General features: G+C 44.2%; 4 protein-coding genes across 7 annotated transcripts; all 4 read left to right on the top strand.

Annotated features, from left to right (window-relative positions):
* Positions 1-11,711: 11,711 nt before the first annotated feature.
* LOC106563182 (apelin receptor B) lies at positions 11,712-13,908 on the top strand. The gene has a single exon (XM_014128492.2). It carries the CDS (start codon positions 11,923-11,925, stop codon positions 13,033-13,035), a length of 1,113 nt encoding a protein of 370 aa, XP_013983967.1. The 5' UTR covers positions 11,712-11,922; the 3' UTR covers positions 13,036-13,908.
* A 7,016-nt stretch (positions 13,909-20,924) lies between these two features.
* nfkbil1 (nuclear factor of kappa light polypeptide gene enhancer in B-cells inhibitor-like 1) lies at positions 20,925-23,347 on the top strand. 2 transcript variants are annotated; one of them, XM_014128495.3, is made up of 4 exons: positions 20,925-21,571; positions 21,661-21,773; positions 21,970-22,081; positions 22,174-23,347. In XM_014128495.3, the coding sequence occupies exons 1-4, from the start codon at positions 21,298-21,300 to the stop codon at positions 22,758-22,760; spliced, it is 1,086 nt and encodes a 361-aa protein (XP_013983970.3). In that variant the 5' UTR covers positions 20,925-21,297; the 3' UTR covers positions 22,761-23,347. The 2 variants fall into 2 exon arrangements, with proteins under 2 accessions (XP_013983970.3, XP_013983969.3); XM_014128494.3 differs by having other exon boundaries at positions 20,933-21,571; positions 22,171-23,347.
* Positions 23,348-24,538: 1,191 nt separating this feature from the next.
* On the top strand, positions 24,539-37,521 carry LOC106563184 (V-type proton ATPase 116 kDa subunit a 2). 2 transcript variants are annotated; one of them, XM_014128496.3, is made up of 20 exons: positions 24,539-25,107; positions 25,988-26,066; positions 26,902-27,002; positions 27,584-27,721; positions 28,324-28,418; positions 28,519-28,645; positions 28,754-28,836; positions 28,969-29,062; positions 29,226-29,438; positions 29,799-29,949; positions 30,170-30,309; positions 30,426-30,583; positions 31,490-31,580; positions 34,555-34,673; positions 34,791-35,001; positions 35,142-35,261; positions 35,359-35,478; positions 35,590-35,707; positions 35,836-36,007; positions 36,244-37,521. In XM_014128496.3, the coding sequence occupies exons 1-20, from the start codon at positions 24,991-24,993 to the stop codon at positions 36,344-36,346; spliced, it is 2,550 nt and encodes an 849-aa protein (XP_013983971.1). In that variant the 5' UTR covers positions 24,539-24,990; the 3' UTR covers positions 36,347-37,521. The 2 variants fall into 2 exon arrangements, with proteins under 2 accessions (XP_013983971.1, XP_045545972.1); XM_045690016.2 differs by having other exon boundaries at positions 35,359-35,493.
* Positions 37,522-59,029: 21,508 nt separating this feature from the next.
* On the top strand, positions 59,030-69,688 carry ewsr1a (EWS RNA-binding protein 1a). Of its 2 annotated transcripts, none has more exons than XM_014128504.3 (16): positions 59,030-59,164; positions 59,756-59,792; positions 59,940-59,994; positions 60,211-60,337; positions 60,617-60,818; positions 61,138-61,421; positions 61,538-61,718; positions 64,711-64,748; positions 65,310-65,327; positions 65,419-65,534; positions 65,633-65,762; positions 65,910-66,029; positions 66,945-67,113; positions 67,202-67,296; positions 68,809-69,067; positions 69,318-69,688. In XM_014128504.3, exons 1-16 carry the CDS (start codon positions 59,149-59,151, stop codon positions 69,355-69,357), a joined length of 1,887 nt encoding a protein of 628 aa, XP_013983979.2. In that variant the 5' UTR covers positions 59,030-59,148; the 3' UTR covers positions 69,358-69,688. The 2 variants fall into 2 exon arrangements, with proteins under 2 accessions (XP_013983979.2, XP_013983978.2); XM_014128503.3 differs by having other exon boundaries at positions 59,031-59,164; positions 61,138-61,448.
* Positions 69,689-71,174: the final 1,486 nt, after the last annotated feature.

Below are 71,174 nucleotides of genomic sequence, written 5' to 3'. Positions count from 1 at the left end.
GGCGTGACCCTGGACAACACCCTGTCATTCTCCGCTAACATCAAGGCGGTGAACCGATCCTGTAGGTTCATGCTATACAACATTCGCAGAGTACGACCCTGCCTTACACAGGAAGCGGCGCAGGTCCTAATCCAGGCACTTGTCATCTCCCGTCTGGATTACTGCAACTCCCTGTTGGCGGGGCTCCCTGCCTGTGCCATTAAACCCCTACAACTCATCCAGAATGCCGCAGCCCGTCTGGTGTTCAACCTTCCCAAGTTCTCTCACCTCACCCCGCTCCTCCGCACACTCCACTGGCTTCCAGTTGAAGCTCGCATCTGCTACAAGACCATGGTGCTTGCCTACGGAGCTGTGAGGGGAACGGCACCTCCGTACCTTCAGGCTCTGATCAGGCCATACACCCAAACAAGGGCACTGCGTTCATCCACCTCTGGCCTGCTGGCCCCCCTACCTTTGCGGAAGCACAGTTCCCACTCAGCCCAGTCAAAACTGTTCGCTGCTCTGGCACCCCAATGGTGGAACAAGCTCCCTCACGACGCCAGGACAGCGGAGTCAATCACCACCTTCCGTAGACACCTGAAACCCCACCTCTTTAAGGAATACCTGGGATAGGATATAGTAATCCTTCTACCCCCCCCCCCCTAAAAAAAGATATAGATGTACTATTGGAAAGTGGTTGTTCCACTGGATATCTTAAGGTGAATGCACCAATTTGTAAGTCGCTCTGGATAAGAGCGTCTGCTAAATGACTTAAATGTAAAATGTAAATATATGGATAGTCACTTTAACTATACATTCATGTACATACTACCTCAATTGGGCTGACCAACCAGTGCTCCCGCACATTGGCTAACCGGGCTATCTGCATTGTGTCCCACCACCCGCCAACCCCTCTTTTACGCTACTGCTGCTACTCTGTTCATCATATATGCATAGTCACTTTAACCATATCTACATGTACATACAACCTCAATCAGCCCGACTAACCGGTGTCTGTATGTAGCCTCGCTACTTTTATAGCCTCGCTACTGTATATAGCCTTTCTTTTTACTGTTGTTTTATTTCTTTACCTTCCTATTGTTCACCTAATACCTTTTTTGCACTATTGGTTAGAGCCTGTAAGTAAGCATTTCACTGTAAGGTTTACACCTGTTGTATTCGGCGCACGTGACAAATAAACTTTGATTTGATTTGAACAAGTGTTTTGTTTCATTCTGTTGATCCATTTTTTATTATTATAGTTTTTCGATCTTGTCTCATCGCTGCAACTCCCCAACTGGCTTGGGAGAGGCAAAGGTCGAGTCATGCGTCCTCCAAAACATGACCCGCCAATCCGCGCTTCTTAACACCCGCCCGCTTAACCCGGAAGCCAGCCGCACCAATGTGTTGGAGGAAACACCATTTAACTGACAACCGTTGTCAGCCTGCAGGCGCCCGACGCACTACAAGGAGTCCAAGTAAAGCCCTCTGCCCAACCCTCCCCTAACCCGGACAATTGTGCGCCGCCCTATGGGATTCCCGGTCACGGCAGGTTGTGACACAGCTTGGGATCAAACCCGGGTCTGTAGTGATGCCTCAAACACTACGATGCAGTGCCTTAGACCGCTGCGACACTCGAGAGGCCAATCCATATTCTTTGTCCAAATTATGTTCATGTTGTGTTTGCCGCAATATATTTAGAAATACCGGTAGGCCTATAGGGCTACTCACACTCAAACCATGAAAATGAAAAACCAAAAGAGGGCAAGATGCAAAACTTAATTGAATGCAGCTATATAATAACCTGTTCATATTTTTCCTATAAACAATGACTTGACTTTTGATATTACCCCCAATAAAGTTCAGAAACTTTTGTGAAGGTTTGGTGCAGTATGGCTATTATTAGGCTTAGCTATGAAGGCCTATGAAGACAGTACACACCAGGGTTCCAGTGCGCACAGTTGAACTTGAGGCGAGGAAGAATATTTTAGGCCTACCAGAGTTACTCCTTTAATCTAATATAATACTTATCTTTATAAAACATTCTGATTGAACATTTTGGAATTAGTCTCCTTCTGTTTGCCTATATCTGTATAGCAGTAGCCTATCTGATAAGTAGCCTGTAAAGAAATGCATTTATATTTGAAATATTAAAATCATACAGTGGACGCCTATAGGTCTATGCATGCAATGCCCTGACGCATTTAGTGCTCAAATCTCTGACAGCTGAACCATGAGGTGGACAATTATTGTTTTAGGAAAGTAAAAAACAAAACAATATTTAGACATTTTGAAAAATGTCCATCATATTCTACTCTAGATTATTCTTCTCTATGCCCCCTGAGTCATATTTTATCTTGACCCAGGTTGCGTAGCAAATTACACCCAATTCCCTATGGGCCCTGGTCAAATGGGAGTACAATATAAAGGGAATAGGGTGCCATTTAGGATGCAAATCCGGTTCCTAGATGAAATAAAATCCAAAGGAATCAGCCAGTGCTTTGCATCCTCATTGTGATCAACCAGGTAATAAAACGTAATGTCTGCTGTGTGTATGTTGCCTCAATGCTTCATTGTTACATCTCCACAAAGCCCCTGATAAACAATTAAGCAAACCAATATAGCCATTTAAGTGACTCCCAGGGTAAAGGCAGAAAATCGGCAATCAAAATAAATGTTTTACCACAGCGACCATGTTATTTTTGTAATGCGTATTTGAGTTGGGACATATGAAGTTTGTATGTGAAAACTATTTCTAAGACACTTTCAGTTTTTCAGAACTCACTCTTGCGTAAGAGGGAGGCTTGCGCTACTGGCACATGCGCAGATCAAATACACAGCTGGAATGCCAATTAAGCTGTTTACATGTCCTAATAATTTGAAAGATTACTCAGAAAACCAGGTATTTTAATCTGCGTATGCTTAGTTCAATTTTGACCTTACGCTTATTAAGATAAGCAGAGTAAAGTGTTTACATGACTATTGCTATACACGGCCTTACCTAGTCCCCAAAAACAACATCTTATTGTACCCAAACAAAGATCATCTCCTAAAGCACTGGTCCACATCCTGTGCCAGACAGGAAGTCCCTATTGAACCTTTGACCCCGCTGTGGTCATGTCTGTCAGCGCTAACAGACCTGTGGGCCAGCTAGGTTGGGATGCTGCTTTGCTGTCCCAATTGTTATAGCCAACTAGCTCTGAATCGCTCTCTCCTCTTCCCTCTCGGGTCTAAACTCTGCCTTCTCTACTGTATAAGAGACACATTGGCTCCCCATCTTCACATGCTAGTTGCTGCACTCTCACTGCTGACCCTGAACAGTGAGCTATTTATTTTTACCCAATATTGAAACAATGAATCGGGATTTCCGCTGTTGTGCACACATTTGCTATAAATATTTTTATTACACAGTCCCCCTTTATAAAGACAACAACTGAGTGAAAGGAAGATGATTAATCTGAACAAGGTAGCCAGCGTCGTGAAGTGTGGCCCACAAACAGAGACCGGACACTGGTCCGTCAACCAGGGTTTAAAGCAAAGCTCAAGATAGCTCTCGCTGTTTTGTCTGTCCAAAGGGCAGGAAGTGGGCATGGGGGCAATGAGGTCAGAAAAACACCTTGTGAACCTTATTCTTGGGGTGACAGAGTGGTTACAGTGGATACACTCTATGAGGGTCTTTTTATGTTGTTTTCTGACATAGAAAGGGGTCTGGGTAGCTTTGTCTATACAACTTTGTCTGTACAACTAAGCTCAAACCGTTTAGGGGTGAACTTTATGCTACAAGGTTGTGGTGTATTGTCAAATGCAGAAATGGCATATCCTTACAAAGTTACAGTTATGTTGGCACTAACTTGTACAGTTTAGTTTCACATCATTGTAACGTACAAAATAAACAATGTCTACATACTGTATGCCTATATTTATTTAAGTGTTGTTGTGTCTTACTTTCACTTACTGTATATTTGCTCTACTTTCACTGAGGATCACTGAAAGTTCTTGGCTAAACTGTCACTCCCACCATACCCTCTCTGTTCTCAAGTATGCCATAAGAAAGCTTCAGTATGAGACAAAGAAAGTATGCACCCACTGAGAGTGGACTTCCCTTTCCACTCGCATGTCGCTTATGCACATGGAATGCCATAAAAAGCAAGGGAGGAAATCTTGTAGTAAGGGGACATGCTCTGGGCCCGTTATCGTCTCTGTTTGTCCCAGGTGGGGTTGCAAAATTCCAGCAACTTTCAATAAATTCACTGGTTTTCCTGCTCATTCCCTCCTGATTCCGGGAATCCTCCAACCATGATTTCGGGAAAACCAGTGAATTTATTGAAAGTTCCGGGGAATTTTGCAACCCTTGTCGCAGGTCCTCTGACATGGGCTGATAAGGGGCATTTAAGTAAACACAGCACTGGTTGCATGCTTCCTCCTCAGCAGCTGGGAGCTCCCATCTTTCACCTCATCTAATTGACAGAGGGAAAGGCCCAATCATGCAGATTTCTAATCACCGGTGCTCCGTCATCAGGACGATGAAGACCGGAGGTCTGGGTGCGTGTGGTCATCCAGCCACACGTGTGTGTTTGGGATGTTGAGGGGCTTAAATGCATGGCTACTCCTTAAAGTGTGTAGGGCACACAAAAAAGTCTTGCTGGGGAAGGCTGAAATGGAAATCCTCATGGTGCAGTAGAATGATTTCATAAGTTTTTATATATAGAGGAAGCAGAGAAAAAAAAAACGAGATGAGCCTCAAAAAGCTCATTCAGTATTCTCAGCGCTTGGGTCACTGTGGGACAAGACAAAATCTCGGACAGAACATAGCTTTCTGTATAGCTCTCTGGCTGCAGGAAGCAGTTAAGAAAATAAGGAAATTATGCACATTTCATTTTAACTAGGTTTTTTCACATTCATTAACATTTTTAAACCCTCCAAAGCAGCCTGGAGGTGAACTCAATAGGGAGGCCTGTTATGAGGTCAGTTATTCACATTTCATTGGATCCCCCCTCTTTGACTATCTTATGGGTTCTTTCCTAACAAGTGAAACAAGACACAGGTCCTGGCCGGGTTGTCCAAGTGTTTCTCCCAGCTAGCCCATGTTCCTTGCAGACATGAGACATGATATGACATGACATGACACTGCCTGGCCTATTCCTCATCTAGCTTTTGAGCAGCAAGTCATATGGGTGTGTGTTGTGTGGTAGACCACATCCAAGTGTTATGACATTTTCTCACATGAACATTCGACACCAGCCAAGGGTATCAGGCAGTCTGAGGTCTCCCAGAAGCAGAGACATGTCCAATCAATCACATGCATTATGATTGTTTACATGTCCAAACAGACGGTCACACTCTCCGTGACGTGGTCTTCCTCTCCCCAGCAGTGGCCCCAGTGCCTAACAGGCTGGTGTGAACCATCTCATCCCCTGGTTGAAGGGAGGTGGAGAGGACAGGTGGATGAACCATAAAGGTGCCCAGACGTGCACTCCAACCGAGAAGGGGTGTTAGTCTTGGAGACTGTACACTATATCCATCTTATTTTGACATTGATGGTACTTCACTAGTGTGACTTCAATATTATTTTCCTCAGTGTTTGTTATGTGTTTGTACACTCTAAATATAAATTTATAAAACAGATATGTATGACACTGTCTGTAGTAGTGACTGACTGGCTCAGTGTTGGTCAGCTCACAAATCAATCCCCGCAGAGCCAGCTGTCACAGTCAGTTACAGGGGGCAAATGTATGTGGTCTCTGACAACTTCACACACACACACACACACACACACACACACACACACACACACACACACACACACACACACACAGTCTGACTGTCTCTCCCTCTCTCTGTCACACACACACACACATCGCACCAAAACACAAAACACACACACCCTGCCGTATCACCTCCTACTCATTTGGTGAAAAAAAAACACAACAGAACCCTGGCTCATAAACACACATCAAAGGAGCTCTCAGCTGCCATGCAGACATATGTAGACCCTCTGTCTGTATGTGTAGCGTGTGTGTGTGTACGTTTGTACATTCTTGAATTTGTGTGTGAGTGTATGCATGCGTTTGTTTGGTTGTGTGTGGTCTCCATTCTTATCTCTCTCTCTTTTTCAATATAGCAATGTTTTTTAACTTGTTCAAAACGTGCTATGTAGACCAACGGATTATAGATGAAGGCCTTGGGCGAGAACAGGAGATGACATGAGATGTCATGTGGTCAACAGCATAACACATGTATCGGAAGCTTCATGGTGTCTTGCCTGTGCATGATTTAAGGCCACACAGGAGAGGATGAGAGCTAAATAAACAGCACACAGTAGCAAAAACAATCTATTAAAAAACAGGTGGGCAATTTAGAGCGAAAACACCAATGGAATGTTGGAAAAACACAACTAAGCTCACACTGACTGACAAAATGAAAAGTTTGAATTCCTTTGGATTTCAGTGAATCTCTCAGGGCAACATGGGTCGACACATCGGGCAACATTGCAATGGACGTAGGAAGATTGGAAGGTGTCGTTCATGTTAATCATCAGCATTAGCCATCTGTTTCTTATATCTGATCTCGGTCAAATTAGCCTATCTGCTCGTTAGAGGGTTGATAAAGTCTATGGTGCTGAATGGTGGGTGGGTGTGAATGGGATTAGGTGTAATCTTTTATTTAACTTTAGATTTCACGGCCCTGACCAGCATATCCTCCCAACGCCCCTACAATGCTGCACAAATTACAACCTCACATATAAATAGAGCCCCATTAGAACAGGGGAAGCTTGCTTTGATTCAACTCACTCTGCTCCTTTCCTGCTCCGAGCTGCAAGAGAGCTCAGGAGACAGCTCCAAGGAGAGAGAGTGGGTTAGGAGACAGAGCAAAGGGAGAAAGACAATTCGACCAGGTTACTCACCACACAAACCACTAAAATAAGTAACAAAAATAACTGGTCAATGTAGGGTAAGTGACGCTTGAAGACTAGTACTGACGAGAACCAGAGAGTTTCACATATCCTGGTTCTGGCTCGTCGTCAGAGGAAGAGAGAGATGGGTGGAGAGGGGTAGGGGGATGGAGAGCGAGAGAGAGCTGTGGGTGAGACAGGAATAGGGGGATGGAGGAGGAGGGAACCAGCTGAGCAGATTGTTGAGTGATAGTTGTGTCTGAGAGGGTCAGGGCTGTGGCGCCACTGCTGCCACACTACTGAGAAACAGAGGAGGGTGGAGAATGAGCCTTCCCACCTGGGCTCCTTCAACGTGGATCTACAGCGACTAGATCAGATTCACTTTACATCAGTCAACTGATGATTCTCACCAACTAAACCATTTGGACAAAATAATTTTTCTGAGTGGATATAAGACAAACTATTGAGCACTTATCATTTTAAATACAAGGCCAGGTCTCAACCTCACAGTTACACACTGACCCACAGGATAATAAGTATGTCTGACTGTCCCCCCCAAAGCACCAGATAAGTCAGGGATTTCTTTTTTATGATGAGCAAGTCTGTTGTGATATATATATATATATATATATATATATATATATATATATATATATATATATATATATATATATATATACACAGAAGTATGTGGACACCCATTCAAATTTATGGATTGGGCTATTTCAGCCACACCCATTGCTGACAGTTGTACAAAATTGAGCACACAGCCATGCAATCTCCATAGACACACGTTGGCAGTAGAATGGCCTTACTGAAGAGCTCAGTGACTTTCAACGTGGCACCGTCATAGGATGGCACCTTTAGGATGGCACTTTTCCAAGAAGTCAGTTCGTCAAATTTCTGCCCTGCTAGAGCTGCCCCGGTTAACTGTAAGTGCTGTTATTGTGAAGTGGAAATGTCTAGGAGCAACAATGGCTCAGCCGCGAAGTGGCCACACAGGCTCACAGAATGGGACTGACGAGTGCTGAAGTGTGTACCGCATTGTCTGTCCTCGGTTGCAACACTCGCTACCGAATTCCAAACTGCCTCTGGAAGCAACATCAGCACAAGAACTGTTCGTCCGGAGCTTCATGAAATGGGTTTCCATGGCTGATCAGCTGCACATAAGCCTAAGATCCCCATGTGCAATGCCAAGCCTCGGCTGGAGTGGTGTAAAGGTCGCCACCATTGGCATTCTCTGGAGTGATGAATCACGCTTCATCTGGCAGTCCAACAGACAGATCTGGGTTTGGCGGATGCCAGGAGAACGCTACCTGCCCCAATGCATAGTGCCAACTGTAAAGTTTGGTGGAGGAGGAATAATGGTCTGGGGCTGTTTTTCATGTTTCGGGCTAGGCCCCTTAGTTCCAGGGAAGGGAAGTCATTAAACCTACAGTATACAATGCATTCTAGATGATTATGTGCTTCCAACTTTGTGGAAACAGTTTGGGGAAGGCCCTTTCCTGTTTCAACATGACAATGCCCCCGTGCACAAAGCAAGGTCCATACAGAAATTATTTGTTGAGATCAGTGTGGAAGAACTTGACTGGCTTGCATAGAGTCCTGACCTCAACCCCATCGAACACCTTAAGGATGAATTGGAACGCCGACTGCAAGGCAGGTCTAATCGCCTAACATCAGTGCCCGACCTCACTATTGCTCTTGTGGCTGAATGGAAGCAAGTCCCCGCAGCAATGTTCCAATATCTGGTGGAAAGCCTTCCCAGAAGAGTAGAGGATGTTATAGCAGCAAAGGGGGACCAACTCCATATTAATGCCCATGATTTTGGAGTGAGATGTTCGACGAGCAGTGTCCACATGCTTTTGGTCATGTAGTGTAATTTGATATCAGGCAGTGATGGCCAACAATAACATTGTCCTCGATGTGGGAATATGTCTGAGCTGATGAGCCCTCGCAGACCAAGTCTTCCTGGCTACCTATGTCCAAAAAGTATGGTGCTTCATGGGGTTGTTTTTTAGGTAAATTATAATAAATAATATTTTCTTGTTCTTTAGGACTAACATAGGGCAGACCCCACTCTGATAGGGTAGACCCCACGCAAAGACATCTAATGGTCAGATAAGAAAACAGTAAGCTAAACATTTACTGTACATAATACAAGGGCAAAGACCCTTTTCGGTCTTATTTCATGCAGAACAACAAATTCCCATTTAAAAGAGAATATAATATTTATAATATTTTATGAGCTAATTTTCTCCATTAATGTCTATTTGCTAGACCAGGATAATTTATCATTTATTAACATTTATTATGTTAAATACTGTGTTATACTCATATAGCACTGCAGTAATAACAGAATATTTCATTTGATACATTGCACACGATACAAGCAACATGTTTGAACAAGCAGACCTTTGTAATGGCGAATGTGCATAAAGGTGGCAAAATTCCGATTTGACGTCATTGTTTTAGCACTATTCACAAAGAGTTTTAAGACTACGGCGAGCGATATGTTCAATGTGCCAATAAATCAGCATAATCTACTTTTTCAGTTTTTCTAATTGCCAGCAGCGTCTTGAAACTAAAATTGGGATCATGTATAATCTGCTAATGACCTTACATAAAAAACACTAACGGAGAGCAATGTACAATACAGCGAACTAGAAAAACAAGGAATTTGTGGTAAGTGCATGGGGGCCACCAACTTTATGCACCTCCGCTATTGTGTGATCATTGACATGGAGATATAAACTACTGGTCAAAAGTTTTAGAACACCTACTCATTCAAGGTTTTTTTTTAGTTTTTTTTACTATTTTCTACATTGTAGAATAATAGTGAAGACATCAAAACTATGAAATAACACATCATGGAATCATGTAGTAACCAAAAAAAGTAATATAAAATATATTTTGATTTGTTTATTTGAGATTCTTCAAATAGCCACCCATTTCCTTGATGACAGCTTTGCACACTCTCGGCATTATAACCAGCTTCATGAGGTAGTCACCTGGAATGTATTTCAATTAACAGGTGTGCCTTCTTAAAAGTTAATTTGTGGAATTTCTTCACTTCTTAATGTGTTTGAGCCAATCAGTTGTGTTGTGACAAGGTAAGGGGGGTATACAGAAGATAGCCCTATTTGGTAAAAGACCAGGTCCATATTATGGCAAGAACAGCTCAAAAAGCAAAGAGAAACAACAGTCCATCATTACTTTAAGACATGAAGGTCAGTCAATACAGAACATTTCAAGAACTTTTCAAGTTTCTTCAAGTGCAGTCGCAAAAACCATCAAGCGCTATGATGAAACTGGCTCTCATGAGGACCGCCACAGGAAAGGAAGACCCAGAGTTACCTTTGCTGGAAAGGATAAGTGTATTAGAGTTACCAGCCTCAGAAATTGAAGCCCAAATAAATGCTTCATAGAGTACAAGTAACAGACATCTCAACATCAACTGTTCAGAGGAGACTGTGTGAATCAGGCCTTCATGGTCGAATTGCTACAAATAAACCACTAGTAAAGGACACTAATAATAAGAAGAGACTTGCTTGGGCCAAGAAACACGAGCAATGGACATTAGACCGGAGGAAATTTGTCCTTTGGTCTGGTGTCCAAATTGGAGATTTTTGGTTCCAACCGCCGTGTCTTTGTGAGACGCAGAGTAGGTGAACGGATGATCTCTGTATGTGCATTTCCCACCGTAAAGTATGGAGGAGGAGGTATTATGGTGTGGGGGTGCTTTGCTGGTGACACTGTCTGTGATTTATTTAGAATTCAAGGCACACTTAACCAGCATGCCTACCACAGCATTACGCAGCGATACGCCATCCCATCTGGTTTGTGCTTAGTGGGACTGTCATTTGTTTTTCAACAGGACAATGACCAAACACACCTCCAGGCTGTGTAAGGGCTATTTTACCAAGAATGAGATTGATGGAGTGCTGCATCAGATGACTTGGCCTCCACAATCCCCCGACCTCAACCAAATTGAGATGATTTGGGATGAGCCGAACCGCAGAGTTAAGGAAAAGCAGCCTATAAGTGCTCAGCATTTGTGAGAACTTCTTCAAGACTGTTGGAAAGGCATTCCAGGTGAAGCTGGTTGAGAGAATGACAAGAGTGTGCAAAGCTGTCATTAAGGCAAAGGGTGGCTATTTGAAGAATCTCAAATATAAAATATATTTAGATTTTTTTTAACACTTTTTTGGTTACTACATGATTCTATATATGTTATTTCATCATTCTGATGTCTACACTATTATAAAGAAAAACTCTTAAATGAGTATGTGTTCTAAAACTTTTGACCGGTAGTGTATATTCTAATTTGGGTGTACAATTGCCAGATTATCAGCGGTTTCCCCTCAAATGCCATCACTTTATTATTGTAATTGTCTAATTTTAGACTAGCGGCTTGCCCTGGCTTGCCGAGACAGGCAAGAAAACGAATGGTGTTAAAATCAATTCAATATTAATTAAATCTACTTCTTATGACTTCTGAAGGCTGTAAAATGTGTGGCAGATCCACAAGATGCGCTTTCACAAATAAGCTACAGTCTCGAAGATCGTAAAAGTGTGCTTCATAAGAGGTGCAATAGTGTTTCTTTTCATGCCCAATTTGTATTTTCATTACGGTTTCGCTTTTAAATTGAGCCCTGCTTACCGGCTATTGGAGAGTTATCTTCACAAGGGCATGTGAGGGAGTCACGGGGGGAATGAGTGCTGGTGAAAGAGCGAGCGCGTATGGGTAAGGGGGGTTGGGAGTGCTGGGATCGGCCTGGGAGGAGGGGACAGAGGGGTGTGTGCAGAACTGCCTAGGTTTAAAAAGGCAGCCTGCCCCGAAACTGTGACACCAGACCTAAAATTGCCCTCGACTGAGCAGGAACTATTTTGAAACTCATGTGCTTTTTCTGAACTTCTTGCACACAGATTTGGACTAGGTTTCTAATTGCTTTGTACATTTTATTAATACATTAGATCAAATTATTTAAACTGATCAAATAATAGAAACTTTGAAAGAAGAAAAGGAAAGGATACTCTGAGAAGAAAGAATGGAGCCATGGACAACCGCTGAGAGCCCTGACTACTATGACTATGACTATGAAGAGCAGGAGAACAGCACCATGTGTGACTACTCTGAGTGGGAGCCGTCCTACTCAGTCATCCCAGTCCTCTACATGCTCATCTTCATCCTGGGTCTCTCTGGCAATGGCGTGGTCATCTTCACTGTGTGGAGGTCTCAGGCCAAGCGCCGGACAGCAGACATCTACATAGGCAACCTGGCCATGGCTGACCTGACCTTCGTGCTGACTCTGCCACTGTGGGCAGTGTACACTGCGCTAGGCTACCACTGGCCCTTCGGTGTGGCCCTCTGCAAGATCAGCAGTTACGTGGTGCTGCTCAACATGTACGCCAGCGTCTTCTGCCTCACCGCCATGAGCTTTGACCGCTACCTAGCTATCGTGCACTCTCTGTCCAGCACCCAGCTGTGTACCCGTGTCCACTTGCAGTCCTCCCTGACGGCCATCTGGCTCCTCTCCGGCCTGCTGGCAGCCCCCACCCTCATCTTCCGCACCACCAAGTACGACGAGAACAGTGACCGCATCTCCTGTGGCATGGACTTCAGCCTGGTGTTGGGTGACAATCAAACAATCAATCAATCAAATATATTGAAGCAGCAGGAGTTCATGTGGATCGCAGGGCTCAGCATCTCCTCCTCTGCCCTGGGCTTCCTCCTGCCCTTCCTGGCCATGATGGTGTGCTACTGCTTCATCGGCTGCACCGTGACACGCCACTTCAACAGTCTGCGTAAGGAGGACCAGAGGAAGCGGCGTCTACTGAAAATTATCACCACCCTGGTGCTTGTGTTTGCTGCCTGCTGGATGCCCTTCCACATGCTGAAGAGCGCTGATGCCCTCTCCTACCTGAACCTGGCTCCAAACACCTGTGCTTTCCTCCGCTTCCTCCTGCTGGCCCACCCTTACGCTACCTGCCTGGCCTACGTCAACAGCTGCCTCAATCCATTCCTGTACGCCTTCTTCGACCTGCGCTTCCGCTCCCAGTGCCTTTGTCTGCTCAACCTGAAGAAGGCCATGCACGCCAGCCCAAATAGCTCCCTGTCCTCCCAGAAGACAGAGGCCCAATCGCTGGCCACTAAGATGTGATGTTTGTGCTGTGGTCAGGGCATAGGAGAGGGAAGCCAGCCAGAGGGAATGGGTCCCCAGCTGCCCTGTCCTGCCTCCACCTGAACACTGCAGGTACATCTAAGACTTCAGAGGTGCATGACATAATTACCTATCAGTCAGATCCTGGGGGTGTCATCATCTGCCTGCCCCATTCATGTGGACTGCAGACAGAGTGAGTGAGAAACTGATAGACTCACTAACATCCTCCAAGCCCACTCTCAGTGACTGGGAAGTTTGTACAAATCCCTTGAACTGCTTGATACAGGGGACCAAGCTCCATACTAGGCTGATGCAAACCAGACCCCAGACATTTTGGACAGAGTTGAATGTATTTCAAAAGGACAAGCAGCTCATATTGTTCTGCTGGTGTCCTGTGTGGACTTAAGGCAAGCTCTTGGATGGGGGTCCCAAGGCTCTGGCTTTTAACACTGGTGGAATGTATTATTCATGCCTTTGTACCATGCTGTTCGTGTTTTTATTTTGTAAGCACTTGCTAATTGGAAAGAGGTGAGACCCTATCGTCCAGACTGTCTTTGTCTTATCTGCCCCAGTCAGCCAGTCAAAGAAAGGTGTTGCCGCTTGATTAAAGGGTTGGAAGGGGAGACAAGGGCATGGCGAGTGGGGGTTCCAGACGGACAGATGGCAGCTGACAAATGTTGTTGAGGGGGAGAAGGGCTAACTAATAGGTGACTGCTCTGACAGATTACATTTTAGTGTGTATGTGTGTTTATTGAATTAGAATTGGAAAAGGCATGAATTAACTTGTCTTTATTTGACAAAGAAGTGAATACATGCTGTATAATGCTTTTATGTGTGTGATTTCTAATAAAAAAGGTTTCTTTTTAACTAAAATCTTCATGTCACTCCGTTGCTGGTTATGATGTCATGGAAACACTATTCAGTAGAATGTGCTTTTTCCTGTTAGCACACAAGGTTGAAGGGTGGCAGTCTCCCTCCCATTGTGTGCAGTCAGACCATAATCAAAGCTGTCTAAAGGAAATACATGTTTGAGTTCTATTTCCCCCTCCAACTTGTTTATTTCTTTGCTCCTTTGCGGCAGTTTTTCCCCTTAGACGATTAACAGAAATTTGTTGAAGATTTGTTGGACATACAGTATAAACTCACAGAGGACAATCTTCTCAGAGAACTTACATGTTAATTATGTAAACCACTGCAACCATGCTACCACATCTCTCCCTCACTCCCTCAAGCAACACGTACGCTTCAGTAGCTTCTTTGAAAATAAAATGTAAGATTCACTCCTTGTTTGAAAGTGCCAATATTGTAGTGTACTATTATCATGTTCCATTGTTGGGATGCTTTGCACTGAATCCAGTTCAAGCCAATAACGATAATGTAAATACTGTACGAGACATTTGCAAACAAACGTGGTGCGTACAGCGGGTCATTGACCTGTAAGAGACGATCACCATGATTAACTGATTTGGCTGTAATGAGCTTCAGGATATAATCAGTGACAGTAGGGGGGACAGGAGGAGTGGGCTACTAATCCTGGGTCACTTATGGACACCACACTCCTCCTGTGAGACAATATTGGCCTTTGTTGACAGGATAGATTGGGCTTGGTGGAGCCTGAACCTGATTCAACAGTTAAAGTGTGGCCCTGGAGGCCAGTTGGAAGTTATTTCTCATCGTCTCAAATGTACAGACACCAGTAAAACTCTTCCAAATTAGAAAACCTCATCCCTGTCTCAAATCTACAACCCAAACATGCTCTCTGTCATTATACCACCATGTTGGAATTCTCTGCATGTTTCTGAAGCCCAACACATTTATTCTGCCTCTTTCTCATGCATGCTAAACCCATCGCAAGGAACACAGGCAAATATATTGAAATCACTGCTACAATATGAACTAATCTCATGTCTGATACAGGTTAGGTCATTTATCAGACAGGAGATTTCACCCATCACACAAAGCCCCCATGTCTTCCTCATCAGCAGCTGTCCTGGTCCACATCAGACACACCAGGCATCGCTCACCATGTAAAAATATGACCCCATCTGCTGACTCCACAATTGTATTTTATTTAACCTTTATTTAACTAGGCAAGTCAGTTAAGAACAAATTCTTATTTACAATGATGGCCTACCCCGGCCAAACCCTCCCTTAATCCGGACAGCGCTGAACCAATTATGCGCCGCACTATGAGACTCCTGATCACGGCTGGTTGTGATGCAGCCCGGGATCAAACCAGGGTCTGTAGTGACGCCTCTAGTACTGAGATGCAGTGCCTTAGTCCGCTGCACCACTCGGGAGGGTCAAAGAAGGGTAAAAAAAAAAAGAAGTGTGAAAGAATCTGAATAGATTATGCTCTGAGGTTTTCAAGCTTTATGGAGGTAATTTGATCATATTGTACAGATTTCACGGCCGGAACCTTGCATATGCTGGGCAACATGGTTTCTCTTTGAGCTAGAGAGGGCATTTAGCCATAGTAACATCAAAAGCATTTGTGTGTCTGTTCCCTGCACCCCTCTGGTCCCTGTGTGAGATGGCATAGATGGTATGTCGTAGAGTACTTTTCAAAATAGATTACACAAGCGATTTCAAATCAACATTCCTATGTAATAACAGTGTGTGAGATTCAAGTGGGCCTATATTTATGACAGCAGCAGCCGTAACATGGGGATTTCCCATTCAAAACCCCTCTCATTTGATTATCTTAATGGACTTTGCATTGGATGACAAAGAAGTTCACAAAATGACTGTACAGACAAACATCTCAATCGAACAAAGAGAGAAAGACAGTGGTAGAGTTTTTATTTTCAAAGGGGCATTACCTCAAATGTAATGGCTGCAGATCAGAATTCTCTGGAACCCTCTTTCCAATAGCTAAAGGTATGAAGCTTCTATGCATGTGCAAGATTTTCAACATATTTTTTTTACATAGATGCTGCTTACTCCGCTGTAGCTCAAATGTTAAATGGCCACCCTACTGTAGACCCACAGAGGCCTTAGTCTTGGGTTCTCAACATAGCTTTGCTGACACTGTAGAAAACAGACTCATTTGAGATTGTGGCGCCAGTATGAACAACGTTTTTTTTTCTGACAGGCAAGAAAATGAACACTGTACATTGTAGCTATTGATCAAGGTATACAGGTACAGCTCTGCAATGACACTGGTGTAACTGATCTTTAATCTTTTTTGTTTGCCCCTTCTCCTGTTGCAAGATAAACACATCAACACCCCACTGAGCCATCTAGACGACCAATGTAGCCCCTACCTGGGTAAAGGCAAGCATCAAATGGTACTTGAACTATTTTAAATGTTTTCAAGCAGTATGAGTGGTAAATGCAAGACCACTCTGCCTTACCGATATCAACTCACCCATTTCCAATGGATTACAAATTATGGCAAATACACAGTACACACCAGCTGCAAAGGCATCCTCACAGTAAAATGTCAAACAGCATATAAATCCTTTCACCATTAGAAAATAGTCAGGCTTGAATATACCACTGAATGTCATTAGACTAGGGGAGAGTAGTAGAATTGTAGTGTCCTAGTGATGATCTCCTTTAGCCTAATGGCTGTCATCAGTGGACATGCCCCTGATAGACTGTATGGGAGGTGTTACCACACCCAGGAAAACTCCAAGGAATATTTACCAACCATAGCACATTGTGGGTCAAATAAGAGTTTATTCCTTGTTGACATGTTGTTAACAGGAGTGTGTTTTTACAATAGTTGTATATAAGGCTGTGGTTTGCATGTGAGGTGTGAAAACCGCCTTGACATCCAATAATGGTGAAATTGAAATGGCCCTCTTCAAACCCTTGTTTAGGAGATGTGCCATTTCAGACAAACACCCTTCCCTCACAACAGTCCTCCACAACTGCTCTACCTGCTGTGAGTGACTCCAGCCAACTTTCACAATGGAGTAATGCTATTAAAACAGGGATGTCATACATTACACATATCTCCAGCTGTCCTAAATCATAGCAAAAAAGACAAAGACAGATCCAGAGGAAGTGTGTGGACGTTTCTCTTCCATCTGAACAATGGGGAGAAGGTAGCCCAGGCCACAAACCGGACCTGGGGCCAGACCTGGCTGTGCTTTGGCGGTATGGGAAGATGACCCTTGGAGCGTCTTGTAGGACCCGCCTTCCTGCTGCCTGCCTTACCCCTCCCCCATTCCCCTCCCCGTCTGCAGGGTGATGGACCTCAGTGGACAGGATAGAGTCAGCAGGCCAGGCAGGACAGACAAGAGGCGGCTGGGGCAAGGTAAGGGTTCCTGTCCAGGGATATCCTGTCTTTCAGCAGTATCGCTCCGCTTCATTCCCCTGGCCCAGGAGACGCATGCCCTGCCTAACCCCATGGGAATTCAGGGTGTTAGCAGGAACAGCTATGTAACACTGTGATGTGATCTGATCAAACCTGTCACATGACCCCACTCTGAGGCAATGGTATGGGGGGAGGTGATCCAGCTCATCTTGCTGAAACAGACTGTCAGTGAGAATCACATCTATCGCTTTCAGCCCAGTCTCTACAAAGAATTAAGGATGTGACCCAAACACCTGAGGTGAGCACGTGACCCAATCACCTGAGGTGACAGAGTGGAGCCTTCTCTCTGACATTTCAAAGGCTTTCACACAAGAGGGGTATCGTTAAAGGAGTCACGTCGTTTCCGACAGCCATGTGGGTGGAAGGGGGTTGTGACTGGGGGACCGCTCCGGATCTACGGGTGTGAGGAACTGAATTATCCCGAACAGATCCTCCTCTCCAGGGCACAAAGCACCCCTTCATCTCCTTCTCTATCCCCTCCATTGTGAGGGAGCCCTCTCTCTGCACAGAAGGCCTCTCCCTCCCTCAGACCCACCAGAGGGCTAAATGAAGCCCCTGTCATCAGCCCCAGCACAGAGGCAGTTCAGCTGGACTCATTCAAGCCCTATGAGCATAACATTACTGCATCTCAGAGACAGAGAGACAGACAGACAGACAGACAGACAGACAGACAGACAGACAGACAGACAGACAGACAGACAGACAGACAGACAGACAGACAGACAGACAGACAGACAGACAGACAGACAGACAGACAGACAGACAGACAGACAGACAGACAGACAGACAGACAGACAGACAGACAGACAGACAGATACAAATGTGTGAAGTTTGCTGCACTTTAGGACAAGAGTTAGCTCAGCTGATTCCATCCTTATTTGACCACAGGGTAAGTTTGTAATACAAATACAGCATTCGGAAAGTATTCAGACCCCTTGACTTTTTCCACGTTACGTTACAGTGTTATTCTAAAATTGATTACATTACTTTTTTCCCTCATTCATCTACAGAAAATATCCCATAATGAGAAATCAAAAACAGTTTTTACAAATTTTGCAAATGTATAAAATAAACAGAAATAACTTATTTATAAAGTATTTCGACCCTTTGCAATGAGACTAGAAATTGAGCTCAGGTGCATCCTGTTTCCATAGATCATCCTTGAGATGTTTCTACAACTTGGAGTCCACCTGTGGTCAATTCAATTCAGAGTGAAAATCAAGCCATGCCATCAAATGAATTGTTCGTAGAACTCCGAGACAGGATTGTTTCAAGGCACAGATCTGGGGAAGGGTACCACAAAAGTTCTGCAGCATTGGAGGTCCCCAAGAACACAATGGCCTCCATCATTCTTCAATGGAAAAAGTTTGGTACCAGCAAGACTCTTCCTAGAGCTGGCCGCCCAGGCAAACTGAGCAATCGGGGGAGAAGGGCCTTGGTCAGGGAGGTGACCAAGAACCCAATGGTCACTCTGACAGTGCTCCAGAGTTCCTCTGGGGAAATGGGAGAACCTTCCAGAAGGACAACCATCTCTGCAGCATTCCACCAATCATGCCTTTATGTTAGAGTGGCCAGACGGAAGCCACTCCCCAGTAAAAGGCACATGACAGCCCGCTTGGAGTTTGCCAAAAGGCACCTAAAGACTCTCTGACCATGAGAAACAAGATTCTCTGGTCTGATGAAATCAAGATGGAACTCTTTGGCCTAAATGCCAAGCGTCACGTCTGGAGGAAGCCTTGCACCATCCCTACGGTGAAGCATGGTGGTGGCAGCGTCATGCTGTGGGGATGTTTTTCAGCGGCAGGGACTGGGAGACTAGTCAGGATCAAGGGAAAGATGAACGGAGCAAAGTAGAGAGAGATCCTTGTTGAACACCTGCTCCAGAGTGCTAAGGACCTCAGACTGGGGCGAAGTTTCACCTTCCAATAGGACAACGACCCTAAGCACAAAGCCAAGAAAACACAGGAGTGGCTTTGGGACAAGTCTCTGAATGACCTTGAGTGTCCCAGCCAGAGCCCGGACTTGAACCCGATCAAACATCTCTGGAGAGACCTGAAAATAGCTGTGCAACGACTCCCCCATCCAACCTGACAGAGCTTGAGAGGATCTGCAGAGAAGAATGGGAGAAACTCACCAAATACAGATGTGCTAAGCTTGTAGCGTCATACCCAAGAAGACTCAAGGCTGTAATCGCTGCCAAAGGTACTTCAACAAAGTACTGAGTAAAGGGTCTGATTACTTATGTAAATGTTATATTTCAGTTTTTATTTTAATACATGTGCAACATTTTCTAAAAACCTGTTTTTGCTTTGTCAATATGGGGTATTGTGTGTAGATTGATGGGGGGGGACAATTTTATCCATTTTAGAATAAGGCTGTAACATAATAACATGTGGAAAAAGTCAAGGGGTCTGCATACTTTTCGAATGCACTGTATGCATTGTTTACTATTTATAGACATTTTCAGATGAGTTATGATTAATACAAATGGGAGACGGCATTAAAATGTGTGGCGGAATCTGTGTTTATCAAAATTCCCTCACACACACATTCAAATGCACACACACAGATACAAAATATTATTATTATCACTGCATTGTTGGAAAGAGCTCTCAAAGTAATAATTTCACTCTACTATTTTACACCCATTGTATCCTGTACACGTGGCGAATAAACGTTGAAACTTGAAACACAAATTACTCTTGTAAAAAAAAACTGATTAAGTCTGATGTTCCACATTTCTGCATTTTGGTTATGTTATTCTGTTATTTCTGGAGCCATTGATGTTGGTGCCTGCGACAATAACTAGCTGCTGCCCACCAACACACCTACGCACACACAACACCCACACACATACAGACAGATGCTCTCTCATAGCCTACATAGTCTCCTCTTCCTGACAGGTGGTAAACTGAAAGGACCTCCAGAACAGATTCATGGCAGAGCATCAACCCCCAAATGAGAGGAAAGGAGGAACTTGAGATGAGAAACGATGATCAGACCAAAATAATTTAATATAAAGATGTAAGGGGGCCAACCAACAATTAAAAAGAGAAAAATACACTTGCTCAACAAACTTCAGCTCTATAGCTACATCATATGTTATGTAATTTATGGCTAAGATTTATATCAGTTGCCTACACACAATCAATCAATGACACAAATTCACATTGCTATTTAAAGCAGCACAGGGGATCACCAGCTCCCCCCTGCTAAAGCGGTCTACCTCGAAAAGTATGATCACTTGGATTAAAAGCAGACGTTAGTTTACCAATCTACTTGGTGAAATAAATTGCATAAACTTTAAACACGAGCAATCAGAGCAAGATATTATGATATCAATTAAGTGCAGTGCATAAAGTCAGTAATTTAACGTTTTGATTATAGCAGTATACCGCCACTTAGTGATTAAATACAGAATTACAACCTACCCGGAACTGAATGACTCGGAAGAAATATACAGGGGGAGTTAACGATAGGACATTGGAGGAACCTCAATTGAATCCTCCTCGCGTCTTTCTCAACCCCCATTGGAAGAGAAGGTCAGGGAGACGGGATCTTTGGCTTTATTATCCAATGGATTTTGAGGACGCAAGAAATCGAGTTGAGATTTTCCCATGATATTGACTTTGTGTTACATTGTTATTTGTCCGTGCTACCTCAAATTTGGTCGAGGTTACAAGCATCAGTTAATCGGCAAACTAGCCAACTATTGGGGGATGCGAGCCATTGACATTGGTTTAATCAATTGGCAAAAGCCTTTATGCACCAAAGACGGGTAATAGGATTACGCCATCCATTTTTGGTATTTTATGACAAGCTATAGCTAACTATTATTTTTGTTGTTGACTAGCTAATTTGGGTAGCTGAATTAGCAAACTACTAGCTATTGTTGTTATAGCAGATTACAGTAAATCACCATACGGAGGCAAGTCATGGTGACTCGTACACAGAAAAAGATGATAAGATACGTGGAAGAGGGCAATTTAATGAAGCTGAAGTCATACTTGCGGAAACACTCCGACCTTGACGTCAACTTCTCCCAGGGGAAAAAGCGCAGGACTCCCCTGCACCTGGCCTGCTCGCTTGGTGATGACGCCATCCTCCGGCTTTTGTTGAAAAATGGAGCCGACATCCTTTTGAAAGACAAAAAAGGGGACACGCCTTTACACATTGCTGCTAACAAGGCTCTGAAACATGGCAAAATAGGTAATGGACTGCCAATATTGGCTACTAAACAACAAAAATATGTAGAATAATAAAAACATGCCTTAACCTTGTTCTTCTTTTTTATCCAGTATATGATGACCTCGTAGTGCCCCTTCAAAAGAGTTGCCCAGAAGCCATGGTTGCACCAAATAATGCAGGAATTACACCTCATGACCTACTGCAATGGATGAAATTTGAGAAGGTATGAATGTCTCAGCCATATGTATGAGTTGCTAATATGTGTTTTAGGAGAGTGCTGGGACATAACCTCGTACAACCATCCAGAAGTCTTCCACACTTACATTTGGTAACCAGTCTGGTAAATATGAGGCTAGGGGTATGGTTGTATTGTGTGTACTGTACATCCCTGAGCACTGATTCTTTCTTTTCTCCAAAAGACTGCACCGAAGGGAAACACTTCTAAAGAAAAAGATGCAGAGAAAGAGTGGCAAGAGAAGCTTTTTGGGGAATGCCAGGATGAGTTCTTTGAAACCTTTGGACAATATGATGGTACGGTGGCAAGATTGTACTCCTGAATAATCTGATTTGATTTAGATCATTGTCCATTTGTCTTTTCTTCTTTTTTTTCTCTCTTACAGCAGATTATTTATTTGAGGAGGATACCGATGAGGAGGACTTTCAAGACTGGGCAGATAGAATTAGACAAGAGTATGTCACAAAACGGCACGCAGAAGCTCAAAGACTGGCATCCTCAGGCTCTCATGGGAAGAGGAAGAAAGGAAAGAAAGAGGCAGAGGAGGAGGAGCGGGCTAACAGAGAGCTGCATGAGAGGCTACAAAGGGAGCATGAAGAGTACCTGGCGCGTGCTGCACGAAAAGAGGAGGAGACACGTCAGGGGAAAAAGCAGCGCTATGAAGAGCGATGTGCAGCTACCTTCAGCACTGACAGTGCAGCAGCAGTCACCACAAAGCTGAGTTATGGGGACATACCCTGGCCGGCACCGAAGGGTTCAGTGGAGGAGATGGTGGAGGTGATGTTGCATGGCGCAGACAAGAAAGATGTTGCAGTGTTCCGTAAACTTCTCCGGCGCCAGCAGGCCGTTTGGCACCCAGATAGGTTTGCCCAGCGCTGTGGGGCCCGGCTGGAGGATGGAGACAAGCAGAGGATCCTGGACACTGTCACTGCTCTCTCACAGGAGCTCAATAGACTGGCTCAGAGCCTCAGGTGACAGTTAGACTGGAAAAGGGCTTCTGAGATGTTGAACAGTCTGTCATTTAGCCACGGCTGGTCCTGTGTATGCAGGGCAGTTCTTTCCAGTGGAGGTCAGTTGTTTTGACCTGTCAAAACAAATCTCCACTTGAAGCACCTAATTTATTGGATAAACTTGGCTAAGCTTCTGATATGTTAAGTGAATGACATTTTTCTCTGACTGTGTACTTCTTGGCACTAGTATAGGACTTTGTGTAAGAGATGATATTGCTGGAGAAAATAGATGTTTACAGTGCCTTGTGAAAGTATTCATACCATGAGTTTTAATTTCTCCAATTGATTAAAACAAATAACCTGTGATTTCTTAATTTCTTAACTATTGCTTGAATCAATACTTGGCAGAAGCACATTTGGCAGCAAATCGCCGTTAATCTTTATGCACACCTTTGTGCAACATTTATCCATTCTTGCCAAAAGTGATGCCAAGTTAGGGATCATTGATGGACACTGGACATCAACCTTCATTTTTTTTTTTATCACTGATTTACAGTGTCAGAACTGAGAAAATTTGTACCCACAAATAAATGTTGAAACAAGTTGTGTAAAGCCTGTGTGTGCAAAATTATTATTTTTTTTAAAGCAAGATGAAACATCCAATACCACTATTTAGTAAGCACTTAGTAAACACTTTTTTTTGTAATTGCTACGAGCATCAATTAAATGATCATGTCATGGTAAACGTGCAGATTTTTTTTGTTTAACTCATAAGACACTTGTTACTATGATGTCAGAAATCCTGTCAGCCTCATTCAACATGTTACCCAACTGGATAGATTATGCTATTTGGGTTAAGGATTGGGGTGGTGACGAACTGAACAATTACACTCTACCCTCTAATCTGGTCATGAAGGCAAAGTGCTGATGAGATCAAAGTGGGTTCCGAAAAAAAAAACATCACAGTAAACAGTTTGAAATACACTTGACTTGATTTAAAATTATAAACTAGTGGATAATATTTATGACTCTACCCCCACCTAAAATCATCTACAAACCTACACAGACTAAGAAAGGGCAGATGGTCGGCCCGAATTTGAATGATGGAATTTAATAAATCATAGGATGCCTTGGTTGCCAGAATAGGTCCATATTGTAGCTATGCTGCTTATTAGTCCCGATGTATTAGTCATCCATACAGGCTATCAGAAAAGTGACAATTTCTTGAGAAGTAAATATAGACTAATACACATTAAAATGGGAATTAATCTACAATTCTCCGTGTTTTTGGAAATGTTATAGAAAAATATATTGACTGTACCAGGAGGCCTAATGGATGTGTTTATTTCTCTCTTGCCACAAGGGCTCATAAGCTTTATCGAGAATAACGTGGTATTTGCGTATTAGTAATTTGGCAATCAAAATGTGGTCATATTTGAGTGTATAGACTGTGGGTGTAGTAGTCTATACCCTACCTTTATACACTTGTAAGAATAACTTTTAAAACTAACGTCCTATATAAAATCTAAAGATCAGTGCTGATGAAAAATATCTGGCAACCAGGCGCAATCTGTCGCTATAGGTGGCCGATGTACTGGGATCAAGGCTGTATTTATATTTACCCACAGTTTAACTTGTACTTCTTATTTATATGTATAATTTTGGATATTATCTTAGGGCATGACTGATATATATATATATATATATATATATATATATATATATATATATATATATATATATATATATATATATATATATATATATATATATAATTTTTGTTTTGCATAATGAGCAGTCTTGCCCAGCATTGCGACGGGGATAGAGTTGATTCGTTGTGATAGCGACAGCTATTAAAGGTACAGGATGACGCGTAGTATGTGGCTCGCTCGATAAAATAGGTGCAAAGCGATAGAAGGGTTCGGGTGGGTTATAGTGAATTCTTTGTTTTCTCATAATTTAGGCGACCTCAGGATCTAAGCGCTCGAGTGTTATTATCGATGAAATAACTAAGACAGCCATTGTCACCAGGCAGAGTAATTTAGCAAAATTGAGAGAGCTCATACTCGATACGATGTATTAGTTTTCGGAAACGTTATTGCGAAACGTGGCATAGTAGAAACCGACAGAGTTGTGTTTTCGCGTTGTTATGATTTATTGAACGCAAGCAACTAGGCAACTGCTACAGTTCACGTAGTGTAAATTAATAGGCCTAGGCCGGAGATTTCGTCAGCAAGGTGCCGGTGGCAGATAAGATGGGCTCGGTGTTCCGAAGTGAGGAGATGTGTTTGGTGCAGTTGTTTCTGCAGTCCGGTTCTGCATACGATTGCATAAGTGAGCTGGGAGAAATGGGTCTGGTCGAGTTTCGAGATGTAAGTACACCACCTGTCTGTCGAGCCTATGTACAGACTTGCAATGCAATAATACCAGCACAAGTGTATATCAGTTAGGCCTGCTCAGTGCCTGTCCGTTGTCAATTATATCTGGACCAAATATTTTCTTGTTTTCTGTGTGTGTGTGTGTGTGTGTGTGTGTGTGTGTGTGTGTGTGTGTGTGTCTCTGTCTGTCTGCATCTATGTGTGTGTTACAAGACTGCCAGTGCACCCATCATTAATCCTAAATGTGTCTGTCTATCATCATTCATCCTACATGTGTCTGTCTATCATCATTCATCCTACATGTGTCTGTCTATCATCATTCATCCTACATGTGTCTGTCTATCATCATTCATCCTACATGTGTCTGTCTATCATCATTCATCCTACATGTGTCTGTCTATCATCATTCATCCTACATGTGTCTGTCTATCATCATTCATCCTACGTGTGTCTATCAGTCCAGTTAATGTGATACTTATTGACCAATTATTTGTCGAAGAAGTAGCACAAGCTGATTAAGCAAACCATTAAAATCCTAATTGGATGACATATCGTTGTTCCCCATATTCTGTGATTGGCTGGTAGTATTGATGGAGGTCTCAATGCAGCTGTATGGTCTGACTAGATTCAGGGGGCTCCAAAAACATCTTACCCAGGTACCTTGGTCACATGGTTTGTTTAGTCTAATTGAACTGACCTGGCCTAGATTTTAAAAGCAATGGATTTCGATCTTTCAAAATTAAATGTTGATATTTGAGTGATACATTCTGCAGAATAGAAAATAATGGACTGGAAAGGCATCTATTTGATGAATTCCATGGTGTGAGCATTGGTCCACCTGGCACTGTCACCTACTGTGCATCTCTGCTTTCAGCTCAACCCCAGTGTCAACTCGTTCCAGCGCCGTTTCGTCAGCGAAATCAAGAGATGCGAGGAGATGGAGAGAATTCTAGGTGAGGTCACTGAGATGGACACTAAAGCAGGACTACTACCACCATACCATTTAGCCCAAACTACTACCTCTTCCCCTACTGTATTTATTTATTTTATTTATTATTTTGCTCCTTTGCACCATATTATTTATATTTTAACTTTGAACTTTCTTCAAATTATAAATCTACCATTCCAGTGTTTTACTTGCTATACTTTATTTACTTTGCCACCATGGCCTTTTTTGCCTTTACCTCCCTTATCTCACATCATTTTCTCACATTGTATATAGTCTTGTTTTTTGTCTACTGTATCATTGATTGTATGTTGTTTTACTCCATGTGTAACTCTATGTTTTTGTATGTTGTCGAACTGCTTTGCTTTATCTTGGCCAGGTCGCAATTGTAAATGAGAACTTGTTCTCAACTTGCCTACCTGGTTAAATAAAGGTGAAATAAAATAAATAAATAAAATATGTTTGATTTACTGGTGGGGTTTGATCAGGCTCTGGTCTACTCTACAGAATGACAGATTGCTTTTGCTAACAGCCATGCAGTCGGATTGAATTACAAGTCATGCTAAATATAGTGATGACAACAGCAGGATAATGTATTATCAGCTAATGATATATATTTTTTGCTGTGAAAGACTAGCTTTGTGCTAGATATAGATCTCAGTTGTTCCTCCACAAATATTTTTAGCAAGGCCTCTTTATGTTTTGATCAAACGTGTCTGGGTTTTCTAATTGTGGATGTTTCAACAGATTCCCATAATGATTGTGTGTTCTTATGTGCTCAGTCAGTGTTTGTTTAACTGATTAAACAATAACTATTTTTCACTTTTTTTTTCTTTGGACAGGGTACCTTTTGAGGGAAATCCGAAAGTCAAATATTGCCGTGCCAGAAGATGACGAAATCTGTCCAGTCGCCCCTCCCCCCAAACATGTCCTTGAGATCATGGTAGGTCTGAGATGCTGTATGTCATGTAAAAACAAGTGAGTGATGTGGTGATGGGCACTGCCATTGAGTGCACTGTGTTTAGGTTGAATCGCTGAGTTGGTAAATGTTTCAAGATAGTATCGAGCAGAGTTTAGGGTATTGATTTTGTGTTAATAATGGTTGAGGGGAAATGATTCCCATATGATTGCTGTGGTCAAGAGGAGTTGACCGTGTGTGGTCTGTCTGCTGTGGTCAAGAGGAGTTGACCGTGTGTGGTCTGTCTGCTGTGGTCAAGGGGAGTTGACCGTGTGTGGTCTGTCTGCTGTGGTCAAGGGGAGTTGACCATGTGTGGTCTGTCTGCTGTGGTCAAGGGGAGTTGACCGTGTGTGGTCTGTCTGCTGTGGTCAAGGGGAGTTGACCGTGTGTGGTCTGTCTGCTGTGGTCAAGGGGAGTTGACCGTGTGTGGTCTGTCTGCTGTGGTCAAGGGGAGTTGACCGTGTGTGGTCTGTCTGCTGTGGTCAAGGGGAGTTGACCGTGTGTGGTCTGTCTGCTGTGGTCAAGGGGAGTTGACCATGTGTGGTCTGTCTGTTGTGGTCCCCCAGGAGCAGCTCCAGAGGCTGGAGGTGGAGCTTAGTGAGGTGGCCAGGAACAAAGAGAAGCTGCAGCGGAATCTTCTGGAGCTGACTGAGTACACGCACATGCTGAGGATCACGCGCACCTTCGTACACAGCCGCTCCCGGGTTAGTGCCAGGTTATCATGTCTATTTACACCATACACTCTACTATCACATGACCTTGCCTCATAACTACCTCATGCCATTTAAGTAACACATACTCTTATCAGACTCACCCTTTGCTCTATTGCCCTCCCAGACGCATTTGTTTGTTGACAGTGACACCATATTTTGGCTCTTGCTATCCTCTCCATGTGAGTTCCCATAACCTGGAATAAGACAGGGTGAAGCAGAGACCGTGCTGACATGATACGGTCACACCACGCGCATGAATGTCACCTGACTTTGAACAATGAACACTATGTCATTTGGTCATATGATTCCACAGCCTATGATGCATGGTTTTTGGCTTGCAGATTATAGGCTACACTTGAAAATAGGTGTAGCAATGAAGTTCAATCATTATGTAATAACTTTGCTAGTACAGATTTGCTAGTACAGATTTACAAACTATCTATAAACTAGTAAATTAACATTTAAAAAGTACTTAAATACCATTTTATTTAATCATTACCAATTTTTTAAAGAATTATCCATTTTTTAAATTAAATCTAGGCTACTGGTGTTTGTGTGTTGATAATGCTAACCTGGCCTTTCCTTGTATGCAGCATGAGGCCCTTGGCCCCCAGTATGAAGAGTTCCAATCCATTGAGTCAGACTCTGCAGGCTGCACTGGTATGCAGAGACTGGGAGCGAAGCTGGGGTGAGTTTAACAGAGAAATAGACACTCCCATTATGTGTAGCTAATCAGAATTCAGAATCAGCTTGAGTCCTGAATAGTAAAGTATTCTTCTTGGCTGTAGGTTTGTGTCAGGTCTAATCCACCGGGTGAAGGTGGAGGCCTTTGAGCGCATGTTGTGGAGGGTGTGTAAGGGCTACACTATCCTCAGCTATGCAGAGCTGGGCGAGAGCCTCGCTGACCTGGACACGGTGAGTAGAAATAGATAGATTCCTGAAATCCGTATTGCTATGTCCACCATATCAATTAATGTCATAATAAGAGGAAGAATATACGTGTTGTTTGTGTGTCCCTTTCAGGGTGAGATCAGCACAAATGTGGTGTTCCTCATCTCATTCTGGGGAGACCAGATTGGACAGAAGGTCCAGAAGATCTGTGATTGGTAAGTATACTTTTGCCATCACAAAACAGACAAAATCATCCATTATCAGCATCAGATCTGCATCATCTGACAAGCCTGTCTGTCATTGATCTGTATCAGGCCACAATTGTATTTTTAATTATTTTCTTCTAGTTACCACTGTCACCTTTACCCCCACCCTGAGAACGACGAGGAGAGGGCAGATGTGATGGACAGCCTAAGGACACGCATCCAGGACTTAAACAATGTATGTATATGTCTCTGTTTTTTTATGTCTATGTCATGTTGAGGCAAAGCCCAAACAATGTATGACAGAGGATGTCTAGATGATTTGCATTAACACTAGTAACAAGACTACATGCAAATGCTTGAACGTGCAACATCTTGTAAATGTCCCCTGGCTTCACCAGGTGCTCCACCGCACTGAGGAGTACCTGAGGCAGGTACTGCAGAAGGCCTCAGAGTCAGCCTTCACCTGGGTAGTGCAGGTGAAGAAGATGAAGGCCATCTACCACATCCTCAACCTGTGTAGCTTTGACGTCACCAACAAGTGTCTCATAGCTGAGGTGTGGTGCCCTGTCAATGACCTGACCAACCTTCGGGGGGCGTTGGAGGAAGGCTCGGTGAGTGAGGCTGTTGAGGATACTGTAGTCCTACAGATACGCATGTCGACGTTTATTGGGATTGAGTCTTGTCCTGATCGATTTCCACACTAGATTGGCCATATTGTAAAAATTCATGAAAACAAAACTGTGCTTTTTGGTCTTAATTTAAAGTTATGGTTAGGCATTAGGGTTCAGTGTGGTTAAGGTTAGGTTTAAAATCAGATTTTATGACTGTGGCTGTGCCAGATTGTCACCACTCTGCAGAGCTGCCTCCAGTACATGAGTCATTCCAATAAATGCTAACCTGCTACAGATAGTTTGTTTAGTCAAATCTGGCAGTAGTGTATACATGTAATACATGGATTTTTCCCTTATCAGAGAAAAGGTGACGCCACTGTACCATCCTTTGTAAATCGAATCCCAAGCAACGACACTCCGCCTACGCTCTTGAGAACAAACAAGTTCACCTCTGGCTTTCAGAGTATCGTAGAGGCTTATGGGGTTGGAGACTACAGGGAGGTTAGTCCAGGTGAGTACAAATACAGTTTACAGACACACCTACAGGTAAGCTAGTTTGGAACACGTCAGACACAATATTTAGGCAAGCTCAGCTGAGCACTTTTATAGCATTAGAAGTACGACTAACCACTTCATGTAATGCAGACTGGTCAGGTTGAGCAAAGTTACATAGGACTGAATGAAGGCCAGCAAAGTTGTCCACACTGATCATGTTTATCTCTGATTGGCAGCCCCCTACACCATCATTACCTTCCCGTTCTTGTTTGCGGTCATGTTTGGGGACCTTGGTCACGGCATGGTCATGGCATGCTTTGCCCTGTGGATGGTGCTGACAGAGAAGAGCCACAAGCGCAAGCGCTCTGATAATGAGGTAAGAATGTTTAAAGGGAAATTTCTATCACATTCAACAGCATTTTTGTGGTCATCTTGATTTTGTTGCGTAAATTGATAGATTTCCATTAATATTGGTTTATGTGTTGTCCTCAGATCTGGACAATGTTCTTCGAGGGACGTTATATCATACTAATGATGGGCCTTTTCTCTGTGTACACGGGGCTGATCTACAATGACTGCTTCTCCAAGTCACTCAACATATTTGGCTCAGGCTGGAGTGTTAGGGCTATGTTCACAGATCAGCAGTGGACGTGAGTCTAAGCTAACACACAAAAACATGCACAGTACACGCATACCTCTTTGTCAGTGTACACTACTGTTCAAAAGTTTGGGGTCACTTAGAAATGTCCTTGTTTTTGAAAGAAAAGCACAAAACTGGCCTTTAGACTAGTTGAGTATCTGGAGCATCAGCATTTGTGGGTTAGATTACAGGCTCAAAATGGCTAGAAACAAAGAACTTTCTTCTGAAACTCAGTCTATTCTTGTTCTGAGAAATTAAGGCTATTCCATGCGAGAAATTGCTAAGAAACTGAAGATCTCGTACAATGCTGTGTACTACTCCCTTCACAGAACAGCGCAAACTGTCTCTAACCAGAATAGAAAGAGGAATGGGAGTCCCCGGTGCACAACTGAGCAAGAGGACAAGTACATTAGTCTAGTTCGAGAAACAGACACCTCACAAGTCCTCAACTGGCAGCTTCATTAAATAGTACCCGCAAAACACCAGTCTCAACGTCAACAGTGAAGAGGCGACTCCGGGATGCTGGCCTTCTATGCAGAATTGCAAAGTTGCAAAGAAAAAGCCATATCTCAGACTGGCCAATAAAAAGAAAAGATTAAGATGGGCAAAAGAACACCGACACTGGAACACTGCCTAGGAGGCCAGCATCCCGGAGTTGCCTCTTTGTTGTTGACATTGAGGCTGGTAGATATTCCTTAATTAAAAATGTTTTTAAAATTCAGTTGCCAGCTACAATAGTCATTTATAACAAACAATGTCTACCCTGTATTTCTGATGAATTTGATGTTATTTTAATGGACAAAGACATTTCTAAGTGACCGCAAACTTTTGAACGGTAGTGTAGATGTAAATGTGTAGTTTTCATTTAGCAGTAACTGGCTGAGGTTATTGTACTCATCTTCACCTTTTATTCCAGAAATGAAACACTCCAAACAAATACTTTGCTCATCCTTGATCCTAATGTCAGTGGTGTCTTCGTTGGACCATACCCTTTTGGCATTGATCCTGTGAGTATACATACATGCAGACAGACACAAATAAATAGTTTCAGGTGCTACACACAATCATACTGTTTCTTGTGCCTTTCACTGATCCCAAATATCCAGATTGTAACGAAGACGCAGGGAGTCAGGAAGAAGGTGCAGTCAGTGAGTTTAATACGAATTAACATAAAGTGAATACACAAACAAGAGTAGCGTCTGAACATGAACACAGAAACACAGCATCAGCAACCACCGGCCTGAGGAGGGAAAAGTGAAAAGAGGGTGAGAGGTGGGCCACCAGTACTTAGCGGAGATGGATTGAATGGTGTGGGTGATACCTAGGTGTCCAGTGACAAGGGATGTGTGCGCCCAGGTCAACAGGGATCCCTTACCCGCTCCGGAGGGCAGGTAGTAGGTGTGGGTTCCCCCACCAGAGCCTGGCGGATGTCCACATCTTCATCCCAAAGCACAGGGGCAATGATTCAGGAGAGTGGAATGATGGGCGCACTCAGGACAGGAACCTCTCCTGGGCAGCATGACAGAGTGAAGTTGAAGCCAGTGAAGAAAAGGGCCCACCTTACTTGACGCGGGTTCAGCTGCGTCGCTGTCCGTATGTACTCTAGGTTCTGATGGTCGGTGAGGATGAGAAATGGGTCCTTTGCGCCCAGCAGTCAGTGCCTCCACTCCGATAGTGTCAACTTCGCCGCCAGGAGCTCTGGTCACCGACATCATATTTCCTCTCTGCAGGAGATAGTTTTTAGAGTAATATGCACATGGATACAACTTTTGTGGGTTACCTTGATGTTGTGACAGGACAGACCCCACGCCCACCACGAAGGGCAGCGTAGGATCTGGGTGTTTCAGCAACGGGGCGGAGGTGAAACGCCCCTTCAGTAGGCGGAAGGCCTCATCGGCTGCAGGACTCCACAACTTACGGGGACCACCCTTGAGGAGAGAGGTGAGGCGATGGAGCTGAAGTTAATGAAGAGGCGGTAGAAGTTGGTAAACCCCAAAAACTGTTGTAGCCCCTTTATGGTGGGTTGGACTGGCCATGACCCAACCTTTCTTTCCTCCATAACCACTCCCTGCGGGCTGATCCAGTATCCCAGGAAAGAGACAGCGGTCTGATGGAACTGGCACTTCTCCGCTTTGACGTACATGTAGTTCAAGGAGTTGTCCCAGGACTACCCGGACGTGGGCGATGTGATCCTCCAAGGTGGCCGAGTAGATCAGGATGTCGTCGATATACACGACCACCTGATGCCCAAGCATGTCCCTGAACACCTCGTTCACGAATGCCTGGAACACCAACGGAGCATTGGCTAATCCATAAGGCGTCACCAAGTACTCGTAGTGCCAAAACATTGTGCTGAAGGCCGTCTTCCATTCATCCCCCTCCCAGATGCGGATCAAATTGTAGACACTCCAGAGATCCAGTTTTGTAAAAAAAACAGTAATCTCCATCGTCGACCAGGAGATGGTGGGGTCGTGGCATTGGAGCCACGGGAGGCCGAGGATGACTGTGAACAGGTGCCTCGATGAGGAAGGGAAGGCTTTCTTGGTACAGGGGTTCCACGTGATGGTGAGTGGCGTTGTGATGTGTGTGATTGTCCCAGATCCCAGTGGTTGATTATACAGTGCTTGAACTGGAGAGGAGAGCAGGTATGAGGTTGTTCAGAGAGGAGGCAAAGGCCTGGTCAATGAAATTCCCCGCGGGCACCGGAGTCCACTAGAGGTGTAGAAACACACCGAGGGACAGCCAGCTAGTGAAATCAATACTAAAAAGGGTTTGGCGGAAAGTGATGACTCACGCCTACCCCAGGAGATGGATGATCACGGGGCCTTCCCTCTGCTTTAGTGGATCCCGGGTTGGGAAGTAGTGGACACCGTTGAAGCTGGTGCCCCTCCTGACCATAATAGGGACAGAGCCACAGCTGTCTCCGACAGTGTTGCTCAGCCGCGGGGAGGCGTGTGGCTCTGAATCAGAATGGTTAACGAAGGAGGGAGAGAGGCGATGGGAAGGTTAAATATCCAGACGGATGGCCATCGTGATGAGTGCGAGAGGGTGTTGTATCGGCATGCTAACTCCGCCTGGACCTCTTCACACAATCCTCTTCTTAATAAGGTGCGGCGCGCTGGCTCATTCCAGCCACTGGATGCTGCCACTGTATGGAAGTTGAGGGTGTACTTTGCAGCAGTCTGGCCATCCTGCAGTAGTTGGAGTAGGCGCTTACCCCCCTCTCTGCCCTCCGGTAACCGTGGCAACATTGGAACTCTCAGTGGTAGGGGCTCCCATCTGATGAGCAAAATAGTGGGAGCACTGGAGGAAGAAGCCACGGCATTTGGATGGAGCGCCGTCATATTTGTCCAGGAGGGACAAACGGATATTGCTGACCTGGCCGGACTGCTGAATGGGCTGAGGTGCTTGCTCGACTCATGGTAGAGGATCCTCCGCTCGTTGGAGGTGACGCCTCTTGAGGAAGATCTAGACGTTGAGGACCTCATCCATCGCAGTCCCCGGTTGCGCCAGCTGGTTGTGGTATTAGTGAAGTAGGTCTCCCTGTTCGTCGACCATCTTGGAGATGTCTCTGGTTGGCTGCTGCTTCCATTTTAGGAGGCAGTATTCTGTAACGAAGACACAGGGAGTCAGGAAGCAGGTGCAGTCGGTGAGTTTAATATGAATGAACATGAAGTGAATACACGAACAAGCGTAGCGTCTGAACATGAACACAGAAACAATACCGCCTGATGGGTAACAATAACAGAGTGCTAATTAAATGTGGAGAAATTAGGGAAGTGATGAAGTCCAGGTGTGCCTAAAGATGAGGCGCAGGTGTGCGTAATGATGGTTGCCAGGTGATGTAATGATGGGTTGCCAGGACCCGTGGTTAGTAGACCGGTGACGTTGAGTGCCAGAGGGGGGAGCGGGGTAAACATGACACAGGTATTGATATTGTCTGATATTATGTTCATGTCATTCTTTGTATCACACCAACAGATATGGAACATGGCAGTGAATCGTCTGTCTTTCCTGAACTCCTACAAGATGAAGATGTCCGTCATCATAGGGGTCGTGCACATGAGCTTTGGGGTGGTGCTCAGTGTATTCAACCATCTGTGAGTGACCAGTTAGTGGTTCCTAACAGTAGTCACTGCTGTGGAATACAAAACATCAGAAAGAGTTCCTCTACATTTATATAAATTCGCTCTTCCCCTTCTCTTCCATTTATCCAGGCACTTCAAACAGAGGTTCAACATCTCCCTGCTGTTCCTCCCTGAGTTGCTGTTCCTGCTCTGTCTCTTTGGCTACCTGGTCTTCATGATCATCTACAAGTGGCTGGCGTTTGGTGCACGTGACTCCCGCCTGGCCCCCAGCATCCTCATCCACTTCATCAACATGTTCCTAATGCAGGGAGGGGACAACACCCCTCTCTACCCCGGACAGGTGGGTGTTAGTGACGGAGTCATGATTCAGAGTGTCCCCCCTGACTCTGGGTATTTTCAGCATCTCTATCTGAATCTCTGAATGTCTCTTTTGACCATCTCTGTCCATCTGTGTTTGACCCTGTGTATTTTGCTCCACAGACTGGGCTGCAGGTCTTCCTGGTGGTGGTGGCTCTGCTGTCTGTGCCTGTGCTGCTGTTAGGAAAACCTGTCTACCTCTACTGGCTGCACCGTGGAGGGAAGAGCCTGCGATTGCGCAGGGTGAGTATGGTGGAAAGAGTCGTGTCATGAGTTTGTTACCCATGTGTTTTTAGTGAATAATATATGTGCATTTTAATGTCTGTTGTCTGTATTTTAGGGTTATGAGAGAGTTCGTCGTGTGAGTGAGGATGATATGTCCCAAGCACCAGCTTACGCTGATGATGAGGAAGAGGGATTTGATGACCTCATGACCAGCAGGGACACCCAGCCTAAGGAGGTCAAAACCGCAACTGTACATACATCTCATATAAACATTTGAGTAAGAGCAGTTGGATTTCAGTCATCACTGTTGCCTTTCTATCTAGTCAATGTGTTGTACATCTTTCAGTTTGACTTTGGGGATGTGTTCCTGCACCAGGCCATCCACACCATAGAGTATTGCCTGGGCTGCATCTCCAACACGGCGTCTTACCTACGTCTCTGGGCCCTCAGTTTGGCCCATGCTCGTAAGTATCATACTCAGTACACATTTAAAAGGCCACAGGGGGGCAATTACTATCAATTACTGTCTCCATGTTCAGATATTGATTCATAAATCTCCCTCTTACTGTGTGTCCATCTATGTGTTTGTCAGAGCTTTCCGAGGTGCTGTGGGCCATGGTGATGCGTCTGGGCCTGAGGATGACCTCCAGACTGGGGGTGCTGTTTCTGGTACCAGTGTTCAGCCTGTTCGCTGTGCTCACTGTGTCCATCCTGCTGGTCATGGAAGGGCTCTCAGCCTTCCTCCATGCCCTCCGGCTGCACTGGTGAGTCGGTCTTTATACTTAACTAAGTGATGCCTTACTGAATGAGTCATTCAGTCATTCAGCAATCACTCTCTGTTAATCACTCATCCACTCTCACATACTCTCTCATTCCCCAGTGGTCTCCTACTTGGTATACTTTGTTTCATCTTTAACTCTCTTCTAATTATTCACTCAGTCATTTATTCACGCATGCATTCATACTGGTTATTTACATATGTGAATGCTCTCCTTTGTAGGGTGGAGTTCCAGAATAAGTTCTATCATGGGACGGGTATCAAGTTTGCGCCCTTCGACTTCTCTGCCCTGCCCTCAGTCTTTGAGCAGGACGGTTTACTGTGACCAGCGACAACCAGATTCACTGGATTTGAATAGGAAAACATGTACCAGGAAGGATGCTCTGAGTTAGAGCAAGATGGCACACTGATGAAGAGGAGAAACTGCAGAGCAGTGGTGGGATGACTTGTAGCAAAGTCTTTCAGCATATGACTTTTGACACTATTGGCTGCACTGACTTCCTTACATCATCATTGCGTCCATATCCAGCTAACCTCAATTCAGTGTGATTCAAAACTTTTCATCTAGGTCTGTTGATATGTACTTTGTAATATTCTGGAGGAATTGATGCATCTCATGTAGTGGTCACTTTAAGCCAATTTGGTGGCTCTGAGCATTTTATTTGCTTTTTGTAGAAAATTATAGTGTTTTTTAAAGCTAATTTATTACTTGACTCATATTCATCTGAGGCAACTTTAAAGTACAGAAGAATAAACAAATATAGAGATTCAAAACATAAAGGACTGGAGGTCTTATCAAATATCCTGATTTCTAGTGCCATAACAATTTCTACCCGATAATGACAAATGTGAATACCATGGCTGCTAATTGTGCAGTTTTTCACAGTGCTTATCCACATGAATACAACTCTGAAGAAATAGTATTGTCTAATGAACTGTAAACTTGTAGAACATATGTTCCTCCGGTTTTGCCATTATACACTCCTTGGGGCATTTCGGGGAGGATAAAAGATGACAGCTCAATTATTAATTTTTGCAGAGGACATTGCCACAGAGCACTTTTCAAAGAACAATGCAGAAATGATTGTACAATAAAAGTCAGCATTTTCACTGATAACTATTACTCTGATGATGCCAAATGTTAGGAGATACTTACACCAAGACAAATTGCACAGGCTTGAAATATTTGTTTAAATGTTGGTGGTTAAGGACATCCACTGAAGTTGACTTGAAGCTCAAATTATAATTTTTGTAGACATGAATTGGACTCTGACCATAGACTGTTTGATCCATCTGGATTGTGTCTGTAGTGAAGGGAGGTGCAATTTATTTGCTAGTTGGTAAATGGATTACTGGTATCATCATGATTCATGTCATTTAGCTACATGTATTTATTTATGTCTTTTTAAGAAGTTAGGATCTTAATCCTTTTTAAGACCTAGTTTTTGGATGTGATGCACAAATGCCAGCAAATAAAGAGTTAATGCTCAATACCATGAATACAGACTAACCAATTACATTTTCTAGATCTTGTAAATATATCTAATTTAATATGACATGGATACAATAGCTATTCCAGGTAGCTGACTTACAAGTTCCTGTGTGGATTAAAGTTTTCTTCAGATTGATGCCATGTCCATTCACACTTTTACTGAAGTATGTCAGAGAGGAAGAGGTGAAGCGAGAAGTTTTACTCAGCCCACGAAAATAAGCCTACAAAATTAGGAATTTTTGTATGGCGGTCAATGAGAGTGTCAAATTTGGTCAACCAAAAATGTAATTGCCAATTTGCCATCTGAGGGTTATTTGATTGAATATACGTTTTGTAATGGTTTGGATGTTAGGAATGCACTGATATAAGTGGACGCACGTGGCATTTCTCAACTTTGAAAGGAAAAAAAACGTAATATCAGAGTTGTGCCTGTTGGCATAGAGCTAGATAGAAGATTCATCATGGATATAACCCATTTTAGCAAGAACATTGCCATTGAGGGATTCCGCCATTTTAAAGTAGTCAACTGAGTGAAGATTCCTATGAGTTGGGAGAAATCAGCCAATGAAGAAGATAATGTACTACTTTAAAATAAAGATAGCCTCAATGGTGCTGTCCATGCTGTCACAGACAGCATAATGGCACAGATACAAAGATGAGTCCTCTATCTCTATGGCCTGTTGTTCACATGCGTATCTGCCCTCTCATTGGCTAGAATGGTCCCACCTAATCTTACATCTTTGAGGACATCTATTTCCATTGTTGGAGCAGTCACTTGACTATCTTGTCAATATAATAGACTACCTTTGACTGTCCAGTCCCCAGGGTTTCAACTAGTTACCACAGCCACAAAGTGAAAATTGGCTATATCGTAAAAATTCATGAAAACAGGTTAGGATTGAGGTTAGGTTTAGGTTTAAAATCAGATTTTAAGAAGATGAATGGAATAGTGGTGAGGTTGTAATGGGTGCAGTGTTAGTTGGTAGGGCAAAATATATTCAGTACCAGTCAAAAGTTTGGACACACCTACACATTCCAGGGTTTTTATTTTATTTGACTATTTTCTCCATTGTAGAATAATAGTGAAGACATCAAAACTATGAAATACCACATATATTTTCACAAAGTGTAATGAATTCATACTACAGAATAGTAGGCTGAAACACAACCAGTACAATAGGTGGCGGCATGCACCTATAACATTTGTTTGCGGACCGCCATAATATCAAAGAAGAAGAAGAAGAAACGGTAGAAATGGGAAGGGTTATGACTTTGTGGCTGTGGTAACTAGTGATGACAGGTTAGAGGTTTGATGAGCGCAGCACAGAGTGGGTTCAGGAGAGGGATGTCTGCCATGGATGCCCTGGTGACAGTTAGTACAGAGATAGCCAAGGCCCTGATAATAAAAGAGGTGATGAGTGTTGTGTATTGTGTATTTTGACATTGAGAAAGCTTACGATACGATGTGGAGGGAAGGGTTGTTGATCAAGTTGAGTGCATTGGACATTGAAGGACATCTGTATAACCGGATCACGAACTTCGATCGAGTCATATGGGTGAGGGTGGGTTAAGAATTTTTCAATGCGGTTTGAAGTGGACAATGTTACTCCTCAGGGAAGTGTGGTTAGTCCGATGTTGTTCACCCTGATGATAGATGACATGTTTAAAGAGGTGGGACAGGGAGTGTGTGTGGCCTTGTATGCTGATGATGGGGCTGTATGGAAGAGAGGTGGGAATGTGAAATGTGTGATGAGGAAAATGCAAGTTGTGGGAGTTGAGGAAGATTGGTCTCTAACATGGGGGTTTCGGATGTCTGTGGCCAAGTCCTGCTTTATGGTGTTTTCTAGGAGGAAGGTTAAAGATGTTAGACTGCAAATATACGGTCAGGATATAGGCAGGGTGTCTGAGTTTAAGTATTTAGGTATGTGGTTTGATGAGAGGATTACATGGAAGAGACATGTTGAGCATATTGAAATTAAGTGTAGGAAGGTGCTGAACCTCATGAAGGCAGTGGCAGATATGATCGGGGGTCAGATAGACTAACACTGTTGTATATGTACCAGGCATTGATCAGGTCATTTTTGGATTATGGGTGCTTTGTATATGGATCGGCAGCTGAAACGGTACTACAGCGCCTGGATAGGATACAGTCAAGGGCCCTGAGATTGTGTGTGGGTGCCTTCGGGACAATGCCTGTTGAGGCATTGCAGGTGGATAGTGAGGAATTGCCACTGAGGATAAGGCAGGACAAACTTGCATTAGCGTACTGGGCAAGGTTGAAAGGGAGTTCAGAAGGACATCCTGCGGTCACGGCAACTGGGGAATGCTGGGAGCGAGGAGGGGGTAAGCATAGGGCATACAGGTGGACAATCGGGCAGAAGGTGGTAGAATATGGACTTGGGGAGAGAGAGATAGGGCCGGCAATTGCATTGGGGAACATTCCTACATGGCTGTTTCCCGAAACCAAATGTAGATGTGGACATGACTGAGGGCAGGAGAGAATGGGGTGAGGACCTGAGAGGAGAGATATATAGATACTCATTTGTATTAGTTTTTAAGGACAGATGGTTCAAAGGATGCCGTCAGTGGAAAGGTGGGGGCTGGGGTGTATATCCCAGATTTCAATGTCAGAGTATGTAAGCGGTTAACTGATTATGTGTCAGTGTATGTGGCAGAGTTGATGGCCATGGTTATAGGTTTGAAATGGGTGGAGGAGGTGAAACCACTCAGAGTGGTGATCTGCTCTGATTTGGCTGCAGTGTTGAGTAGTGTGAAGACAGGCAGGTCGGGTGGGGGAGACTTGTTTGTGGAGAGGTGTGGAGGGTAATGAGAAAGCCGATGTGGAGGCTAAGAGTGCTGTGAGGAGAGAGGGGTAGATATGCAGGTCCCGCTGGGCCGAAGGGAAGTCAAGTCCTTGATCCGGGCAAAAGGGCTCGATCTTCGGCAAAGGGAGTGGGATGCTAGTAGTTAGGGGAGGCAATTTTATAATGTGGATCGGTCAGTAAAGGAAGAGGTGGGGAGTATGGGATGTAGGACAGAGGAAGTTGTGTGGAGTAGACTACGGTTTGGGCACACAGGTTTGAATACCATGTGGATCATAGGGAGACATGAAACAGGTCTGTGTGATGAGTGTTTAGCGGAGGAAACGGTGGAGCATGTGTTGATATTTTGTGAATTGTATGATGTAGATAGGGAGAGATTATGTGAAAGGGCTAGAGAGGCTGGACGGGATTGTGGTTTGGGTGGTGTAGTGGGGGAGAGGAATTGATGTCTAGGGCTCTAGTTCACTTTCTTAGAGGAACAGGACTAATGAAGAGAATTGAATGTACAATGAACAAAAATATAAACGCAACAGTGTTGGTCCCATGCTTCATGAGCTGAAACAAAAGATCCCAGAAATGTTACATATGCATAAATTGGTTTACATCCCTGTTAGTGAGCATTTCTCCTTTGCCAAGATAATCCATCCACCTGACAAGTGTGGCATATCAAGAAGCTGATTAAACAGCATGATCATTACACGGGTGCACCATGTGCTAGGGACAGTAAAAGGCCAGGGAGTGTACAATTTGGCATTCTGACTGAAGGAATGTCCACAAGAGCTGTTGCCAGAGAATTGAATGTTAATTTCTCTACCATAAGCCAACTCCAACATTGTTTTAGAGAATTTGGCAGTACGTCCAACAGCCTCACAACCACAGACCACGTGTATGGCATTGTGTGGGCGAGCAGTTTGCTGATGTCAACATTGTGAACAGAATGCACTATGGTGGAGTTGGAGTTATGGTATGGGCAGGCATAAGCTGCTTCTTCCATGGTCTACATACTCACCAGACATGTTTGGGATGCTCTGGATCGATGTGTATGACAGCGTGTTCCAATTATCATCAATATCCAGCAACTTTGCACAGCCATTGAAGAGGAGTGGGACAACATACCACAGGCCACAATCAACACTCTGAGGAACTCTACGCAAAGGAGACGTGTCGCACTGCATGAAGCAAATGGTGGTCACACATTGGTAGGCAAGGTTGAGAGAAGGGGTGCTAGTGGTAGTGAACTAATATAATCCTTGTCGGATGGGGGGGAATGGATGGATGGAAATGGTGATCTGATAGAAATTAAAGAGCTGGTGTGCCTGAATGATGGCCGAGGGACCAGGGATGATGTAGCCACAAGGAAAGAGTCTGCCTTGGACATCAATCTGTCACGCCCTGATCTGTTTCACTTGTGATTGTCTCCACCCTCTCCAGGTGTCGCTTATTTTCCCCAGTGTATTTATCCCTGTGTTTACTGTCTCTCTGTGCTAGATCGTCTTGTATGTTCAAGTCAACCAGTGTGTTTTTCCCGTGCACCTGCTTTTTCTATTCTCTTTTTGCTAGTCCTCCCGGTTTTGACCCTTGCCTGTTTCTGGACTCTGTACCCGCCTGCCTGACCATTCTGCCTGCCTTGACTTCGAGCCTGCCTGCCACTCTGTACCTCCTGGACTCTGAACTAGTTTTGACCTTTTGCCTGTCCACGACCATTCTGTTGTCTACCCTTTTGGATTATAATAAATATCAAAGACTCAAACCATCTGCCTCCTGTGTCTGAATCTGGGTCTCGCCTTGTGCCCTTATACAATCTGGCATCCAGTACGATGGGAGGAATTGACAGTATTTTTTATTTAATTTTTTATTTCCCCTTTATTTAACCAGGTAAGCTAGTTGAGAACAATTTCTCATTTACAACTGCGACCTGGCCAAGATAAAGCAAAGCAGTCCGACACAAACAACAACACAGAGTTACACATGGAACAAACAAGCGTACAGTCAATAACACAGTCGAAAAAAAAGAAAGTCTATATACAGTGTGTGCAAATGGCGTGAGGAGGTAAGGCAATAAATAGGCCATAGTAGCAAAGTAATTACAATTTAGCAGATTAACACTGGAGTGATAGATGAGCAGATGATGATGTGCAAGTTGTGATACTGGTGTGCAAAAGAGCAGAAAAGTAAATAAAAACAATATGGGGATGAGGTAGGTAAATTGGGTGGGCTATTTACAGATGGACTATGTACAGATGCAGCAATCGGTTAGCTGCTCAGATAGCTGATGTTTAAAGTTAGTGAGGGAAATATAAGTCTCCAGCTTCAGCGATTTTTGCAATTCGTTCCAGTCACTGGCAGCAGAGAACTGGAAGGAAAGGCGGCCAAAGTAGGTGTTGGCTTTGGGGATGACCAGTGAGATATACCTGCTGGAGTGCGTGCTAAGGGTGGGTGTTGTTCTCGTGACCAGTGAGCTGAGATAAGGTGGAGCTTTACCTAGCATAGACTTATAGATGGCCTGGAGCCAGTGGGTCTGGCGGCGAATATGTAGCGAGGGCCAGTCGATAAGAGCATACAGGTCGCAGTGGTGAGTGGTATAAGGGGCTTTGGTAACAAAATGGATGGCACTGTGATAGACTGCATCCAGTTTGCTGAGTAGAGTATTGGAAACTATTTTGTAGATGACATCACCGAAGTCGAGGATAGGTAGGATGGTCAGTTTTACTAGGGTAAGTTTGGCTGCGTGAGTGAAGGAGGCTTTGTTGCGAAATAGAAAGACGATTCTAGATTTGATTTTGGATTGGAGATGTTTAATATGAGTCTGGAAGGAGAGTTTACAGTCTAGCCAGACACCTAGGTATTTGTAGTTGTCCACATATTCTAGGTCAGAACCGTCCAGAGTAGTGATGCTAGTCGGGCGGGCGGGTGCGGGCAGCGAACGGTTGAAAAGCATGCATTTGGTTTTACTAGCGTTTAAGAGCAGTTGGAGGCCACGGAAGGAGTGTTGTATGGCATTGAAGCTCGTTTGGAGGTTAGTTAACACAGTGTCCAATGAAGGGCCAGATGTATACAGAATGGTGTCGTCTGCTTAGAGGTGGATCAGGGAATCACCCGCAGCAAGAGCGACATTGTTGATATATACAGAGAAAAGAGTAGGCCCGAGAATTGAACCCTGTGGTACCCCCATAGAGACTGCCAGAGGTCCGGACAACAGGCCCTCCGATTTAACACACTGAACACTGTCTGCGAAGTAGTTGGTGAACCAGGCGAGGCAGTCATTAGAGAAACCAAGGCTATTGAGTCTGCCATTAAGAATACGGGGATTGACAGAGTCGAAAGCCTTGGCCAGGTCGATGAAGACGGCTGCACAGTACTGTCTTTTATCGATGGCGGTTATGATATCGTTTAGTACCTTGAGGCTGAGGTGCACCCGTGACCAGCTCAGAAACCGGATTGCACAGCGGAGAAGGTACGGTGGGATTCGAAAGGGTCAGTGATCTGTTTGTTAACTTGGCTTTCGAAGACTTTAGAAAGGCAGGGCAGGATGGATACATGTCTATAACAGTTTGGGTCTAGAGTGTCACCCCCTTTGAAGAGGGGGATGACCGCAGCAGCTTTCCAATCTTTAGGGATCTCGGACGATACGAAAGAGAGGTTGAACTGACTGGTAATAAGGGTTGCAACAATGGAGGTGGATATTTTTAGAAAGAGAGGGTCCAGATTGTCTAGCCCGGCTGATTTGTATGGGTCCAGGGTTGCAGCTCTTTCAGAACATCTGCAATCTGGATTTGGGTGAAGGAGAAGCTGGGAGGGCTCGTGCAAGTAGCTGCGGGGGGTGCGGAGCTGTTGGCCGGGGTTGGGGTAGCCAGGAGGAAAGCATGGCCAGCCGTAGAGAAATGCTTATTGAAATTTCCGATTATCATGGATTTATTAGTAGTGACCGTGTTACCTAGCCTCAGTGCAGCGGGCAGCTGAGAGGAGGTGCTCTTGTTCTCAATGGACTTTACAGTAGAGAGTGATCATTACCCCATAGTATACACAGTAGGCCGGAGGGAGGAGCAGGTGTCAGTGGATGGAGTAGGCAGGTGGGCGTTTGGAAGGGCAAAGTGGGATCTGGTGGATATGAGGGGATCTGGATAGTATGAATAACTGGGTGAGAACAGCTTTAGTGGGGCAGCTACTGAGTCTATTGTTGTAACTTTAATGGCTTACAGAGTTAATGTTTACAGTTAATTGAGCTGTATCTAAAGATATTTTCTTTACAGTTATTTACATCAGTAATTGTATTAGAATTAATGTGTTGGAGATTGAGAGAACTACATACATATTTCTGTTGTATTGGTTAGTATTGGATTACGCTATTGACTTCAAGTTCCAGAATGCCTTGCAAAATGAGGTAGAGAGAGAGAGAGAGAGAGAGCGAGAGAACGCACCTGTTATGTACAAGTGACAAGTGATTATCCTGACTTTCGCTAGCAACTTTCTTTTATTGTTTTGTAGAATCTAAAGTTGTTAAATGTAACGTGAACAAGTAGTATTACTAAAAGAAGCTTTCATTTCAAACCCGACTTCCCGAGTCATTACTTTGAAGTTAGTTATTTTATGTTTTGGTGCCGAAACCCGGGACAAGTATGAGCTGCGACGAAAATCATTGGGATGAAGCGGCTGAAATTGCTGAGGAGGAACGTCGGCATGAAGCAAAAAGAATGAGACGAAAGCGGGGTACCATTCGAGGTGCCACAACACGGATTTTGAATGAGATTGACGTAGAAATAACCCAGTCGAATTCGGATACCGATCACTTGAGTACATTGTTGGAATTGCTGTCGGCTAAGGAGGACAGCTTGCTTGAACTTGATCATGGAATTGAACAGTTAACGCCTTTAGACGGATTGGAGGCTGAGATTACATGCACGGAGGATTACAAAAAACGCGTTATCATGCTGAAGGGCCGTGCACAACGAGAGATAAAGAAAAAACAGGACCTCAATCCACTACCAGCACGGGTGAGTGACGCTAACTCAAACTGATCACAGAGACAATCAGTAAGGCTACCAAAGTTGATTATTGAGAAATTCTATGGAGATGTCAGTATGTGGCGGGAATTTTGAGCCAGTATGAGACCGCTATTCACAACAATGATTCACTGTGTAATAAAGAGAAGTTTACCTATCTGAAAACATATCTCACTGGACCAGCTGCAAAGGCAGTAGCAGGACTGATGTTAACAGACAGTAACTATGATGATGCAATCACTCTGCTCAAGAGCAGATTTGGAAGGAAAGATCTTGTGATTAGTGCTCACATGTCAAAGCTGCTGAATCTCACTCCTGTGAAGAAATCCTCTGACCTAAATGCATTGAGGCAGCTATATGATGAATGTGAAATTCATATTAGGAGCTTGGAATCACTGGGTGTAGTGTCAGAAACCTATGGAAGAGTAGATGATGAATGGAAAGTGTCTGAGATTGTTAATTTTCTTACAGAAGGAGGTTCAGAGTAGGGAGAGAGCGCTACAAATGACAAGATCATGCAACCAACACAAAGAGAGCAAACCATGGAACAAGTCATGCTCCTCTAATGAAATGAAAACAAAAAGACCCAACATGCCATCTGCTGCAGCACTGCACACAGCCAGCCAGAAGGAACAAAACTGTCTATTCTGCGACAGTGCAGACCACAAATCAGAAAACTGCCCTGACCACAGTATTGCTACACGCAAAGAGAGACTAAAGAAAATGGGAAGATGCTTTGTATGTTTAGGACAGAAACACTTAGCAAAATTCTGTAAAGTCGAAGATGTGTCATGTGGAACATGTGGAAGCAGACATCACATTGCTGTGTGTACCGGTAAGAGGAGTGAGGTGCAACCCCCTACTGTTATTGCAGATGCTGTTTTTCCTCAGTTATCCCCCATTCAGTGAAGATGAAACCAGATGGACAGAACACTGTGTTGCTACAAACGGCAAAGGCATGGGTAGAAGGCCCATCGGGCAGGAAGATAGCTCGTTGCTTACTAGATGGAGGCAGTCAGAAAAGCTTTGTACATGTGAAGGGCTTGAAGCTACCAGTAATCAGACAAGAGGCACTCACTCTTCACACGTTTGGCTCCTCTGCTCCAGCAACGTCCCAACGCAACACAGTGAAAGTCATCTTGGAGAACGTCTGGGACAAACAGCAGAGAATAGAGATAGAGGCTATTGAAAAAGTGTGTACAGCTGTGATGAAGGTTCCTGGTGAACAGATTCAACATGAGCTCAATAGAAAGGGACTGCAGCTCGCAGACTTTCCAGGAGATGACAATGATCCTGAACTCTCTGTCCTGATAGGAGCAGACTACTACTGGCAGATAGTATCAAGCAGAGTGGAGTGACTGACGGAGACGCTGGTTGCTTTAGAGAACACCTTTGGATGGTTGGTGCAGGGACCAGTGTCCATGTCAAGTGTCGCTGAGGCAACATGCATGTTCATCCCACTTGATGAAGACACACTAATCTCCAAACAATTGCATGCATTCTGGGAGCTTGAGTCTCTGGGTATTATAAGCGAGAAAACACAGAACCCAGAGGAAAATGAGGCTCTACAGAGGTTCGAGAAAACAACCACCTTCAAAGATGGACGATACCATGTGGAGTTGCGATGGAAACGAGAAATGCCAGAACTCCAAGACAACTATAGAATTGCCAAGAAACCGTTTGAAGGTCTGAAGAAGGATGTGACGTTGTACAGCAGATACAGTGAAGTAGTAGAGGACTACTTACAACAGGATATGGCAGAGGACGTGCCCAAAGACAACGTATCAAGCGCAGACAACGTAAAATACTACTTACCTCACCTTTCAGTACTTTGAGAAGATAAAGTGACGACAAAACTGAGAGTGGTCTTTGATGCCTTTGATGGCTGTCCATCCCTCAATGACTGTCTACTCACAGGACCGAACCTGAATCCAGATCTGTTCAGCGTTCTGATAAGGTTCAGGCTACATGAGATCGCATTCATGGCAGACATCAAGAAGGCTTTCCTGCAGATATCCCTAGCAGAGAGAGACAGAGATGCCGTGAGATTCCTATGGCTCACAGGCCCACCAAGGGGAGAAAATGAAGAGGTGCTGCATGTGCTGAGGATGAAGAGTGGTATTTGGAGCTTCCCCAAGTCCATTCTTCCTGCCAGCTACAATCAGGAAGCACCTGAAACAATATGAAACAGAACAACCAGAAGTTGTGGAGATATTGAGAGAGTCACTCTATGTAGATGACTTCATTGCAAGTTCACGCAATGTTGAAGAGGCTCACCTTGTGACAACAACTGCAAAGCGAATGCTGTTGATTACAGGCATGGACCTCTGCAAGTGGATTACCAACTCTCCTGAACTGAAAACAAAATGGGAAGAGAGTATGACAACTGACCACCCGTTGATGCTAGAAACACAAGGAGTAGTGCTGAAGGTTTTAAGTTTAGTATGGAGACCAGGAACAGATTACTTTGTGTTTGACCTCAGGCCGCTACTGAGCATTCTAAAGGAAACACAAAGAGAAGGGTTCTGCAGTCGTCTGCACGTATCTTCGACCTTCTTGGTTTCCTGACCCCCTTCACCATCAGGATCAAGTGCATGTTCCAGGAAATGTGGGAGAGGGGACGAAGAATTACCACCTGATCTGACATGAGAATGGCAACAGTGGTGTTCAAAACTACCCCAGTTACACCAGCTCGCCATACCAAGGTGGTACAGAACAGACATGCGGCCACAGAACAGCCACTCCCTGAAACTACACGTGTTCTGTGATGCAAGTAAAAGGGCTTACAGTGCAGTAGCTTACTTGCAAGGTGAATGACAAGACAGGGAAACAACGACAAGTCTAGTCGCATCCAACTCCAGGGTAGCCCCAATCAAGAAAATGACGCTGCCACGCCTGGAGCTCATGGGAGCTGTGATTGGAGCAAGACTAGCAAACAACCTGATGACCACACTGAAAATGGAAGAAAAACAGATCAGAATGTGGACAGACTCGATGATCGTGCTGCATTGGATTTGCAGCTCAGCTCAGAAATGGGAACAGTTTGTCGCGAACAGAGTGACCGAGATCCAGTCCTTGACAAATCCAGAGTCATGGTCACATATTGAAGGGAAAACTAATCCAGCCGACCTCCCTACAAGAGGACAAACTGTTCGAAACTTGACACAGAGCGAGCTATGGTGGAATGGACCCAGAATTCTGACATCACCCAATCAGTCCGAGGAGACTGATAACAAGGTTCGAGAAGAGGTAAACACAGAACTCAAGTCCAGTCGCCAGGTTACTGTACAACTGCCCAACAAGTACAGATACTCAGAAATGCTGATACAGTACCACCATGAGAAGGTGATGCATTTTGGAGCAAGAGACACTCTAGTACAAATCAGAGAGCGATACTGGATCTTGCGTGCTAGGCAGCTAGTCAAGAGCACAGTGACAAGATGTATAGTGTGCAAGAGATTCAAGGCAAAGGCCAGACAGCAGGTCACTGCGCCTTTACCAAAAGACCGAATAACTGAATCCCCACCATTCGAAGTCACAGGTGTGGATTTTGCAGTACCGCTCTACGTGTAAGAAAATGGTTCTGTGAAGAAGTCATACATTGCACTGTTCACTTGTGCTGTAACCAGAGCAGTGCATTTTGAACTGGTCTCAGATCAGTCAACAGAGACATTCCTGTTAGCTCTAAAAAGATTAATCTCAAGGAGAGGATTATGCAAGGTAATCTACTCAGACAATGCTAAAACGTTCAAGAGAGCTGATCAGGACTTGAAAGAGCTGTGGAAGGCAATCGAAGAGCCCCAACTCTTGGCGTTCTTCTCAGAAAGGGGCATCACCTTGAGGTTCATTGCCGAGCGAGCAACCTGGTGGGGTGGATTCTGGGAAAGACTTGTCAGGTCAGTGAAAACATGCCTAAGAAAGGTTCTTGGGAGAGCTTCACTCAACTTTGAAGAGATGTGCACAGTCCTGACAGATGTTGAAGCTATCCTATATTCTAGGCCTCTGACCTTCGTGCACAATGAAGTGGATGAACCACAACCCCTGACCCCAGCACACTTCCTGGTGGGTAAAATACTAACCTCTTTGCCGCCAAAGCCATTTCCGGCTGACACTCAGCACCCAACACTAAACAAGGAGGAAATGAAACGCAGATGGAGGTACAGGCAGAAACTTGTGACCGGCTTCTGGAACAGCTGGCGAAGAGACTACTTGCTGGATCTAAAGTGGGATTATCCAGTACTGACGAGTGGGGAGGATGTGGCAGTAGCAGATGAGAAGGCAGAGATGATGGCAAAAGCGTTTGTTCAAGTGCATAGTTTGCCAAATTTGTCAGAGGAGGGTTAGAGGGGGAGAGAGAGAACAAGAGAAGTGCACCCTGGAGTGCTGGATAGGAGGGAGGAGGTAAATGATGCGTTGAATGCACCATTTACAATGACAGAGATGAAAAGGGCAATAGGTAAGACTGGGTTAACTTCACCTGGGAAAGATGAGGTGTGCTATGTTATGTTGACCCATCTTAGTGTCAGGGGCGGTTCTGGGGGGGGGGGGGGGCAGTGCCCCTGTGACAACAATTTTGGACCCCCTTGTGGCCCCCCTAAATGTGGAGTATGAAATAATTTTTACATAACTCATTTTTGCTATCGTTCTTTTTTTACATCCGTTATTAGACAGTGGCAACGCGGAACACTAACGATTATGAACATGGTCTTTTGCCTGCTAATGCCTGCAATGCAGTGAAGAAAACGATATGACAACAATAACGTCTAATGTAACTGGCCCCTCTAACAGTACAACTGGCCCCAGCTTGGCCCCCCCCCCCAGTTGAAATGGTCTAGAACCGCCACTGCTTAGTGGCACTGGATAAGTTATTGGTGTTGTGGATTCAAGATCCAAGATGGCGTAGCAGTGAGACGTCTTTGTCCTGTCGTGTCCCTTGTATATATCTTTTTACACCTTTTTCTTCGCATATATTTTAAAAATATTTTCCTAAACCTCAACTTCTAAATACTCTCCTGCAACCCGCCTCACCCAATGTGGCGTGGATCAGTTTTTTTTCTAAAGTATTTCTATTTACTTCGGATCTGGAATCCCTCAACTGAAGCTAGCCAGCTAATTACCTACCAGCTATCAGTCAGCAAACCATTTCTAGCGGTCATCAGCTAACCTTTAGCTCGGAAAGCTCTCGCCAGTTTGAACAACGTGACTCAAACCAGAGCATAACGGACCTATTATTATTATTTTTCCCCCCCCCCATATCCCCGGATTCCTACTGCAAACTCTGAAAATTTTCATCTGGATCTTCGCAACTAGCTAACCGCAATCACAGGTGACTACTCCTGGCTAGCGTTTCCATCCCGGAGCAAGCACCAATTAGCCTGAAGCTAGCCCGGCCAGGGCTCCTGCGCTACCACCGAAGCCCACTCCTGGGCTACAATATCCGGACCCCTTCTACTGCTGGTACGGGGCACGGAACCCCGCCAATCCTCTACGACTGGAATACCGACATAATCTGCCCAAGGATTCCAACAGGCCCCTACGGCGCGATGTCCGCTGAAGGCCCATTCTGCTAACTGCGGCCTACTAGCTACCTAGAGCTACTTGGAACCCTACTAATTCCACGACTGGTCTATCGACGTCACCGCACGAAGAGGGAAAATACAGACTTACCTCCATCGCGACGTCCCCAAAGGCTAACTTGCTAGCACCGGTCTGTTAACTACTAGCTTGCTTGGCCCGGTCTGCTAACTGCTAGCTTGTCTGCCCCGGTCTGCTAACTGCTAGCTTGCTAACCCGGTCTGCTAACTGCTAGCTTCCCAGCCCCGGTCTGCCCAAACAATTTGAGCTTCTACTTCTAAAAATGCACCTTTCCAGAAACAAGTCTCTCACTGTTGCTGCTTGCTATAGACCTCCCTCTGCCCCCAGCTGTGCCCTCGATACCATATGTGAATTGATTGCCCCCCATCTATCTTCTGAGCTCGTGCTACTAGGTGACCTAAACTGGGACATGCTTAACACCCCGGCCATCCTACAATCTAAGCTAGATGCCCTCAATCTCACACAAATGATAAATGAACCTACCATGTACAACCCCAAATCTGTAAACACGGGCACCCTCATAGATGTCATCCCAACTAACTCGCCCTCCAAATACACCTCTGCTGTTTTCAATCAAGATCTCAGCGATCACTGCCTCATTGCCTGCATCCGTAATGGGTCTGCAACCAAACGACCATCCCTCATCACTGTCAAACGCTCCCTAAAACACTTCTGCGAGCAGGCCTTTCTAATCGACCTGGCCGGGGTATCCTGGAATGACATTGACCTCATCCCATTTACATTACATTTACATTTAAGTCATTTAGCAGACGCTCTTATCCAGAGCGACTTACAAATTGGTGCATTCACCTTATGATATCCAGTGGAACAACCACTTTACAATAGTGCATCTAAATCTTTTAAGGGGGGGGGGGGGTTAGAAGGATTACTTTATCCTATCCTAGGTATTCCTTAAAGAGGTGGGGTTTCAGGTGTCTCCGGAAGGTGGTGATTGACTCCGCTGTCCTGGCGTCGTGAGGGAGCTTGTTCCACCATTGGGGTGCCAGAGCAGAGAACAGTTTTGACTGGGCTGAGCGGGAACTGTGCTTCCTCAGAGGTAGGGGGGCCAGCAGGCCAGAGGTGGATGAACGCAGTGCCCTTGTTTGGGTGTAGGGCCTGATCAGAGCCTGAAGGTATGGAGGTGCCGTTCCCTTCACAGCTCCGTAGGCAATCACCATGGTCTTGTAGCGGATGCGAGCTTCAACTGGAAGCCAGTGGAGAGAGCGGAGGAGCGGGGTGACGTGAGAGAACTTGGGAAGGTTGAACACCAGACGGGCTGCGGCGTTCTGGATGAGTTGTAGGGGTTTAATGGCACAGGCAGGGAGCCCAGCCAACAGCGAGTTGCAGTAATCCAGACGGGAGATGACAAGTGCCTGGATTAGGACCTGCGCCGCTTCCTGTGTGAGGCAGGGTCGTACTCTGCGAATGTTGTAGAGCATGAACCTACAGGATCGGGTCACCGCTTTGATGTTAGTGGAGAACGACAGGGTGTTGTCCAGGATCACGCCAAGGTTCGTAGCACTCTGGGAGGAGGACACAAGGGAGTTGTCAACCGTGATGGCGAGATCATGGAACGGGCAGTCCTTCCCCGGGAGGAAGAGCAGCTCCGTCTTGCCGAGGTTCAGCTTGAGGTGGTGATCCATCATCCACACTGATATGTCTGACAGACATGCAGAGATGCGATTCGCCGCCTGGTTATCAGAAGGGGGAAAGGAGAAGATTAATTGTGTGTCGTCTGCATAGCAATGATAGGAGAGACCATGTGAGGATATGACAGAGCCAAGTGACTTGGTGTATAGCGAGAATAGGAGAGGGCCTAGAACAGAGCCCTGGGGGACACCAGTGGTGAGAGCGCATGGTGCGGAGACAGATTCTCGCCACGCCACCTGGTAGGAGCGACCTGTCAGGTAGGACGCAATCCAAGCGTGGGCCGCGCCGGAGATGCCCAACTCGGAGAGGGTGGAGAGGAGGATCTGATGGTTCACAGTATCAAAGGCAGCAGATAGGTCTAGAAGGATGAGAGCAGAGGAGAGAGAGTTAGCTTTAGCAGTGCGGAGAGCCTCCGTGACACAGAGAAGAGCAGTCTCAGTTGAATGCCCAGTCTTGAAACCTGACTGATTAGGATCAAGAAGGTCATTCTGAGAGAGATAGCAGGAGAGCTGGCCAAGGACGGCACGTTTAAGAGTTTTGGAGAGAAAAGAAAGAAGGGATACTGGTCTGTAGTTGTTGACATCGGAGGGATCGAGTGTAGGTTTTTTCAGAAGGGGTGCAACTCTCGCTCCCGTCAGTAGTTGATGCCTGGCTATTCTTTAAAAGTGCCTTCCTCACCATCTTAAGCATGCCCCACTCAAAAAAATTTGAACTAGGAATAGATATAGTCCTTGGTTCACTCCAGACCTGTCTGCCCTTGACCAGCACAAAAATATCCTGTGGCGTTCTGCATTAGCATCGAATAGCCCCCGTGATATGCAACTTTTCAGGGAAGTTAGGAACAAATATACACAGGCAGTTAGAAAAGCTAAGGCTAGCTTTTTCAAACAGAAATTTGCATCCTGTAGTACTAACTCAAAAAGTTCTGGGACACTGTAAAGTCCATGGAGAATACGAGCACCTCCTCCCAGCTGCCCACTGCTCTGAGGCTAGGAAACACTGTTACCACCGATAAATCCACTATAATTGAGAATTTCAATAAGCATTTCGCTACGGCTGGCCATGCTTTCCACCTGGCTACCCCTACCCCGGTCAACTGCCTGGCACCCTCCACAGCAACCCGCCAATGCCCCCACCATTTCTCCTTCACCCAAATCCAGATAGCTGATGTTCTGAAAGAGCTGCAAAATCTGGACCCATACAAATCAGCCGGGCTAGACAATCTGGACCCTCTCTTTCTAAAATTATCTGCCGAAATTGTTGCAACCCCTATTACTAGCATGTTCAACCTCTCTTTCGTATCGTCTGAGATTTCCAAAGATTGGAAAGCTGCTGCGGTCATCCCCCTCTTCAAAGGGGGTGACACGCTAGACCCAAACTGCTACAGACCTATATCTATCCTACCCTGTCTTTTTAAGGTCTTCGAAAGCCAAGTTAACAAACAGATTACCGACCATTTCGAATCCCACCGTACCTTCTCCGCTATGCAATCTGGTTTCTGAGCTGGTCATGGGTGCACCTCAGCCACGCTCAAGGTCCTAAACGACATCATAACCGCCATCGATAAGAGACATTACTGTGCAGCCGTATTCATCGACCTGGCCAAGGCTTTCGACTCTGTCAATCACCACATTCTTATTGGCAGACTCGACAGCCTTGGTTTCTCAAATGATTGCCCTGCCTGGTTTACCAACTACTTCTCTGATAGAGTTCAGTGTGTCAAATCGGAGGGCCTGTTGTCCGGACCTCTGACAGTCTCTATGGGTGTGCCACAGGGTTCAATTCTCGGGCCGACTCTCTTCTCTGTATACATCAATGATGTTGCTCTTGTTGCTGGTGATTCTCTGATCCACCTCTACGCAGATGACACCATTCTTTATACTTCTGGCCCCTCTTTGGACACTGTGTTAAAACCTCTTAGGGATAGGGGGCAGTATTTTCACGTTCAGATTAAAATCGTGCCTAAATTAAACTGCCTCCTACTCAGACTCAGAAGGTAGGATATGCATATTATTAGTAGACTTGGATAGAAAACACTCTGAAGTTTCTAAAACTGTTTGAATGATGTCTGTGAGTATAACAGAACTCATAAGGCTGTCAAAAACCTGAGAAAAATCCAACCAGGTAGTGGGAAATCTGAGAATTGTAGTTCTTCTTTTGAATCAGCAAAGGTAAGAAAAGATTTATAACACTTTTTTAGAGTTTTGTTGATGCTGTGGCTAACTGTATAGCTTGCATTGATGGTTGAGCTATGTACTCAGAATATTGAACAATGTGCTTTCTCCGTAAAGTTATTTTGAAATCTGACACAGCGGTTGCATTAAAAAGTAGTATATCTATAATTCTTTAAATAATTGTTATATAATTTTTCAACGTTTGTGATGAGTATTTCTGTAATATGTGTGCTCATTGTGCTCATTCACCGGCAGTTTTGGAGGCTAAACATTTTCTGAACATTTTCTAAACATCACGCGCCAATGTAAAATGCTGTTTTTTTATATAAATATGAACTTGATCGAACAAAACATACATGTATTGTGAAACATGATGTCCTAAGAGTGTCATCTGATGAAGATCGTCAAAGGCCTCTCCTTGCTAGGAAAATGGCTGTGTGGCTTTTCTTGTTTAGGTGGTGTCCTAACATAATGTAATGTTTTGCTTTCGCTGTAAAGCCTTTTTGAAATCGGACAATGTGGTTGCATTAACGAGAAGTGTATCTTTAAAATGGTGTAAAATAGTCATATGTTTGAGAAATTGAAATTATTAGATTTTTGTTGTTTTGAATTTCGCGCCATGCTATTTTGTCAAATGATCCCGTTAACGGGATCCTATCTCAAAGGGGTCCTCAACAGGTTTTAACTAACCTCCAGACGAGCTTCAATACCATACAACTCTCCTTCCATGGCCTCCAACTGCTCTTAAACGCAAGTAAAACTAAATGCATGCTATTCAATCGATCACTGCCCGCACCTGCTCGCCTGTCCAGCATCACTACTCTGGACGGCTCTGACCTAGAATACGTGGACAACTACAAATACCTGGGTGTCTGGTTAGACTGTAAACTCTCCTTCCAGACTCACATTAAGCATCTCCAATACAAAATTAAATCTAGAATCGGCTTCCTATATCGCAACAAAGCATCCTTCACTCATGCTGCCAAACATACCCTCGTAAAACTGACCATCCTACCGATCCTCGACTTCGGTGATGTCATCTATAAAATAGCCTCCAACACTCTACTCAACAAACTGGATGCAGTCTATCACAGTGCCATCCGTTTTGTCACCAAAGCCCCATACACTACCCACCATTGCGACCTGTACGCTCTCGTTGGTTGGCCCTCGCTTCATAGTCGTCGCCAAACCCACTGGCTACAGGTTATCTACAAGTCTCTGCTAGGTAAAGCCCCGCCTTATCTCAGCTCACTGGTCACCATAGCAGCACCCACTCATAGCACGCGCTCCAGCAGGTATATCTCACTGGTCACCCCCAAAGCCAATTCCTCCTTTGGTCGTCTTTCCTTCCAGTTCTCTGCTGCCAATGACTGGAATGAACTCCAAAAATCTCTGAAGCTGGAGACTCATATCTCCCTCACTAGCTTTAAGCACCAGCTGTCAGATCAGATCACTGCACCTGTACATAGCCCATCTGTAAACAGCCCATCTATTTACCTAACTCATCCCCATACTGTATTTATTTATTTATCTTGCTCCTTTGCACCCCAGTATCTCTACTTGCACATTCATCTACCATTCCAGTGTTTAATTGCTAAATTGTAATTACTTCGCCACCATGGCCTATTTATTGCCTTAACTTACCTAATTTGCTCTCACTGTATATAGACTTTTTGTTTTATTTTGTTCTACTGTATTATTGACTGTGTTTTGTTTATTCCATGTGTAACTCTGTGTTGTTGTATGTGTCGAATTGCTATGCTTTATCTTGGCCAGGTTGCAATTGCAAATGAGAACTTGTTCTCAACTATCCTACCTAGTTAAATAAAGGTGAAATAAAACAAATAAACAACAGAGTGTGGGAGGAGGGGAAACTGCCATGCAGCTGGAAGGAGGCAGTAGTGGTACCAATCCGGAAGCCAGGGAAGGACCCAACGAAGCCAACAAGCTATCAGCCAGTGGTTTTAACATCACATGTATGTAAGATTATGGAATGTAGATTACGGAGAGGCTAACTTACTTCCTGGAGGGGAAGGGGTCTAGTATCGCCACATCAGAGTGGGTTCAGCAAGGGGAAGGGAACTATGGACCCAGTGCTCTGCTTAGAAGCAGAGGTCAGGAAGGCTCAGGTGAACAAGGAGACTGTTGTAGCTGTCTTTTCTGAGGTGGAGAAGGCGTATGATATGATGTGGAAGGAGGGGTTGTTAATCAAGCTTGATATTATGGAGGTATGAGCAGTAGCGGTGCGTAGGTAAAATCACTGGGGAAGCTAGGAAAAAACCCATATTACAACCTATGTGTTGTGATAATTGCGTTGTTTTCTCTATAACTTGTTAGTTCATATGCCTTGCCACTGTGATATATAGGCCTAAAGGCCGAGACAATAAGAAGACACAGTGGCAGAATAAATTCAACCAGTATACTGTCTAACACTTTGTCATACAGTAAACGTTCTATCACTATGTCATGCAGTACACTGTCTATCACTCTGTCATACAGTACACTTTTTTTTTTTTTTTGTCCTAGGCTACCTGGCTAAAATGCTTGCTCGCAAGCCTGACTTCCTTTCATGCGCAACACTAGCTAGTTAATGTTAGCCTACAACATCTAGCTACATATTGAACTTCCATCCTCTCAGGCCAGCAGCACAACAATGTATGAATTAATGGTTGGATCAGAATCACCGTTAGAATCATTGCCAGTATGTAAAATTAAGTAAAATCACAAGTCCATATCCCTATTTTAATTCATGGCTAATTTAGGAAAGGGACAATTTTAACTAGTTAGCTAGCCACCGAGGACAACAACACAACCACAACGAGATGCAACAACTCAAGTTGTTTCTGCCAATGACGTATGCTCTCAATGCGATTTGATAGGAGTGATGCCAAATCCAAACTGGCTACCCGTGATACTTTTTTTTGGTGAGCCAAGACCATTCACAGTTGAGCTCAATTAGTTTAGCTCAACTCTGATTGGCTATTATGTTATACTTTTTTTTATCAAGGGAGGCCAAATTCTCACTGGCTTCCCTTGCATTCAATGCTACGGCGGCAACAATGTCATACTCTTTTGGACCAGACAGCATCAGATAGTTGTTGTCAATCATGATCAGTGATGTTTACTCTCAGATATTGGGCGGTCATTATTTGCAGATGACGGGGCCTTATGGGAGAGGGGAAGAAAACTTCAGTACATAGTCAGGAAGGTACACAAAGTAATTGATGCGGTAGAGCAGTGGGGATTCAGGTTCTCTGTCGAGAAAACTCAGACAGTGTTCTCTACCAGGAGGAGGGTGTGACATGAGGTACGCTTGAGGTTATATGGGAGAAACTTGGAGAGGGTGGGGGCCTTCAGGTTCCTTGGGGTATACTTTAACACTGGACTAACACATTGAGAGAGTGGTGGGAAGTGTATGAAGGTGCTAAATGTGACCGGAAAGGAGTGGGGGGGCTGGGCGTTCCTCATTGAGACCCATGTAAAATGCATTCGGGAAAGTATTCAGACCTCTTTACCTTTTCCACATTTTGTTACGTTACAGTCTTATTCTAAAATTGAATGAATTGTTTTTTTCCCTCACCAATCTACACACAATACACCATAATGACAAAGTATAAACAGGTTTTTAGAAAGGTTTTCTAATTTATCACATTTAAAAAACTGATATCACATTTACAAAAGTATTCAGACCCTTTACTCAGTACTATGTTGAAGCATCTTTGGCAGCGATTAAAGCAGTGAGTCTTCTTGGGTATGACGCTACAAGCTTGGCACACCAGTATTTGGGGAGTTTCTCCCATTCTTCTCTGCAGATCCTCTCAAACTCTGTCAGGTTGTATGGGGAGTGTTGCTGCGCACTTATTTTCAGAGTCCGGGCTTTGGCTTTGCCACTCAAGGATGTTCAGAGACTTGTCCCGAAGCCACACCTGAGACTTTAAATGTGATAGGAAAGCATCCAACAGGAAAGTGTGAATATTTCCAGGAAACAAAGATCGTGGAGCATGTATTGCTACAGTGTGGTCAGTATCAGAGGGAAAGAGAGAGACTGAGATCTAGTATGAAGAAGAACGGGATACAGGAAATTAGTTGAAAGACTATATTGAGTAGAACGTCATTAGATATAGTCTCAAATATTGTATTATCTTTTTTATTAAGAGTAACGGGGCTGGCAGGTAGGATTCATTGTCTCCCAGTCTCTGTTCCACACTCCAGTAAAATAGGTGGCGCTAATGCACCATAACGTTGGATGCCAACCGCCGATAAACACACACACACACACACACACACACACAAGAAGAAGACCGTCCCTTTCAGTTAGGTCCGCCTTCGTTTAAAATCAGGCCAGCTGCGCGTGCCTGAATAGAGAGGACATTCTGTGAAGACCAGACATCGAAATGGCATCAGCAGCGGGTAAGGATAGCGAAACCGTAGTAATTCGTCTACATTTCAGTTTATCAATTTCAATATTAAGTATTAGACATGTAGGCAGCAGCTAAGTACCTGTTATGTGCAGTGCGAGCCTTTTAGCTATATTACCTTGTATGGGGGAGGGGTTCTATCGCTAGCTTTTAATGCTAGCTAACTAGCAATGACTGCTACTGGATTTTGGAATTAACATTTTTAAAACCACAAGCCTGTAACTGTTTTTGAACAGGTTGGGAGTTATTTTCCTGTGAAACTTACATCTCATTCCTCTAGTTTGCTAGTTCTAACTATCGTATCGTCCGATGGCTCTTACTAGTTAGCTAACTAGCCTTTTCGTTAGCTGAGCGAATGCGCGCCTGTTCTAGCGTTGGTTGGTGTGGACACTGTAAAACAAGCTGATAAAGGCGGCCATTTCTTGAATTGAGCTTTGTTTGTCAACTAATAGCCAGGTTTTGGAGACTGCATTTTCCACAAACCGTTAATAATTTTGACATGGTAAAGAATTAAAGAAGCATGTTCATGATGCCATTTATTATCAAAATAAAACTGTCCTCATGGTTATGTTGTATTTTGCAGACTACAGCTCCTATGGACAGGCGGGAGGCCAACCGGGGTAAGTGTATTCTTGCACTGAAAAACGAATGTATATAATTTAACTGTTTGTCGCGTTGATGGTATCCCCGAACATTAGTCTGACTTGACGAGTCAATGAAGATGGTGGGGGGTGGATTATAGCACTAAGGCTGTTTTATTTTTGTAGGTATGGCTCCTATGTGGCTCCGCCCTCTCAAGCTGGCTATGGACAAAACACACAGGTAGGCTACTTTTGTTCTGACCAAAGCCCCTTTCCATAGCCCCTAGCTTTTTAGTGTTCAATGATCTGAAAGGACTCAATGAATTAACACAATATGAAGCTTCTCTCCTGAGTTTGGGTGGGCAGATTTCAGAAAGAGAAGCAAGTTTATTTCTGAAGAAATAACTGATCTGTAATGGTGTTGGACTTTCGATAGATGACATCTGTTGTTTTTCAGCCGAGTTATGGCCAACCGCAGGGATATGGATCATACAGCCAGCCGACTGAGTCAACCTATCCCCAAGGTGGTAGCACCTCAAGTGGCTACGCTCAACAGGGTTACAGTCAGCAGCCACCCGCTGCAGGTGATAACTTCTATTCCGATAAAAACATGGTCCACTAACTGAAATGCATTGTATTCAAAAGTTAGACAACTTTTTGTGAGCCCAGCGTGCATTGAAATGTACAGTTTTATGCCACTAGCCCAGGGGTGGGCAACTGTGTGTTAGCTAGGGCAAAACTGTGACACCAGTCAGGCCCTCGGACTGGAATTGCCCACCCCCTGCATTAACCCCTAGTTTGTTGTACGGCAGCTGGGGCTTGTGTACACAGTTTAACACTGACCTTTGTTTTTCTCCTCTCAGCTGGTTACGCTGCCACTCCTGCTGCCCCTCAGGGTTACAGCCAGCCAACGCAGGGGTATGGAGCCGGAGGGTATGCTGCAGCCCCCGCTGCTGCCACCACGACCAGCAGCAGCCAGGGCTCTTATGGGGTCCAGGGTGGATATGGAGCCCAGACTGCATACCAGGGATATGGGCAGCAGCCGGCCGCTGGAGCACCACCCAGGTGTGTCTTTGAGCCCTTCAATTTCACACTTAAATATTTTCTTAACTGTCAGCTCAAGCTCTTACCAGAACACTGGTTAATTTGATATTTGGCAGGCACTTTAATCCAAAGCAATTTAGTCATGCATGCACTGGGAATCTAACTTACGATCCTTGGCGGGGGCATTGGTAGTATCCCACCCATCAAATAAAATGTTATTGATCACATACACATTTAGCAGATGTTATTGCGAGTGAAGCCAAATCTGAGAAAGACCAAGCTGCATTATGCCAGCTGGAGATTTGACCCAATTTCTTGTCCTCATCTCCTGTCCCCACAGCTACAGCACCAGCAGCCAGCCACCCACCAGCTATGAGCAGAACCCCTACTCTCAGGCACCCCAGCAGGGCTCATACTCCCAGCCGCCTCAGGGTGGTGGATACCAGAGCCAGCAGAGTGGCTACACCCAACAGGGTGTCGGTTACCAGGCGCCACAGGCCCCTCCACCCCAGCAGCAGGCTCCACCTTCCAGCTATGCTCCCACATCCGGAGGGTCCTACAGTCAGCCACCTGCCAGCCAGTATGGACAACAGGGGGGACCAGGAGGCAGCTATGGTCAGCAGGGTGAATATAGAACACCTAGCCAGTACAGTAAGTCTTATGGCACTGTATGATTTTATACTGGTCTGTCTTCATAGTTCTTAATTGTGGTGGGTCCTAACTGTCTGCTCTCTCCCCAGGCAACTACAGGCAGGATCATTCCAACGGAGGGGGCTACTCGGGGTCAGAGTCGGGTGGATATAGGGGCCGCGGTGAGGGCCGAGGCATGGGTGGGGGGGAGAGCCGCGGCCGTGGGGGGTTTGACCGCGGCGGGATGATGCGTGGTGGCGGCATGCGTGGTGGAATGAGCAGAGGCATGGGGTAAGTGTTCGCCTGTCCTCTCACTTCATCAAACCATTTCTCCTACAGGAGCAGAGTGAGGCCTGCACAGGGCTGAGAGTGGCACATCACCCCTCACTGGATAGGGCAGTTAGCCAAATTAAGCTCTGCAGAAAGACATGTTACACATGATTTCTGCTGTTGGAATTGAGTGGTGAGTTGAGGCATAGGATGTAGGTTACATTTTAAACTACACTGAACAAAAATATAAATACAACATGTAAAGTGTTGGTTTCATGAGCGACTATAAAATATCCCAGAAATGTTCCATATGTACAAAAGGCTTATTTCTTTCAAATGTGCATACATTTGTTAACATCCCTAGTTGGTGAGCATTTCTCCGTTGCCCAGATATGCCACACCTGACAGGTGTGTCATATCAAGAAGCTGATTAAACAGCATGATCATAACACAGGTTTACCATGTGCTAGGGACAATAAAAGGCCAATCTAAAATGTTCTGTTTTGTCACAGAGCACAATGCCACTGATGTTTTGAGTTAGTGTGAGATTGGCATGCTGACTGCAGGAATGTCCACGAGCTGTTGCCAGAGAGTTTAATGTTAGAGAATTTGGCAGTACATCCATCCGGCCTCAGAACCGTAGAGCATGTGTATGGCGTTGTGGGCGAGCGGTTTGCTGATGTCAACGTTGAGTGCCCCATAGTGGGGTTATGGTATGGGCAGGCATAAGCTATGGACAACAAACACAAGTTATCTGAGACCAACAGATGCATATCTGTATTCCCAGTCATGTGAAATCCATAGATTAGGGCTTAACACATTTATTTCAATTGACTGATTTCCTTATGAACTGTAACTCCTTGAAATTGTTGTGTTTAATTTTTATTCAGTATAGCTTGATGACCACATCCTTTAAAATATTATGTGAAATCAGTCATCACCCTAGTTGATGTATGTTGTGCCACTGGTTGCTGCTCTCAGCCCTCCCACTGTATGGCCAAAGGTAAGAAGGTATCCACAAGCTAAAGACCATCAGCAAATATCTCCCCTTTGGCCTCCTAGTCTAGGGGTGTCACTCATTCCACGGAGGGCATAGTATCTGCTGGTATTATTTTTTTCCTTCAATTAAGACTGAGACAACCAGGGTCTGGGGAGTTCCTTACCAATTGGTGACCTTACTTCTTCAATTGAGTTAAAGGGAGGAGTGTAAAGCCGCTGACACGGCCATCCGTGGAATTAGTTTGAGATGTGACGGAGACCCTCCCAACTGAACTTTGTCAAGGAAATGCCAGTTAGCCATCTTCTGGGTAGCCAATGTTGAGAGATTTTCCCGTGGAAATTATTTTCAGTCACAGGAGCACACACGAGCCAAAGTCAGTTGGGATAAGTGACAGGCATTTTTACAGCATGTTTATTCTACAAGGATGCCAGTAGGCCTTTTTGAATGAGGGCACTTCTGGTCACATTCAAATAAATGGTCATGAAGGAGTGCATTTTGGATAGGCTATTCAACCACATGTCATTCTAATGGGACTATGAGTGAAATTAAGTGTTTCTGGTCTTTATTTTGATTCAGGAAATAATTTTCTATAGATTTAGCCATTTCTCATTTTGAAGGTATTTAGTTTCAGTGCAGACTTTGGCACTCCTTTAGGTATACAATGCTACTCTACCTGCATACATAGAGTACAATTATGCATTTAGCCATGTTAGGTTTTGATGTTAATCGTCGAGTCGTCAACATTTTAGTGAAATGGTCTAAAGCATACACCTCTGAATATTTGTTCAGAGTTGGTGTTGGGGGGGTTGTATTTGTTTTAAAAAAAAAAAAAAAAGGTGAATGCATTGCTTTGTCACTTCAAGGCCATCTATTTATATCACTATCTTCTACCAGTGCTTATTGTGTTGGTCAAATCAAAAGGTTTAAAATCAGAGGCACATTTACCTTAGTTTTCACTGAACATACTTAATGTTTAATTACCCCAATAATCACAAATGCAATTCATTCACCTTTCTTACACACAGGTAAGAAACAAGTGTAAAAATGGTATAACTTCAAATGTATTGCTGAAGTGCACTTTTCTTTAACATGCTTTGTCGCATTTATATGCTACAGGTAACAGTGAGATCCATGTAAACACACCAATACTTTTACAGTACCACAACTCAGTTCTGGGTCTGTGCCGGCAGCCTTTTGAAAAGGGGACAATATCGGTGGTGTCAACAAGAGGTGGCCAAAAATGTCCCCCAAAAAAGTCAGAATGTCATCAGGAAGGAGTAAAAAAAAATACGTTTTTAGAAAGTAGAATGTTATTTAGTGAAAATTATTGGCTGCATTTTTTTGCTTTCTGTAATCTAAAAAATCTTGTGTAAAACAATGTGTTATTGGCTGAAACTTTACTTGAAATGGTTGAATGTACCATACAAGTTATTTGTAACAATTGTCTCAGGTACAGCTCTGAATAGTACAGGCTTCCATGCGTGTCAGCCAAGCATTTCCATGTTACGGCATTTTGTTGGGGGGGAGGGGTGTTAGTTTTTATAATGACCGTATCCTCTAAGCCTGAAGTCTATGAACAAATTATGGTTGTATAGTACTTTTCAAATCCAACTAGATCACTGGTCTATAACTTGAGCTGCATCTGAAACAATTCAAATATATCCTGTTGTGTAAAATACAAGGGTTTTCTACCCCAGAGGTAATAAAGATTAAAGCCACCCCATTATGCCAAACATTGATACTCGTAGAAACTTATGCAGCTTGAGTTCATATACTGTATTCAGCGAGGGAACCCATAGATCACAAACGTTGTATAGACCCCTACCCCTGTTAAGATTCTATAGTTCCTTTAAAGATTCAAAGTGTCTTTTGGGGGGTTAATGGCTAAGTTAGTTTCTTGGGCATTTTATAAATAAGAGATAGTCAGAACTGTGCCAGATCTCCCCCATCCCTATGTGGTACAAAGTGGCTGTTAAAGGGATATCGTCTTCATATCTCCGCTTATTCCCCCAGCATCACTGGAGACAGAGGTGGCTTCAGTAAGCCTGGTGGTAAGTTTAATGACAATTACAAGACGATAATACACTAGACCACCTAACACATTTATACATTTGTATCTACTTGTCGTGTTGTATTTTCTAGCCAAAGGGGAAAACAAAAGAAATGTATTGCTGGTTCATTAGGGTTTTTCTCACACACTGCTTTGAGGGTATTTTCAATATCAAGCGTCCACTTGATTACTATTTTTAAAGTGTTCCCACTGATATTTTTTTATATGATGCCAGAAGCCATTAGGCTTTTCACCACTTTTCTAAATATTTATTTCGTAAATGTGGTCTTTTGATTATTTAACTTTCAAATTAGGTTAATTTTCAGCCTTAGGTGTTTTGGGTGTTCAGTTCATTTGAAAACACTTATGTATTTGCCCAAATTGGGTTTCAAGAATCAAATTTATAAGGTTGCAACACCATGTTTATTTTTATACAAAGGGGAATGCTCAGAGGAGCATGTGTGCCAGGGTAAAGTCAACCTGCAGCATGTGGGGGTAGATCAGGAACATGTGCATACTAACGTTTGGTCTCTTGTCTTCTCTCTTTGTGGATGGGCAACAGGACCAGACTCAGACACAGGTGAGTTCATCACGCCATGTATCAAACCCAGCAACGTTTGTGAGCATCAATTTGTAAATGTTTTTTAAAACAGGCCTTACTCTGTCCACAGGACGCCCAGAGGAGCAGGATGACTCTGAGAACAACACTATTTACATCACTGGCCTAACGGAGAATGCAACGCTGCCCGAAGTCGCTGACTTTTTCAAGCACAGTGGAATAATCAGGGTTGGTACTTGACTATGATGCAGTTTGGAGACCTTTCCTAAATGTTATCACAGGCTTTTGAAAAGTATTGGGTGATTTATCTGTTTTCCGTCTTTCAGATCAACAAGCGCACAGGTCTGCCTGCTATCAACATCTACACCGACAAAGATTCGGGGAAACCAAAGGGTGATTGTACTCTGTCTTATGATGAGCCCCCATGCGCCAAAGCTGCAGTTGAGTGGTTTGATGGTGAGTGTCTTTTTTGGGGGGGATACTAACAGAGGCCCTCTGATTGCCCCTTGATAATAATTATTAGGGCTTCATGCATAACCATAGCAGAGTTCTTTCAGTGAATGTTGGTATTGAATATGCACCTCTCTTCCCCCTTCTGCCTAGGCAAAGACTTTCAGGGAAAGAAGCTAAAGGTGTCGATGGCTCGCCGTAAGCCTATGATGGGGATGATGCGAGGAGGCATGTCCATGAGGGGTGACCGGGGAGGCATGATGAACCGTGGAGGTATATTCCACACATCTGGAATGGACATTTCCAAACTGTTCTGTAACTTTCACTTGTAGCATTTTAGGATATCTTTAGGGATGCAAGCTCATTGCTTTTTGGCAATTGCCGTTATGATCTCAATGGACCATCCATGTGAATCATGCCTCTGGTCTGAGCACAAAGTTAAATGTGGTGAACTTATTACAAAAGTAGTTATTGATTAGTTTCATAATTTATGAAAAGAATACATCATTGATCCATGTTTCCTGCTACTTTCAGAAGTAATACACGTTTCTGTGCGCTGTGTTGTCGCCACTTAGCATACCTAAACAGTCATGTTTAAAGGTTTTCCCAAAAACCTTCCCTATGAAATGTTGACTGTAAAGTAGGCCTACCTGGCAGAATGATATGATGATTTGTATCAATCGGATGGGCATTTGCTTTAAACTCTCCCATAACATGAAACACTGTTAGCCACCCTGGAAAAAAGAATGGGGAAAATCTAAAACCAGGAAACTAAACTTTTTATTTATTTTTTGTTGAATTTGTCAAATAATCTACTGCCCTATGTATTCCTGTCTCGGGAGACTTGAGAGTATCATAATGAACCTTAAACCCAGACCAACAAGCCTGACTTCCCCACCCCAGGGCACTATTTTCTGATTGTGCTTTAGAAAGTTGGGAGTATTGAGATTAATCATGTTTATAATATACTTGTTGTTCTCTGAAAGTAGACACTTTCTTGACTTGCTTTTCTGTTTCCGTGTGAATTGTTTGTTGGGCCCTTACTAATTTGCATCCCTGCATCTTGGTAGATAGAAAATATGTATGAGATGTAATGTATACTTGGCAATTAGTAGATGGTGGTAAAAGTTTATCTCAAACTCAGTGTAACATTCTGAACACTGACTGTTATCCATTGGTCACTCTTAGGGCCAGGAATGATGAGCCGTGGTGGTCCAATGGGACGCGGTGGGGAGCGTGGCGGATTTATCCCCAGGGGTGGTCCCCGTGGCATGGGCAGTCCTCATGGCATGGGTAGAGGTGGGCCCTCAGGGGGCAACATGCAGCAGAGAGCAGGAGACTGGGAGTGCCCTAAAGAGTGAGTACTAACAAAATAAGTAAATTGTTTAGTCTTTAACTGCCTTTCTCTGGTTTGGGGTAGTCCTGACTGAGGCTAATGATTGCAGGGGCTGCGGTAACCAGAACTTTGCCTGGAGAATGGAGTGTAACCAGTGCAAATCACCTAAACCAGAAGGCTTTGGACCACCTTTCTCCCCTTCAGGTAAATGCTTCGCTTAAAAATATCTACTTCATGAAGGATAAATTTAACCTTTTAGGGACAGACAAGCGGAATGCCTCACCAATATCCATTGGTAGAGCGTGGCGCGAAATACAAATACCTCAAATTCTGTAACTTCAATTTCTCAAACGTATGACTATTTTACACCATTTTAAAGACAAGACTCTCGTTAATCTAACCACATTGTCCGATTTAAAAAAGGCTTTACAGCGAAAGCAAAACATTAGATTATGTCAGAGTACCCTGCCAAAAATAATCACACAGCCATTTTCAAAGCAAGCATATATGTCACAAAAACCCAAACCACAGCTAAATGTAGCACTACCCTTTGATCTTCATCAGATGACACTCCTAGGACATTATGTTATACAATGCATGCATGTTTTGTTCAATCAAGTTCATATTTAGAGCAAAAACCAGCTTTTTACATTAGCATGTGATGTTCAGAACTAGCATACCCACCGCAAACTTCCGGTGAATTTACTAAATTAATCATGATAAACGTTCACAAAAAAAACATTATTTTAAGAATTATAGATGCATAACTCCTTTATGCAATCGGTGTCAGATTTTAAAATGGCTTTTCGGCGAAAGCACATTTTGCAATATTCTGAGTAGATAGCTCGGCCATCACAGGCTAGCTAATTTGACACCCACCAAGTTTGGTGTTCACTAAACTCAGAATTACTATAAGAAAAATTGGATTACCTTTGCTGTTCTTCATCAGAATGCACTCCCAGGACTTCTACTTCAACAACAAATTTTGTTTTTGGTTCCAAATAATCCATAGTTATATTCAAATAGCTCAGTTTTGTTCGTGCGTTGAGGTCACTATCCGAAGGGTGACGCGCGAGCGCATTTCGTGACAAAAATTCAAAATATTCCATTACCGTACTTCGAAGCATGTCAAATGCTGTTTAAAATAAATTTTTATGCAATTTTTCTCGTAAAATAGCAGTATTCCAACCGGGCGACATTCATTCAAAGGCTGAAAGCAAAAAATGGATTAGTCTCGTGGACGCTCATCTCCAGTGTCACTGTTCCCAGCCTGACCACTAACAAATACTCCTGCTGTTCTTCGCCCAGAGACTGCAGACACCCCATTACACTTTCTGGCGCCTTCTGAGAGCCAATGGAAGCCTTAGAGAATGTCACGTTACAGCACAGATGCTGTATTTTTGATAGAGATGCTACAGAAGGACAAATTGTCAGACAGGGCACTTCCTGTATGGAATCTTCTCAGGTTTTGGCCTGCCATATGAGTTCTGTTATACACAGACACCATTCAAACCGTTTTAGAAACTTTAGAGTTTTCTATCCAAATCTACTAATTATATGCATATTCTAGTTTCTGGGCAGGAATAGTAACCAGATTAAATCGGGAACGTTTTTTTATCCGGCCGTGAATACTGCCCCCTATCCCAAACAGGTTAAGTAGTAGGGGAAAAGCTATAAATTGTCTTCCTTCCAACCAACACATTGTCTTGTTTCTAGGTGGCGATCGTGGTAGGGGTGGCCCAGGCATGCGTGGACGTGGAGGGATGGACCGTGGCGGGATGGACCGTGGAGGTCCAGGGGGCCCTGGAGGCTTCCGTGGAGGCAGGGGTGGTGATCGTGGAGGCGGATTCAGAGGACGTGGTGGTATGGAAAGAGGAGGCTTCGGTGGCAGGGGCCGTGGTGGCCCTCCCATGGATGACATGGGCGGCCGAGGCAGGAGGGGCATGGGCCCCCCCGGCAAGATGATGGAAATGAAGTGAGTAAAGAATTATTCACATATTCAGCCAGCTCCCATCAAACAAGCTTCTAATGCCTACTTGGGGTTCTCACATTTAAACCCCCACATAGTTTCACATTTTGGCAACAGAAGTTACTTGATTGCATTGTAAGCCGTCCTGGTTAAATTGCATACAGTTCTGAATGAAAAGGGAAAGCCCAAAAGAAATTCTGAAAGCTGTTTGAATAAATCGGTCAAGGTTGTTAACGGAAATGTTTATTCCCTCCAGGGGAGACCATCGTCAGGACCGCAGAGGTCGTCCCTACTGAAGGATACAACCCTTGAATAAATTCCCATGTTATACAGGATTTATTTTTAAATGAACATTTTAAACTTGTATCTCCATATTTATAAATGGTTAATGGTGGGAATTTGTGGCTCTATAGTCAACTTCGGTGACCTTTTTATTTTTTACCAGTGTTATGTTTTATTTTTGTTCCGGTCTGGTTGAACATTTGTGAACCTGTGGCAAACGCATGCTGTCGTGTACAGATAAATTGTGAGATTGTATTTGTGAAACCTTGTGATAAGCAAAACATTTTTTTACCTATTCTGCCCTCCCTTCTCTGACAATGTTGAATTAAAAAATGTGAAAATGTAGTCACTTGTCTTTCCTCAAAGGGGTTTGTCTACTGATTTAGTAATGGAGTGATCATCGTTTCACTACAGATTTAATGAAATGTTGTTTCATGGTGGACAGACGGATAGTTACGCAGACTGTCTCTAGCTTACCATGACATTTGAGAGGGGCCCAAGATGTATGCTTGCTCAAAGGAGTTGTGCAAATTGATTATGCCTATCCTATGGCGACATCATGCGTCAAATGATGGAATTACAATAATGCCCCTCTATAATTTTACCTGTAAGCTTAGGGGCTCATGAGTCTTCTCAAGTACCCTCTGTGGCTAGAACAGTACCCCCAGTGGTCCTAGTACCACAGCGCTAATAGACAGCAAGTAGTGCCATGTGAGACCTGGGTTCAATAGTCTGGCTCATCACATTTGTACTATTGCCGTGTTCAAAATTCCTGGGAATTCAGGAAAAATACGAGGTCAAATCACGAAGTCAGTGATCTTCAGGTCGGAGTTGCCCGTTTTGAACGCGGCATATACAGTAGTGATAGTGGATGTGGCATGTAACACTAATGGAGGTGCGTTCTATGAAAAGTACCTTCAATGGCAGTGGGCGTGGTGTTACTGCGGTCCGCAGATGGATGTTATTGGGCACATTTTGTCAACTTACCTAAAATGACTATAACGGAGTTGTGCCAGTTATAGAGGACTTGCTAAATTCAATGTATTCTACATTACCAGTCAAAAGACACCTACTTTTTACAAATTTCTACATTGTAGAATAATAGTGAAGGCACCAACTATGAAATAACACATGGAATCATGTAACCAAAAACCTGTTAAACAAATCCAAATATATTTGAGATTCTTCAAAGTAACTTTTGCCAAGAGTGTGCAAAGCTGTCAAGGCATTCTCACAACCAGCTTCATGAGGTAGTCACCGGGAATGCATTTCAATTAACAGGTGTGCCTTGTTAAAAGTACATTTGTGGATTTCTTTCCTTATGCGTTTGAGCCAATCAGTTGTGTTGTGATAAGGTAGGGGTGGTATACAGAATATAGCCCTATTTGGCAAAAGAACAAGTCCATATTATGGCAAGAACGCCTCAAAAGAGAAATGACAGTCCATTACTGGAAATTTAAAGAACTTTAAAAGATCAAGTGCAGTTGCAAAAACCATCAAGCACTATGATGAAACTGGCTCTCATGAGGACTGCCACAGGAAAGGAAGACCCAAAGTTAGTTCATTAGAGTTACCAGCCTCAGAAATGGCAGCCCAAATAAATGCTTCAGAGTTCAAGTAACAGACATCTCAACATCAACTGTTCAGAGGTGACTGAGTGAATCAGGCCTTCATGGTCGAATTGCTGCAAAGAAACCACTAAAGAACACCAATAAGAAGACTTGCTTGGGCCAAGAAACACGAACAATGGACATTAGACTGGTGGAAATCTGTCCTTTGGTCTGATGAGTCCAAATTTGAGATTGTCTTAGTGAGACTCAGAGTAGGTGAA

Source organism: Salmo salar, chromosome 11 (assembly GCF_965601325.2).
Source record: "Salmo salar chromosome 11, fSalSal1, whole genome shotgun sequence".
NCBI classification, from domain to species: Eukaryota; Metazoa; Chordata; class Actinopteri; order Salmoniformes; family Salmonidae; genus Salmo; species Salmo salar.
This window is presented reverse-complemented; position numbering and strand designations above follow the sequence as displayed.

What these genes read in the sequence shown, in the direction of transcription:
- LOC106563182 (XM_014128492.2), top strand. Translation starts at nt 11,923, where the DNA reads ATGGAGCCATGGACAACCGCTGAGAGCCCTGACTACTATGACTATGAC.
- ewsr1a (XM_014128503.3), top strand. An exon ending in CAGGCGGGAGGCCAACCGGG is followed by an intron (nt 59,793 to 59,939) that starts GTAAGTGTATTC and finishes TTATTTTTGTAG; the next exon opens with GTATGGCTCCTATGTGGCTC. An exon ending in GGAATGAGCAGAGGCATGGG is followed by an intron (nt 61,719 to 64,710) that starts GTAAGTGTTCGC and finishes TTATTCCCCCAG; the next exon opens with CATCACTGGAGACAGAGGTG.
- nfkbil1 (XM_014128494.3), top strand. Translation starts at nt 21,298, where the DNA reads ATGGTGACTCGTACACAGAAAAAGATGATAAGATACGTGGAAGAGGGC. An exon ending in AATGGATGAAATTTGAGAAG is followed by an intron (nt 21,774 to 21,969) that starts GTATGAATGTCT and finishes TTTCTCCAAAAG; the next exon opens with ACTGCACCGAAGGGAAACAC. An exon ending in AACCTTTGGACAATATGATG is followed by an intron (nt 22,082 to 22,170) that starts GTACGGTGGCAA and finishes TCTCTCTTACAG; the next exon opens with CAGATTATTTATTTGAGGAG.
- LOC106563184 (XM_045690016.2), top strand. Translation starts at nt 24,991, where the DNA reads ATGGGCTCGGTGTTCCGAAGTGAGGAGATGTGTTTGGTGCAGTTGTTT. An exon ending in AACATGTCCTTGAGATCATG is followed by an intron (nt 27,003 to 27,583) that starts GTAGGTCTGAGA and finishes GTGGTCCCCCAG; the next exon opens with GAGCAGCTCCAGAGGCTGGA. An exon ending in CTACAGGGAGGTTAGTCCAG is followed by an intron (nt 29,950 to 30,169) that starts GTGAGTACAAAT and finishes TCTGATTGGCAG; the next exon opens with CCCCCTACACCATCATTACC.